The following is a 70607-nucleotide window of genomic DNA, read 5'->3' as shown; positions in this document are numbered from 1 at the left end:
GAAAAATACATTTTTTATTCAAATATTTTAATTTAGTTTGACAGATTTTTCTTAAATCGAACATATCTTATATTTTTTTAAAATTAATATATTGATACGTGAATGAAATTACGATAACCAATTGTTTATTATTCTTATTTTTTTCAAACAGTTTCTATATTTTAAACTAATAGAAAGAGAAGTGCTTCCTTTTTTTTTTTTTTTCCTTACTTTTGCAATTTTTTATAATCTTTTTACCGCTGTACGGGGTTATTGTCATAAACATAGTTGAGGAGAATCTAAAATTGGTAAGAACATTCCATGCAATTTATGTGATTGCTATAAACCAATAAACCAATTGGATCAATTAAAACCGAACAATGGGTGGTCGGCATCAGTTCAAAATCGATTGGTTGGTCAGGGAAAGGATGATGAAGAAAGTTTGTCATGCAGCAAAGATTTAGGCATCAAACAAAAGTTGCTAATAACATGAGGAACAAGAAATGGTATTGATGTATATAACAAAATTGTGGCAGATGTTTGCATTGTTCTTGAGACCAAAGAAGGACCACAAATACAGAGTGTATTGGAACGTATATCACCACAGCATCGGGTACTCAATTCTCATCCTTGGCATCATCAATGTCTTCAAAGGCTTCAACATGCTCAACCCCGACCGCAAATGGAAGTCCACCTACATCGTGGTTATCGCCGTCGTTGGTGTCATTGCTGTCGTTTTAGAAGCCTTCACTTGGGTTGTGGTCTTGAAGAGAAAATCTTCCAAAAAATCCACCAAACCATTCGACGGCGAATCCCATCAGTAGATGACGACGATAAAATCTTCCAACAAATCCACACCAAAGAAATCCCATTATTAGATGCCCTCGTCTTCCATCTGTAGATGTCTTGGTCGCTGCTGCTAATCCCCTTGTTTCTTCGCTTAACTTATCATGTTTATCCCTCTTTCCTTCTATAATATATGTTTTAATTAGTCATTGAGAACAAAAGGAGAGGAGAGTTGTTTGTATAATTTATTCTTTTTGTTTTTTGTTTTTTATTTTTTTTCCTATAGTACTCTCACTCACCTTTGATCAGTCTCATATTTGTTTATTATACGAAAAAAGTTGAGGTAAGTATTTCTAAGCTCTCTTTGGTTTTCCTTGCGACTTATATTGTGATCAGAATGTAAATGTTTGGATTTGAATTCAAAGTGTATTTGTGTTTTCTCTCATAAATTCAACAGATGTGTATTGTCACATTGAATGTCGGCACCTTACAAAGTTTTCCTTTTTTGTGTTTTACTATCCTTTTAAAGAAAAAAAAAAAAAAACCCTATTCTTCTAACCACATTAAGAAAACAAAAAAAAAAAACAAAATCAAGTTTCTTAAACCCTAATTAAGTTGTGAAATGTTGAACATGTACCTTAATCCTACAAACACAAAAAAGAAGTAATGCTATTTTTGCGAGTGTCTTTGATAACACCATCACCCTCTTTTTCTCAACAAACAATACTTCACACTCAAAATGTGTAGGCATTCTAATTTGTATACATTGATTGGTAAAACTCTTGAGCAAATGATACGTTTTAATTAGGCGTCTTAATTTGTCAGAATTGGACAAATTTGAAGATTTAGTAAATTTCTTTGCAGGTTGAGTCAGATTTTTTGGAGATCAAAACCTGTAGATTTATCCGGGATGACAAATGTTGTTGGGAGTATTATTCTTCTTGTCCCTTAGATACATATCCTAAGTTTTCTTTTTCTTTTTCTTTTTCTTTTTCTTTTTCTTTATAATAGGGGGGTTGCTTATGGCCTTGCGTCAGCAGAGCTCTAGCTTCCTCACAATATTTCTTTTTTTTTTTTTTTTTTGTTTCTATTATATCTAGTAAATTTTGAAGATTTTTTTTTTCTTTTTTTTCTTTTTTTTTTGTCATCTCTAGTTTGTTCTTGGATTTATTTATTTTCTTAAAAAAAAAAAGAAAAAGGTCGATAAACTCAATGTTGAAAAGTACTTTCACTTTTTTGCCGTCAAAATTCATGTTAAGTAGTACATAACACACACAATATTTGTATACATGAAACTAACATAGAAAGATTGATACCCAACCAAACTTTTAAATAAAGGGTTTTTCTTTTTCCTTTTAAAAAAAGAAACTTTAAAATAAAGGTTTTGTTTAAACAAAAGAGGGCGCTAATTAAAAAAAGAAAAAGAAAAAGAAAAAAAGTGGTTTTAAAACAGACTTGAAAATAAATGTGATATGTGATATGGAGTTATGAAAGAAGAAAAGGAAAAGTATGTTTGAGTAGTAATGAAATTAATTAATGATGAAGTGAAGTGGGAAGTGGGAAGTGGGAAGTAGGCCCTATGTCTTCCCATTTTCTTCATTTAAGAAATAGAAAAAAACAAAAACCATCTTCATAATTATCATACAACCAAAAACAAAAGAGTACATAATAATTCATAATGAATGTGACTACAAAACATCCTAAACTCACCTGCCCTTCACCCAATTTAATCAAATTTTTTAAATTTTCTTTTTTAATTTTATTTCATTGGCTAATCGAAACTATACTCGTGCCTAAAGAATTAATTATCTCACTGTTTTTTCAAATTAAAATTACAAATTTAGTTGATGAAGTTTGAATTATGTTATCTTTGTAAATTTTCAATTTCATGTATATCAGGGTGCAGACGTAATATGAAATTAATTTAAAAAAATAATTGAAATGTCAGATATAAAATTTAAAATATAATTTAAAGGTTGTATGTAAAAGGGTACAAATATTTATTAAAGAGGGGTTAAAGGATTGATTGTATGTTTGTGTGGATAAATAAAATGGATTTGTTTGATATAGTAATCTAAAAGCAGAAAGGAAACTGAGTGGGGGTTGGAGTGTTTTGATATATATTATTCCCATCTAATTATTTTTTTAATAAAAGCCTAAATTATTGTCCTTTTTTACTTTCCCCAAAGTGCTTCTCTCTTTTTCTTTTCTTTTCTTTTCTTTTCTTTTCTTTTCCTTTCTTTTCACGAGAAAAAAAAAACTTTTAAAAGTAGAAAAATAAAATAATAAATAATAATTTTTTTTTTATAAAAAAAAAAAGACAATATTAGAAAAAAAATCATATCGAAGCCTATAATTATATAGCTCTCTTATTAATGATATTTTCCTTATGAAAATTAGTGATATTTTTGTCCCCTCTTATACCTCTTCTCCTTCACTTCCCTATCACAGTCTTAGGGGGGAGCTTCTAACCCATTGTTGTTAAAGGGATTCTCAGTCTTAGGGGAGCCTAAGCACAAGAACAGAGAAAAAGTTATCTATCTTAGAGGGATATCCTAAGATTCATCGATATTGAAGAGAGTTCGTTGACTTGAAGGAAAGATAACAACGTTGAGAGGAGTCTCACACCCCGTTAGAAGCCGAAGTATCCAACATTAATATTGTCACTTTTAGGGAAAGCCTAAACATGTGGAAGGTTAGGGGATCTTACACTTTGAGAGAGCCTAAGTACACATGAAAGAGAGTCTCACATCTAGGGGTGCCTATGTGATTAGTGAGTTGAGCTCTATGTGAGACACTATAGTAGTCGAGTAACTATAGATAAATACTAAGTTGTTATAAACTGTTTAATTATTTATTATTAGTGAATTATCTTTCCTGGGCACATTGTCTTCAAAACATAGATGGTATATCGTCGAACTGAGTTACTAATTTATGTATCTCTTTCTCTTTTTACTTAATATTTGTTTGTTATAGTTGTTTGTGCTATCCATTTGACATCTACGATTATGTGAAGAGTCACCTTAGTGGTTTTTATAGGAATAATATATATCATCAATTAGCATATAAAATAAGTTAACAATAATATGGGTATCATTTATATATATCTTTATTGAAATAGAAAAGAAAATTAAACTCTGTCATCTAAACCATGAACCTCATCTAACAATATAAATGTTTCGACCATTAAATTTATATATATATATAACATTTGAAGTTGATAGATTTGAACTTTAAATTATATACTTAAACCAATTGAATTATGTTTAGGTTGGTTTGATTATAATATATGCATATAATTAATTAGACTTGAATAATGACAATAGTAATAGTAATAATTATATGCAATTATAATATATTTTAGATGGACAAATTAATTTTATATCCAACAACTCAGAGTTCATACTATTAAAACCTTTAAATAATTATAATGTACCAATTTAAACTATAAAACTTAAATAAATGAAACCAATATAAACTCTTTAAGTGACTTATAACTATTTTTATTTAATTCTATATTTCAAATCAAATATGAAATCATCTATCTAAAAACAATTAATTTTCCTAAACATGGAATCAAACCACTGAAAAATCAAACTATATTCATTCAATTTCAACATTTTCTATTGTTGCATGTAAAAAGTAGTCTTCTTATACACAATATAAATTACACATTTCTTATTTTTAAATTGGTGTATAAATTGATTTAGATATAAAAGCATGGAGTTTGAATGGATACAATTATAGCTATAGCTTTTGACGATGTAATTAGATTTTTTTTTAATATTTTTCATGCAAAACATTATTCTAGAAAGAATGTTAGATATATATATATATATATATATATATATATATATATATATATATATATATATATATATATATAAATGCATATGCAAATAATAATAATTATAATAAAATATACAATTATTTAAAGAAGATGCCAAATTTTATCCAGACATTTGGGAATTACCTATATAAACAATATGATTAGTTATCCTAAAAGAAGATTTTAACATAAACCAAATTAAACAACTATTTTTTATATTCTTCTAGAAAAGAAAAAAAAGAAAAAGAAAAAAAGGAAAAGGAAAAGGAGTCCTGATAATAAACCAAGAAAATTAGTGGTTGGCATTTTATATATGATTAACGTTGGCTATTTTGGGGCATCTAAATAAATGCTTTTTCATGGTATTAAGAAAATTTTGAAGAAAAAAAGAAAAACATTCCAAAATAATATTGTACACAAAAAGCAAATGAATTGAGAAATGACTTTGTAGCCTGTCATGGTCAATGTACTTCAAATTATAATAAATAACAAATAAATCATCAACTTTATCAAAAATTAAAGTCTCCATGCAAATATTTGAGGATTAAATATTCACCAACTTTATAAAATTCTTATCTTCATTCTTTTTACTCTTTTCTAATTTTTAAATACTATACGCCTTTTTTCTCTTTCAAAAAGTTGTTTCTTTAATTATTATTGATTTTCTTCTTTGTTATTTTTATTATTGGCAAATTGTATTAGATGGCAAAAAAAAATTTAGAAAAAAATAGCTCTAACATCTCTTTTTTGTATTGCGAATAGGAAAGTAATTAATGATATAAGATGATTATTAGACCGCTATCAAAAGGCTATCGAAGAGTTATCCGCTTTTAAATTTGCTACTTTTATAATTTATAAAATGTAGTGACATGGGCCCTATTATCATAATCTTTTTTGTTATTTTTGCAAGCGTCCGTTCGTAATTTTAAAAACAATCACAAATTAAGTATTATCCTATCATTTAAAGTCATGGAATATGATTTGATTTTTTTATTTTTATTTTTTTGGTTTTTAAATATTAAAAAATTATTTGTAAATAATCAAACGGTTGAAAATATTTATAAATTTAGTAAAATTTCAAATTATATCACTAATGGATGTCTAGACATTTGTGGCATTGACAATGAGAATAAACAACTGAGTAGATAATGACTTGGTGAATATGTTTGCTATCTGGGCTAAAACTTGTAGGTTTTGCACCAACATTTTTTTTTTTTAATCTGAACTCTACATGTTTAGTTCTGGAATGCAAAATGGGGTTGGCACTTAGATGAACAACTTCTAGATTGTCACACCAAAGTATTTTATATGGTGGTCTTTGGAAGAGATATTTGTAATTCTTTGAACACTGATGCAAACGAGATGAGTTCTTAAGCAACATTTTCAAGACACCTAAACTTTGCTTCTGTACTTGTTGATCTTGAAACAATGTTTTTTGCTTTTTAGCTCCCCATGTTACCAAGTTTCCTCCAAAAAAATATTCATAGTCCTAAAGTCAAACACCCATTGTCTAGATCTGATGCTCAGTTTGCATCAGCAAATGCTTGGATAGAAAGATGAGATGGTTTCTTCAGTAATCTATAGACTTGATCTTGTTGTTCCTTTTATATATCTAAGTATTCTCTTTACAACTTGCCAGTGAGATAATTTTGGATTATGCATGAATTGACATACACGATTGATGGAATAAGCAATTTTTGGTCTTATTATTGTAGCATATTACAAGACTCCCACAGTACTTGATCTGTATAATTGAGGATCTTTTGAATGTTTCACTTCTAATGGCTGACAAGATTGAAGAGCTAATCATAGGAGTGGTAGTTGCTTTGGCTTCTGACATTTTTGCTTTTTGCAGTAGGACTGTTGTGTATTTTTCTTGTGATAGAAATAAACCCCTGTCTGAAGATAAGATACTTCTATGTCAAGAAAATAGTTGAGTCTTTGAAGCTCCTTCAAGCAAAAAGTGGTATTCATCTGTGATATAATTAGCTCATTAATTTCTAACATAGAGGAGCCTGTTGTTACTATATCATCCACATAGATTATAATGTAGCAAATGTTGTTATTTGTCATTCACATAAAAAAAGAAAGATCAGCTCTTGAATGACTGAAACCTTGAGATACAAGGAACGTTTTTAGTCTATCAAACAATGCTCTTAGTGCCTGTTTTAGACCATACAAGGCCTTTTTTAAGGGATCATCCCAAAATTTTAAGGGCAAGGAAGAGTGAGATAAGACACTACAAGAAATTATGTATCTACCAATGTCGTTTTACACCATTGAGAGATATGGCGTCGAGAGTTAAGGCGTCTCTCGATGCATAAATTGGGACATCGGCAGAGGCCCCAACTCCCTATTCTTTACTTAAAGCGTCGAGATATATCAAAGAACTTCCAACGCGTTGGGAATTCTTGGGTATATCCCGACACTTTAAGTAAAGCGTCGGGAGTTAGCCTTTAAAAAACTCTCCCCTCTTCACGGCTTTGCTAAGAAGGGAAAGGGACAGGTAGAAATGGAGTTCGCTAGGGTTGCTCCTCTGCCGTCAGGGTTGGTGCTGGCGTTGTTGTTAGTGTCATTGTGTTGTCATTGTCGATGGCCGCTCTGTCTGTCGCTACCACTCCCTCCGTCTTCGTCTCCGCCATGACCTCTTAGTTAGAGATTTTTCAAAATTTAAAACCCTAAATATAAACCTCTTTGAATTTGTTCTTAATTTCCTTTTCGACCATTGGGTTTCTTTTATGATTCTAACTCTCCCAATATTTTTTCTTGATTTCTATTTTTGAGTTATATTCAAAGGTTTGGAATAGGTTGTGATCGTTCTTCATGTTCTTGACAACGATGGTGATTTTAGTTCTAAACACACTTCTAGCTATATGTTTGAATTCTTGATCTGAGTTGGTGGAGTTTTCGAGTTTTGTTGAATGTTTTAGTGAGATTGATGTTGGGTACTGTTGAGGCTTTTTACTCTGGTTCTTTTTACTTTGATTATGAAGATTTGTGGAATATAATTTGATGCAACGTTGAATGTTGTCAATGATTGAAGGGTGGTGCCACCAAATCCTATGGGAGAAGTTTGATTTACTTGAGATTTTCTTTTCTCTTTCTTTTATCTTTTTCCATCGTATGAAGATTTGTTTAAGATTATTTGATTTTATGTTGAATGGTAAACGAGGAGTAAAGGGTTGTGCCACAAATTTATGTAGGGAGTATATTTTTTTTAAAAAAAAAAATCTATTTCCTATGAAGATTTGTAGAAATTTAGAACTATGGATGATAAGCAAAAGAGAGTTTTTTTTTTTTTTTTTAATACAAGCATCTCCATTGTTTCTATATGCTTGAATTTAGAACTAGTGATTGCTTTTATTTATTGATTTTCTTTGCTTACGCTAGTTAGTTCATAAGTGAGTAGATACATAGGTTACTGGTTCATCCCTAAAGGATTCATTTCTTCGATTGTTCAATATTGCATCTCTTCCTAGTGGTTCAACTTTTTGAAAATTGGGATGGTGTTTCATGCTCTTGGAATATGTTTATTAGAAGCCTTTTTAAAGATCTAGGTAACATTTGGAGAATTTTAACGATCCTTAGTGGAGGTCACTTTAGCATAAAAGATATAATCCTTTTAGTAATCAATTTAATAGTAAATGACATTTGAATGTAAATTTCTAGCGTATTATATTTTTTATGTTTTCAGTTATAGATTTTCTTTTAATTCTTACTAGGTATTTTTCTTCATATTCTTTGTTGGCTATATAGTAAATTGTTCTAAGGTTCTATTTAAATTTTCTTTTGTAGATTTTTTATGCCCTTTACTATATAATGCCTCATTTATCACTCAACATAGTGTAAAAGCTAGGTGTTGCAGTAGATGTATTAATCTTTGGTTCCAGATGCTTCAACAGGTTAAAAGGAGTGACGTTCGAGTTAATTTTACTAGGTAAAGTATGATTTTATTTTTCTTGTTGTTTACTTACTACTTGTGTCGTCTCCATGGTTTTGTTTTTGCCTGAATCCTTGTATATTTCTGCTCGTTTGCACACAAAAGCTACAAAAGAGAAGGAAGTTGAAGAAATGGATGGTTACCCAAGCAATGAAGATGATGATGATGGAGATGGTTTTGATAAGGAAATGGATGGTTACCCAATCTGTATTGTCAATATACCTTCCATTTAATAATGGAAGATATTTAAAGAAAAAAATAGAGGAACTCCCGACGAACAAAATGAAGCGTTAGGAGATCCTAGATATCTCCCGACGTCGACTATATGTCGTCGGGACATGTCTAGGATCTACCATCTCTTCGTTTTTTGCGTTAAGAGATCCTCTCCCCAACTCATTTCACCTGACTTTTGTCCCAACATGCGTTTATGCGTCGGAAGATCCTTTTCCGACGATTTGGTATATATCTCCCGATAATTTTGTGCATCGTAACCCATATCTATAATGTAGCAATGTTTTATTCTGATGTATGTGGGCAGATAAACCAGCGAAAAATAGCACTTTCTTTGAGAAAATTGGTAAATGATCTGAATTCCCCTCCTCCATCTACTAGTACAGCTTTTATTTTGGTACTGAATTGATTTTCTATTTGAGATTTGAAGGCTTATAAAGGTTTGAAGTACTTCTGAATGGGATTGAAGGAAGTAAATCTAGAATACATATCAACAAATGTTATATAGTTTCGAAAACCATTTTTTGAAATTTGATGAGAGGGGCCTATAGATCTATTTCTGCTATTTCAAGTGGTTTTGTATATGTGGTCTTAGAATTGGGAAAATGTAGTTTATGTTACCAACATCACAAGAGTGACAAAACAACAGAATGAGTTTTAATAGTATTTGAAAATGGAATATTACAATATTGTAAAATTTTGTTTATAGCAGCAGAGAAAGATGGGTAGCCTAAACGATTATGCCACAAACTTTGTATAAAAGAATTTGAAGATAATGATGTAGTAGAGGCCACTGGGGCACTTGCTTTGTTTTTGAAAGATTGAGCGACGTTGGGATTGGGATGAGTCTGCGCCAATGAGAATAGATATAGTCCTTCATAGTTCATCGAATGTGCCTTTTGAGTAAAAAAAATTCAGTTTTCTGAACCTTAACAAAATAGATTTCTGGGTGAACTTCGAGAAAACAATTACTGTCTTTTGTAAACTTCTTGGATGAAAAATTTGTAAGAAATTATCAAGGTTTATTACAAATTAATTTTTTTGACCCTTAAACGTTACAAAATTAATTTTTTTTTATCGTTAAACATTACGAAATTAATTCTTTGACCGTTTAACGGTTAAGAATTAAATTGACCATTTACAAAAATTAATTTGTGACCATTGTGAATATGATCATTGGTAATCCGCCCACATTATAAGTAGATCCCTCACTCTCATTTTCAAAACACACAACAAACATTCTTCTCATTTGTTACAAAGTTTCCCGAGTTGTGTTCTTTTTTTAGTGTTTCGATTCCAATTAGTTTTTTTGCAAAACTAATTGACAAAAAAGGGGATGTTTTATCCTGGAGACGACGAGGCATAATTCTGTTTGCACGATTCAGAGCAAAGCCGCGAAACATCTTAAAGAGAGCGTGTTTCACGACTCAGTTTTTCACTAATCTAGTTTCTTTTTTGCAGTCTCTGTTTCTTTTAATAATCCGTTCAATTGCTGCCTCGTTTCTTTCACCACTATTTGTCGGACTTGGACGATTTTTTGTATGAAAAATATGAGAGAATCTTTAGTGGGTGAAATAGAAATATTGAAAGGAATAAAGAAAGAACGGTAGTGTTAAGAATTTTTAAACATGGTTCTACCACCAACATGAACTTGTTCTATTCCATTGTAGTTTGTGTTGAATGATAGGTTAACAAGATCATTAGTAACATGGTTTGAGGCCCTTGTAGTTGGATACCATCTATTTGAGTTGTTTCATGATGTTGATGTCATATAGACTTGAAACGAATTACCTCTAGGTTGATTTTGATTATTAAAGTTATTGAATCGTTGCATTCCTTGTGAGTAATTTCTAGGGCTTAGAACTGCATTGCCAATAAACTATTGTAGAAAGTTTGGATCATATAATGTGTAGCATTTCATAGTTGTGTGACCAAATTTGTTTCAAATTTGATATTGATGTTTGAAATTATTCCAAAATCTTCTTCCTCTTCCTCGATTTTCATTGTTATTGTTTAATTCCCTCTGTTGCCATTATTTTGCTATTGATTGTTCCATTGAGGTTGCCTTTGATTTCTTTTATCAATATTAGAGGTATTTTGTTTCTTGTCAACATTTCCCAAAACAAGATTTGCAACAAGTTGAATTCCATCCACATTCACTAACAAGTTTCTTTCTAGTTGATTCTCATGATTCATTAACAAGGATACAATTTCTTGTAATGGTTTTGTTTTTGTCTTGACAGAGATAGCATATACAATTGAATCATACTCAGCACCTAAACTCGAGAGAATATACACAATGTGTTCTTGAAAAGAAATTAAGCATCCAACCTCATTCAGGGCAATGACCAAGATTCTTTACTTTAGCAGTGTATTTTTTAGTTGACTGACCGCTTTTCTTTACGCTTTGTAATTGACTTTTCAATTGCATTATTTTGTAGTATTTGAAGTAACATAGGTTTGTTTGAGTGTTACCTAGATTTCTCTTGTTGGGGTACATCCTACCATATGCGTTACAATATCCTCATTCATCAAACCCATCAATCAAGAAAAAAGAAGGGGATCTTGTCTCATCCAAGAAAAATATTTTGGGTTGTTTACAAGTTCTAACCTCTCTGCATTTTTCTTTGATTCTTCTTCCGTCATTTCTATAGTTCTTTCGTTGGTGGCATTATTTGAGATTTTTCTTCTCGATTGAGTATCACTTAGGTTATGTTCTTCCAAGGAATGTCCATATACCGTATTGAGGATTTGTAATTTTCATGTAAGGTAGTTGCAGACGATCAACTTGATTACCAAGAGATGATGTCTAGGGTTGACGATCAACCCATTGTTCTTGTCCACAGGTAGAGAGGCTTTGGTTTACTTGAGTTGAGTTGAACTAGAGGATACCATTCTTGTTAAGCTGAGGCTTTGATACCATCTAATAAAATTCAATGTGGAAAGGAAGGCAGTGTTTCATATATGGTGTGATTGAAGAGTTGTCCCTTATGTAAGGAAACCAATCTTAAAACATATTAATAGTAACAATAACAACCCAACTAATGGGCTGCCTTAATAGGCACTACTTCTGTTCTCTGGATGTTGCTGTGAATACTAATTATACGTTCAAAAGTGCGACCCTTGTTAGTGATTTCTATCTAATGTCAACCATAAAATTGTCGCCAAATATAATTAACAATTAGTTGGAGCTCATCTAGGATGAAGTCTTTTTTTTTTTTTCTTCACTTAATTTGGTTCTTTCCGAGAACACTTGTGGTGTTTGGTGACTCATAATGGAGTTAGTTTATAATGTAATGTAATCCAAAACTCATGTTTAGATCGGGTGTTTTAGATTTGTTTAGTAAAACAAAACTTGTTTCATTTTAACAATTTTCAATCCAGCAATCTTTCTCACTACTTTCACGCTTCAGTCTCATTTTCGTTTCGTCTTCGATTATTGACACTTTCCAATGTATGGCTCGGAGAAAGTTGTCTCAACTAGGATTTGACCCTTTGAGGTCTCCCTCGTTCATGATTGTAATTCCACCTCCAAAATGATGAAGCTTTTGTTAAAAATGATGTTGATTTTTTATTAAAAAAAAACAAAAAAAACTTGCTGCTAATAGTATTATTGTGTTCTGGACAAGCTCATAGAACAATAAGACAAAAGAGGTGGGAACTGTAAAGAGTGGTTGTAAGCAACTGAAATCTAATGATATTGATCAAACTAAACGTGCATTAGTGATAAAGATAAATGAAGGTCTAAGTGTGAGAGTATGCACAAAGGTCGAATCCCACAAGACTAGAACTAATTTTAATTTGGTTAAACTATGGATCAATGAACTCAAAAGTAACCAGTTGAGTGATTAGATGGTGATCAATAAACAAGAAATCCACTTAAAAGCAGTAAACACACATAGATAACTTTAATGCAGTTATTTGTGATTACGAGGGATCTTTAAGTAATTGTTGCTATTGCAAATTCTTGCAACTTTGGTTTTCATCATCCTCTAGTGAAAATTTGTTTGGCTTCAAATTTGAACCTCCACCTCATTTCTCATAAAAAAATCTCTCTGTTTTCGAAACGATAAATTTGATGGTTCAAAAGTTTCAATGTCTATATAAAATAGAATAAATATGGTCACAAACTCTAAGCCCTCTGAAGATATATTTACTTAATGGTTTGCAACAAAAGGCTCTGCAAATTGGGTGTTGATGTTTACTTTCCTTTTGCAACAATAACAAACTCTTTCACTAAAGACAAATAACCACCTTAGCTTTCTAAATAAGTTGAAAACCACCCATACCCATTTTCACCAAAAAAAATTTCAAAATGACCCTCATTTTCCAATTGACTCCTACAAAAGCAAAAAAAACAAAAAGAATAATAATAAAAGGACTCTTCTCCTCCATCCCATGTGGCATCATAAAATAAAATAGGAAAATTTTAGGTCCAGTGAAATTGGACCTATCTTTTGTACATGTCATTGACATATGTCAAATTTTCTATCTTTTATTAAAAAAAATATAAATAATGTGAAATATCTCGACTCATGAGTATGAAACTTTTAAGTGCAACCTATACTACACCTAAGTATTTCTGTTCAAAAATTCTCCATTTACTTTGAAAAGTTAATGACTAATAACTAAAAATAATATATATTGGTTAAGGCAACCTTCTCGAGTTTCCTCTCATTTTCTTTCTCGTATGTTTAAAATTAACTGTAATAAAATCCTTAATTAGTTAACAAGTGTTTGCCACACAAAAGATCATTGGTGATTTGTAAGAATAGTTGTAAAATTTCAAAGATTAACATGTTATCATATTTTTGAATCGGAAGACGATTGCATTTAGTAAAGGATATCAACTAATAATGCTAATAGTGGGTGATCTTACATTATTGGAAGGATATATGATGTGATTGTGACTTTACCAAAACATTGCTTGATAAACTCACAAACAAGACGACTTGAAAGGGGCTCATTAACTTCTCACCATATACTTCTCTTAAATGAAACAAAATTATGGGAGAGATATTCAATCCTATAGCCGTGAGAGGGTATTTTAGACATCGTTAGATCTATGGTGAAGCCATTCCTCACATCTCCTTGAATAATCAATCCATTTGAGGGGCTTCTAGATGGTAATCTTTGTTCTAACTCCCAAGTAGAATCCATAGATTAATCAAACTGTAAACCTAGCTAACCCTAAATTCAAACGAGGGTTTGGCTTAAGAGGCACAATTATCACCACAAACACCCTTCAAGGGGTTGACCACCACTTGTTGCTAACCAAGAGAGCAATTGCTAAGGGACCATTGTAAGCCTCTTCTTCTTTTTTCTTTTTCTTTTTTTTTTTTTTTTCTTTTTTTCTTTTTCACTTCCATGACAGTTTTAAACATCATGCTTGAGTGAGAGATTGAGAAAGTAGGAAAGACTTTAGTGAAGAACAATGGACCATCGTATGAAACATAATGCTCACCGTTTTTTTTTATTATTGAATTAATGTGGGAACACAAGCAACAATAGTTGGTGGAAGAGAGTGGGTAAAAGAACTGCAATTTGCTTGGTTGGATTTTTGGACTAGAAGGTGTCTTTACAATATGCTTCCTTCCACCAATAAAGTTTGGGAAAGGAGAAGGCATTAGGAGAATCTCAATCAAATGCACAAAAGACCACTATTTTAAAGAGGTTGAAAAAATTGGCAGAGAACCCCAAAATTCTTTCTTTGCACAAGTGACCACAACAACCACTTATTAGGATGTAGGCAAAATAGTTCCAAAAGATCATAGGGTTCATCAAACTTGGCAATTCATTTTTCCTTTTCCTATTCAACACAATGAGATGGTTATGACATCTATCGCATTCAACACCACAAGATATGACCTGTGCCAAAGAGGGGCAAAAGAAAAGGAAAGAGAACTTTTAATCCATAAAATTAGACTATAAGTTACATATTGATCCTTGAAATTTCAAGCTCAACAATTGAATTCCTTAGGTTTGGAAAAACCATTTTCTTAGTTCATGCATCATTGTCAACATATTGTTTTTCATGCACAAACAACTTTGGGTTTAAGAGCTTTTGATGCTGAAATATTGGATTTTCAATGATTTGTCAACAGAGAAATCAGAAATATGCCTCAACAAAAGTCCAAAACCCAATATTAGATGGAATAACCATATGTAAGTCAAAGTGAATTTGACTCGATGACATTGGCATCGCTTCTATCTTTAAAGGTCAGAGATTCAATTCCTCACTCACACTTATTATAAGAAAATAGAACACTAAGTGAGAAGCTAAAAACACCCTTGTCCATCCTATTAGGGTCTGCAACCACTGAGCAAATTATCATACAAAACCTCAAATTCAGTTTTGGAGTAGAAAATGATAATAATAATAACAAACTTTTGCTTTTTAAAAAATAAGAATCCAACTTCCTCTAAACACTCTACAAAGATGGTGTTTTTGAGAATACAACTAGTAGAATAGGAATTGGGGGAGCTAAATTTCTAATGCTGATCTGTACATTATATTCAATCTTGCGAAATTTCTGAGAAATCCAATTTTCTTCGCTAATATAATTTTACATGAATATAAAGCAAATAATGCATTGTATGTAATGGTAATCAATAGAGGAACCTTAACTAATTAAATAAACCACTATATAAACAGAACTATTCATCTCCTTTCATCCAGAATATTCTACTCACAAATTATGGTGAGATGAAGGATCAAGGTTTTCTCAATGCAGAGGCTGCTCCCATAACGACTGCCAGAACAATGCCGAGGCCAGCGCCGAGGGAGGCACCAACTGCTGCAGATGTTAGAGAATTTTCCTTGGCTTTTGCATCTCGAGTTGCATCCATGGACATTCCACGTTCGTATTCCAATTCCATGAAAAGCCTCTCTCTAGCCAGCTCCTTCAGTTTCAAAAAAAAAAAAAAAAAAAAAAAGGGAAACCATTGGTGAGATGAATTTCAGAATCAGACCATATGAACCAAAAAAGAGATCATTACAGAGAGACCAGAACTAGAACCATATGCGGGAAATTTTCTGGGGAACTGATAACGGAAGCAGAAAAAAGGAGATGATCGTGTTAAAGCCACAGATTCTTTGAGTTAGATGTTTAAACCTGAAATGATGTCTCCTCATGGCTACGAAGCACACGATGAATAAGCTGACAGAGAGAGTTGACACCCTCCACTGGTAGAACAGTCTCCTTCCTCTGAAAAGGCCTCCTAACTAGATTGATAGGAGCAAGAAAAAGCTTTTGAGCAGCCATTTTCACATCCGAGTCTCCAATAATTGCACTGGTCGACAAGGAAGCAGTAGCAGCACCAGGAATAAAAACATAAGGACTCGAATTGATTATTCCAGTAGTGGATGGAGATGCTTGATAAGCTTGCAAAACGGCTTCAATTACTGCTTTCTGTTGATGCGCACTTACAGAAAACTTGTTTGTTATGGCAAGTACCCAAGGAATACCAAGAGATTTAGCCTCATCTAAAAGTAGAGATAGCGCCGGCTTTGGCTGTGATCCATTTGATTGCATGCATAAAGGTACTTTATGCGACAGATTATGAACAAGAACTAGCAAATCTGTTTTCCGACTGAGGTCACGAATCCCCATCCATAATTCATCCCTGAAATTCGATGCTTCTTTCTTAAGTTCCTACAACATAATGATAAGGTAAGAGCAAAAACTCCATATATAAATAGAAGAAACATATGCCTGTACACAAAAGGAGTAAAATCTCTGACAATCAGAATAGAACCACCTCTAATATACAGTACATCACATTCCTTCCTAGCTACATGGATATCCATTAAACAGAAAAAACATGTCAAAGCAAGTTCAAATACAAACCTACTTCATATGTTTCAGAACACTAAATTTTGCTTCGCAGTATAAGCTGATAAGCTGCATCGAAAGAAACAGTATATTTTATTTTTAAAAACACAAGATCATCTTTCGGCAATGGATGATATTTTATCAAAAGCCTGGACAAAGATTGTAAAGTGCAATGGCCAACCAGTACTCAATCCTGAAGCATTAAAATAGAAAAATATTCAAAATTTTCCTTAATACAGAAACCCATAAAAAGGCCTCAGAAAATAAACTTTATGTCACACCAAAACCAGTCGTGCAAATTCAAAAATTTCTTGAAATAGAAACTCTCGGATTTCTCAGCTCATCATTTACATTTGAAGTTCCAGTGTTGACAGAGATAATAAAGGAACGTACATCGCTAATTTTTACAACATAATTTAATATTGAACACAATATACATTTTTTGTCCCAGAAGTTTAGATTACGTTGCATTTTTGGTTTTTGAGTTTTCAAACTCAACATTTTAACCCCTAGGATTGGGATGTTCTCGCTTTTTCTCCCTACCGGCAGAAGAATAGGTTTAGGACAGAAGTTGAACAAGGAAGAAATGAGAGAGAAGACAATTAATATTTATTTTATAGTTTTTGTGCCACATCAGTCCAAAAATATTTTTCTTTTAAATGTTTGGCCAACCCTACATAACAAGAAATTACCAGAATGACCGAAAATGTTAATGGTATGGACCAAAAAATATTTTATTGGGGACAACTTCGAATTTGATAACTTGGGAACAAAAACACTACCAAATCCAAACTTCAAGGATCAAAAGTGTAACTTTTGCTTTAATATTAAAGGTAAGCCTAGTGAAGGAAAGACTATATATTACTTCAGAGCTTTCATTTGCGCATTTAAAACCATAAAAGGAATGTAGAAAAAGAACTCATTGACTGCTATGCTTATAAGTCTGCTAACAACAATACAAAATAGGGAGGAAAAGAAAAAGTGAAACCCATACATAGTAAAGGCAGAGCATTGAAGGATTTTGAACGAGTTAAAGTCAAACCTGCAGATTCACTCCTGGCGAGTCACAATAGCAAATCCCACCTGAAATTGCTTCTTCGGCACCCATTGCAGGAAGCAGATCCTCAATACGTGGAATGGGGGTCATCCTATCCTGACTAACTATTGCCTTGAAGAGTGAAGTTTTGCCCGAACCCTGGACATTCAATGAGTTATATTCATCACACGAGAGGAGAGGGAATTTGTGTTTGTGCGTGTGTGTGTCGTGCTGGCGGCGGATGGGTTGGTGGGTGGTGGGGTTGAGCATACCTCGAGGCCAAGTAGCCGCACCCTACGAGTTCTCACATGCACCTCTTTCATGATTGTTGCAAAATCACTGGTACAGAATATGAAAAAGTCACCCAAGCCTTCGGGGCGGATGAATTTCTCTATATTAAAGGGTAATCTATGTTCAGTGCTAGAATCATCAACGGATGAATTAGTCACTGGGAACAGAAGACTTGCTGAATCAGCCACTGCCTGATGGTTTGGTGGTCGTTTCAGAGGTGTTCCGACCACAACTCGCATTGTTTGAAGTTCAGGGGCTCCCTGACTTGACGAGATGGTTGGAACTGGGGGAAATGACTCCACCCTTGTAGAACACCTGAGTAAATGCTGAGTAAGACCTTCAATATTTTAATTGTCCATTCAATATGTATTGACTACTGCTAACTTCGATACAATACTTAAGAAGCTAAGAACTTGTTTGGAAAACTTTTTTCAAAATAGTTCATTTTGGTGTTTGTTCAAAAAATGTTTGATGTTTTAATATATTTGATAGGAAGACTTGTAAGAACTAACGTTATTCTGCATATTTGAAATATTGCTCACAAATCTATACTTTTGGAAGGAAGAAGAACTTTATCAGTACAACAATAATAATCATAAATAAAAAAAATACTAATGAGAACACATTCAAACAAGAGGGAAACACAACTTAAAAGGTTAAGGCAACAATAGATAAATATTTGTTTTTTGAAAATTATGCTTTCTTTTACAACTCTATCATCTTCTTATCATGGTTTTCAGTTTCACCTTTCTTATCATCTTCTTATCATCTTCTTATCATGGTTTTCATCTTTTCAATCTGAACACTTTGAATTCTTATCCATATTTCAAAGACAAACAAATTTTCTTATAAAAATTATTTTAAATGACACTGCTGAAAACAAATTTAGCAAAATATAACAGTTGTCACAGATAGACCACGACAAATTATTATTTGGGTCAGGTAGATACAGGTAGTAGTCTATCGTGACCTATCGATGGAGACTAATCCCCCCCCCCCCCCCCCGACTTATCGCTTTTTGAAATAATTTGCTTGTTGTGTTCCTACACCTACTCCAGTTCAAAAAATAAAACTTAGATATTTAAAAAAAAAAACTTAAATCTTCTAACTAGTAGTAATTTCATTTAATCATAAACACACAATTTTTGTTGCTTAAAATTTTAAATACACGTACACATATGGGTTAAAAAAACTAAATTCTATTTTTACGTTTTATGTTTATGTTTATCTACAAATATTTTTTAAATTTTAGGCTCACTTACCAACTATTTCGTTATTTGTGTTTAGTTTGAAAATATTAAGACATATAAACATCATTCTCATATATAATATTTTTTGCTTTGTTATTTACTCTACCAGTATTTTAAAATTACATTCAAGTCGTACAAGCTTAATTCTTGGTTACTAAAATTATGACTAATACAAATCTAAACTTTCAATTTTAACTTTAATAAGTATCTTATGGATGTCTAATCGATATATAAACTTTCAAATTAGCATCTAAAAATCTAAATATAAAAAATACTTCAAAATTAGTCATTATATAAGACAAAAAAATTATTTTTGTTCCTAATTAAACCTTAAAATTTCAATTTTATAACCAACAGAAATATTATCTTTTTCAGAAAAAATGTTTTGTACTATAAAATAGATGCACAATAGAGATGTCGTGATCTCTATAAATTGTTTAAAGATGACAAATTAAGACGTTAATGAGAAAAAGTTTAACCTCATAAAGTTGTGCCCCTAACATGAAATTTAAGATCTGCCACTGTTCATGTATGAGTTAGTTTTAATTGTTTTGACAATATTATATGATTTGAATATTATATAGATACATCCAAACTTATATTTATATGAACTTGTGTCCTGTCTTACATAAAATTATGGCTCCACCACTGGATTAATTATTTGCTTTCTGGCTGCTGTTTATCTATGACTTGTTGGAAGAAGTTGTTTCCTATACTTCATTTCTAGTGGGTGTAGATAATTCCTTCAAGCCTCAATCATATTTGATTTGGTCCACTGCGGTAAAAGAATTGTTTACTGTTGGTAAGAAACCAAAGGATCATTTAAGACAAATCTCTCATGTCGCTGGAGTGATCTGAAGTTGCAAGGCTTTTTGTTCTCTCTCGGTGTTCCTCCGGGTGCAAGAGAGTTGTTTGATTTTATGTGCTTTTATTTTCTTTTATTAGTTTTATTTTTGCTCTTCTTCCTATGCATATTTTGTACTCTGTATTTCTGTACTTATTTCAATTTCATTATAATCTCTTTTCCTTCTAAATAATCAATGAGGTCCTTCCCCTAATATGCCTCTCATTTAACCACAAAGCATATTCAACGAATGCTCATAATGAGGTGAGCCCAAACTAGCACTTCCACCACCTTCTCCTTTGGAAAAAGATGTCCAATTTCAACCTCACCAATGCAACCATCCATTATTGAAGGTTAACTTTTAAGGCTCTTCTACTAGACTTTTCTTCTATCACAACTCCTTTCTCATCACTATTCTGACCGAAGGCAAACGTCTGGCATTCAACTTTTACTCCTCTATCCTCCTTATTCTCATCAAGAGAGAGTGTTTTAGGCTGAATAACCTTTTATCATTCAATTGCGTTAATTAGAGTGATTTGTGAGTTCTGTGTTTCTTTTCTTTCCCTGAGATTACTTTGTTGTAGATTTTCACACATCAATCAGTAACATGTGCTTCCCTTTTTGTGTATGTATGTGTGTGTACACGTGTGTATGTGCCTAGTTGTTCATGTGAATCAGGAGATAACTGGAAATAAATTAAAAAGATTTTAAAAAGATTAGAAGCCATAAAGCCTTACCAGTTACCATTTACTTGAGCATGTACAAGAGTACAAAGATGCAACCCAAATCCAGTAATATCAACTTTTAAAGGGTCACAATTTTTCTGACCGGGTAGACCACTCCATCCAAGAGGAACAACAGAAGTTGCGGTTCGAATAACTGGAGACTCCACTATTTGTGCAAGCTTGACAGTACCTGCAACGGCAAGTCCAAGCCACTGCTGAAGATGTGGAAATTGTTGCATTTGTTCCACTCCCATGATGGATGAGGCATCATCTTTCATACATAATTCATAGATTCTGCACAAAGACCAGTTTTTTACAATGTATGTCATTGAAAACGCCACATTGATTGTGTCAGAAGTCAATATAAACAATGGAAAGAATAGAAAGAAAAAGAAATACTACATAACACATTCTACTGTTCTAGCACATTCCTATGTTTTACAGAGGAAGATCTAGTCCAAAATCAGAAACACTGCTTGGTGTCAAGAAGTTGTGAAAATAATCAGTTAAGTGTTCCCTCACTGAATGCTTCAGGTGACCATCAAGATTGATGCACTTCTTTATCCTTTTTTTTTTTTTCAAGAAACAAAGAGAAAGATGTAGATTTGTATATAGCATAACTATGTGTAGATTAACTACTGGTCCTTGCTATTTTTAATTATCATTCAACATCCTTAAGTTTACTTGGTTGAAATGTCCCTTCTATTATATTCACCCATCCTCAAGACAATTTCTTCCCCCACCAAAACAAGAAAAATCAAAATGAGAACAGACTGAAGGGCTTCCCAACATCATTAACTAATCATCTCATCTTCAATTTGTTAGATTTGCTGATGACACTATAAACATACATACACATATATACATACATACATATATATACATACATATACATACACATGCATACATATATATACATACATACATACACATGCATATATACATATATATACATACACACACATATATACATACATACATACATATATAGCTCTAGGAGGAGGATTCTGTAAGACCCCCTATTGTTCACATGTATAAAAGGAAGGGCAAAAAGGTAAACATACAGGCCAGCAATGATAAGAGAATGAATTGAAAAAGAACGTGCAGAGTTGAGCCCACAGTGAGGAATGTTTTAGGGTCTATAAATAGCATCTTATTGGAATTGGATAGCTAGGTTTTATTTTTGTATCTTTTGGGTAGAAAAGGCTGTTGTAGCCTGGAGGATACCCTAGCTCGTAGAGAGGAGGATTGGTATGTTTTCTTGTTCTTCTGCTGTTTCTTTCCTTTATTATTAGCTTGTGACTGTTATCTTTTGGCATTATATATAATCACAGAGTACTGTCTCAGTTTCTGTCATTAAAGTAGAAAATATTAGATATTACTTGTTAGTACCCTAACAATTGGTATCAGAGCCACTGAAAACCAGGGTTTATCACACGTCTAATGGCTCAGCGACAGATGGAGGAAAGAGTAGAAGGAACAGAGAAGGAAATACTGGGATTGAAGGAGATGATGCTGGAAATGAAGAAAACCATGGATGTCGGCGGATGAGATGAGAGAAAGCCATAGTTATAAAAAAAGAGAGAAATCTCGGACATCCGACGGATCTGTCATGAAGTTAAAAGGCAAAATGGAAGAGATGGATGTCACGGCTGAGATGAACACAACCACAGTGGACAGAAGTAAGTATAAAAAGTTAGAAATGTCGATGTTCTTGGGAGAAAATCCAAAGTCCTGGGTGTACAGAGGAGAACATTTCTTTGAAATTAATAACTTACCCGAAGCTGAGAAGGTGAAGGTAGTAGTGGTAAGCTTTGGACAAGATGAGGTAGACTGGTACTGATGGAGCCATAATCGAAAGAAAGTTGAGTCATGGAAGGACTTGAAAGCCAGGACGTTCGAGTTTTTTTGTGATATGGGACAGAAGAGTTTGGGAGCACAACTCATTCGCATTCAACAGGATGGATCCTACAATGATTATGTCAAAAAGTTTGTGAACTACTTAGCCCCATTGCCCTATATGGCAGAGAGTGTCCTAAGAGACGCATTTGTGACAGGACTGGAACCGGCCCTCCAAGCATAAGTGATCAGCAGACATCTAGTTTCGGACATATTGATTTGGTCAGGGAGCTTGATCTCCTTTCCTTTCAAGTTTAGTCACTCTTTCACTGATAGGAAAGCAAACGATGTCATCTCGTTGTATCATTTTGGGGGAGTTTGACTTTAGGTGCTAGAGAAGGGATATGCGCGTCTGGATCCCTATCCTTTGAAGAGCTTCTCCTGAAACTCCTTTTGTTATTTGTTGGAACCTTCTCTCGTTGGTGAGTCTGCCTTTTCTGCTCTTTAGAGGATTAAGATTTCTATGAAAGTGAGATCCTCTACTTAGTCAGTTCTACGTGGACGTGTGAACACTTCAGATTGGCATTTGAAGACTGCCTTCATTAGTGGGCCCGTTTTGTTCTAATATTTGTTGAAAGGTGAAGGAAACATGTATCACATCCTTTGGAGAAGAAACAACGAAGTGTTCAGAGGGTTGGATAAGGAGCCTAGTGATACTTGGACCCTTGCTATGTTTCATGTTTCCATTAGGCTTTGCACTATTTTACTTGATTGAACCCCTTTTCTTTAGTGGAGTTCCCTTTTCGGAACTTGATTGTTTTGTATGCCCTAGTATTTTTCCTTTTTTTCCCTCAATGGAAGTCGTTGCCTTTATAAAATAAAATAAAATAATTTGATGAAATTTATACATGCAAGAGAGTGAGAGATTCCAGAAGTTTAACAAAATTCTGTTATTAGCCAAATAATGCAAATCATTATGAAAGCTCACAATAAAAGCACCCAAAGCACGGAAATGAATTAGCCTTACTTTACACGCCTTAGATTTGTATTTTATTTTCACAGGAAATGTTTGTATGATTCCACATTAAAAATATAATAAAATAACTCAATTAAAACAGTTGTCTTTTTTGGATAAGAATCAAAATAGTAATCTAGACCAATAATTTCACTAAGATCAGTTTATCGAAGTTAATATCTTTTTTTTTACAGGAAACAATAATTTATATCAAAATGAGTTTAGCTAAGTGGTAATTGGTATGACACTCTACCCTAAAGGTTAAAAGTTCTATCCCCACCCTCTAGTTGTGTTACACAAAAATACCTAACAAGAACTATGCTTCAAATAAAGAGTGATTGACTACCTCTGGAATCGAGACCTATATGATTTCATCGAGTGTGATTGAAACCGTTCCCGTAGTTCTGCAATCACTGAACTTACCTGAAAATACCTTTGCCAGAATAAAGCAAACAACATGAGAGATTCTAAAACAGAACCAAGAATATCTTCGAATAGTTTCTCAAACTAACTGCTATTACAGGAAAAAAGATCTTTCTTTTCTAAAGAAACAAAATTTAAAATAAATAACCAATAATCTATAGAAGTTTTGATATGAAATCAAATCAGATGGCTAAGCATAAGAAACTCATACCGAAGTCAGCTTTGAATATTCTGATCCAGAAAGTGACTCAACCGTAGAATTCCCCAACAGATAAAGCTACAATATATAAGAATAATTGTGTTTCAATTTACAGCACTTTTTATGAAGAAAACTTCAAATATAGAAATAGAAGAAAAGAGAACACAGGAACACCCAAAAAACAATAATAAATAAATAAATTCAAAAGAAGAAAGCAAAGAAAAAGTAAATAAAAAATTTTGTACAAATGAAGAAAGCATACTTGTCCAAAAGGAACATATGAAGGTAAATAAGGCACTCGACGCCAGTCCCTACCGACCCCATTCTTTTTAGCAGCTTTTACATTTGCAGGTGGACAACTATCAGAATCAGAAATTGGCTTCAGAGATATACCATCCACACCCTCCTCAATTTCAAGAGATTGAGGTTCAACTACATCATCTTCAAGTAAGGCCGTTGAAACAGAATATGAAGCTGAAAATGTCCCAACAGTAGCCTTTTGTTTTTCTCTGTACTTGTTAACATGCCTTCTAACACTCTCCAAAGGAACAAGCTTCGAAATTCTCCAGAAGGAAGTCTGTACAGGGCCCAGACCTAAAACCAACTGCTCCCCATCCTTCTCTTTTGCCTTCTCGGCCCCTTCCTCCCGTTTGTTTGTCAGTAGATTAGTGCCTCGAGTCTCAGGTGATGCATTAAGAGGCTGCGCATTATAATGGTGGAAATATGCAGGAGACAATAAACGTGGGACCAAATCTTCTGGAATGCAGTAACTCTTAAAATGATGCTGCCACCCTTTCTTATTGACGTAACTGGGGGGACGTTGAGGTGATAAAAATTTAAAAATAATTTCTTTAAAAGATAAAAGGAAACTAATAATCATATATGAAGACATACTCTCTCAAGGCTGCATTTCCAACTGGAGGCTGGGAAAAAGTAATACATTTCACTTGAAACTTTTCACTCTCCTTTAGAGAAGAAGAGGCTGCAATACCTCTCAGAATGGCAAGAGTAGCTAAAACTGCTACCTAAGAAGGACATCAACAAGAGTTAACATTGCAGTTTACAACATGAAATCAACTGCTAACTAAATAAGAACCGGGCTTACAGCTCCACCAAGTGAGTGTCCACATAGCACAAGTTTCTGTTTCTTCTTCTGGGCAAGCCTGTATAACTCCAAAGCAGGTATTCCATTGGCACGAGCCAAGAAACCCTAAGGATTCATATAACATGCAGGATAAGGTATTTTGGAAACATTTTTGGAGAGGGGAAATCCAAAAAAGATTATTTAAGAAATTATTTTCACTTTGTTTATAGGCAGAATCAGAACCAGCCAGTGACCAGAACTTTAAAAATATTTAATTGTTTAATTTTAATTTACAATTAATTAAAATTTAAAAAAAAACTATAAATAATAAGGAATGTTGCAATGGCCTTCCTGTGCAGGAGAAGCGAAGAAGATCCTAACCAAATTTTCAATAGTTCTCCTTTTACATAACAGACTAGATTTATCAACCATGTTCAGGATAATATTTTGTTGCTCCAAATAATATCAAACTCTTTTTGCTCCAAGCAGTCTATTCAAAGGCAAAGCTAGAATTCTTTACAGCATTTTGCTCAAGACTACTCTTAAGAAAATTTAGTTAAAGAGAAGTTTAAGATCCTTCAAAGTTCAGCGATGGCTGAAATCTTCTTTGTTTTATAGCTTCCTCATAAGAGCCCTCTAACTAAGAGCTTATGCAATTACTCTCCTAATCAAATAAAAGTTGAACAGGTCAGTTGTTACGGCAAGTAATTTTGATGGACACATTTCCCCACTTAACATTTATTGATCATTTTTATCAATAAATTTGGTTTCTTATAAAAGAAGTCTAGATACAGTACGTATAAAATCCTACAGTTCCTAATTAAGTTCTACAAAAGTTGGTCAAAAAGAAGGGAAAACAACCCTCCAACTACATTAGTTACCCGATGGGCAGCAGGTTTGGACTTATTCTTCAGCTGCTTAGGCTTTGACTCAAGGGGATTCCATGAGTTCTCAAATTTTCCCTTCCGATTCTCATCTTCATCAGAATTCAAAATTTCACTTCTATCAACACCATCCACTACATCTTCATGGAATATAGCTCCTTGTAGTATATTCACATCAGCCATTACGTCCCTTACATTTTACAAAACAAAACGTCACAAAAAGAGATACAAGGAGGGAGAGAGAGCAAGAAATACAAAAAAGCTTCCACACACAAACGCAATGAGTTCTATAGCTGACTCAACTCAAGTAGCACGATAATCAACTACTTCCCAACTTACTTGTATTGCTTTGTTCCAATGAAGGAAGCAAACAACGTATCGCCAGCTTCTGCTAGTAAATACCTGAAAATAACAAAATAGATAAGTAGTCAAAGAAAAGTCTAGAGATTCAAACACCTAAAAGCCCACAAGATAAGAAGATGGATAATAAAAGGAGATCCCACAACCACATGTAACATGAAACTTAACATGAACTTCATTCATTTCCAGTTATTGGTGAACAGTCCGATTTAAAATAAGAGAAGTTCAGATGGGCTAAAGCTCACAGTAATCATAAGATTGCAGAAATCATTTTTCTCAAAAAATTTTAAAAAAAAATCCTTGTCGAAAACAATGGAGCGTAGAGAAACAAGCACAGTACAAATCCATATTGACAAGTGAAGTTCAAAGCAACCCATGAATATGAGTTTAGACTGTATGATACAAAGAATAAAGAATTATCAGGAGTAAATGTACACATTTCTGAAAAAAATTCAATAAATGAAAGAAAACCTGTGTGGAACATGATCTGAAGATGGCTGCACACGCTCCAGAGAAACAACTTGTCCTCCAAAGTCAGCCTTGAATTTATTCACAGCTCGAACTAACTCGCTTGCTGGTCTCTATAGTGTTTGCATTTCATGCAAGGATGATGTCCTCTTAGATAAGTTAACAAAAGGAAGAATATAGAGATTGGAAATAATTGGTGGCATACAGAAAAAATGAAACAGCAGCAAGAAAGCTACAAAAATTTACCAGAATGTAATCATCCAAACGTCTACACTTTTTAATCGAAGTCCAGCAGAGTCTAATGTCAAGTTGATAGTCATGAATCTATTGACATGCTAGCCCAAATCAATTACTAAACTAATTTTTGGCAAGAAAATTAGATGTTTCCTGAACAACTCACTGATGGCCACTAAGAATTTGGAAGGATATATAGACTGAGACAATAGTAAACAAGGACCTTGCAGCACAGTTCCACAAAACCCTTCCTTTGGCTTCTTTTTTTCTTCTTTCTTTTTTCTTTTCTTTCTTTTTTTTTTTCTTTTTTTTTTAAAAAAAGAGAATTTTCAGGAAAAAAAATGAAAGGAGACATAATAACCTCAAGTGATTGCCTTCAAGAGAAAAAGGAGAGGGAAACGAAAACCCCCTCAAGTGAGTAATTAACAAAGGAAACCAAAAATAGACAATAATAGTGAAATATATTGAAAAGATCTCCAGACCAACAAATCCTTTTAGTCCTTACAAACCCGGAAAAAAAAAACTGATAAATACATATCCCACCAATAGAGATCACAGAAACTTTAATCCAAATGCCAACAAAAAACCAGCAAGCAACCGAAAAATATAATCCCTGAATTGTTGAAGAAAACCCTATCTTTATGGGGGTTTTTTGGGGCTTGTCAATTTTTGTATGTCTTTGTATTCTTTCATTTTTTTTTCTCAATGATAGTAGATGTTTCTATTAAAAAAGAAATGTATGTTTAACTTCAGAGGAACAGCCCAAGTGTTAGTGAAATACCAGCATATTTTCGACATCAAATAGCCTGCAAACAAAGATATTCCAAGAACACGAAGTGCATCCCAGTGGAGAAAGACCTAACCAACATGTGAGAATAAATGAGGACTGAGACTTCTCAGAAATGACCCACAAACCATATAACAGGGTATGTAGCTACCCCTGACTCCTCTTGAAATCCTTCTCCTCATGATATCTCACCTAGAACTTATGCCTCTACATTTGCAACTCCCCCTGACCCAAAATACTTCAAATCCTACTATTGTTGTAAGTTCATCTGAGTTTGCACCTTTGCTCAATTCATCTTCTGTTCTCAACAAAATCCTATGATTACCAGTGGGAAAAATGGTATCTTTAAACCAAAAGTTCAGTACGTTACCCTGACAAGACCCAAGATTGCCTACACACAGTGTAAACAAAGAGTGCCACTTTATGCACTCTCTTAATGAAAGTGTAAACAAAGAGTGTCATTTTATGCACTCACAAAGCCAATATATTTGGCTATCCAAGGTTTTGCTGATGCAGATTGGGCATTTTACCTTGATGACAGAAAATCAACCTAGATTTTTTGTATACTTTGGAGGCAATTTGATTCAATGGGCTTCAAAGAAGCAAACAATAGCCATTGGTGTACTTGCCGCTGAAACGCCTCATCGTGGTGTATCCTCTCAAAGTGTTTTGCTAGCTACGGCCTTCAAGATCTCAATTTGAATTGGAGAGCTTTCATTTCTCCAGCCTAGTAGACCTTTTTGTCAAGTTTTTGCTTCTCATGTATTTTGTTCTTGTTTCTGTATTTCTAAACTCTTTCACCTCCTGTGTTTGCCTTTGATGGCCAAGGCTGAGTAGATTTTGTTTGGTCTATTTAGTTCTGCTATTAATTGGTTGTGGATATGATGATGGCGTTATGGGGTGTCAACCTAGTTGAATCCATCTATACTTTTATATTGCTCATTGTATTGCCCTCTTGTACCATGAGTTGTTGTCTCGTTATTTATATCTTTATTAATAAAAAGGCACGTATCCTTTTTGTTAGAATTAATAGACTTGTGTGACGAAAGCCCAAGGGTTCTTTTGTATTTTCTGTAACCCTAATTATTCTTTCTTTTTTCAATTAAGGCTCTAGTTGCCTATTAATCTTTCCCTCTTACATTATTTGTTGCATAAAAAAATAATAAGAAAAGTTCCATCATAGTTTTTCCCCTTGTACTAGGGTTTCCACATAACTCGTGTTATTTCTCTTTATCTCTTTCGATACTTTTCAAAAAAAAAAAGGAAAGAAAGAAAGAAGCAAGCAAGCAATTATTTCTCGATCTAGTATCCAAGTTTGGCTCATGTCTTGGTTGATCAGATTCGGCTACAGCCATTGTTTGTTGATTTGCACGTGCATCTATGTCAACCTCCTACTTTATGATGTGATAATCTCAATGTCGTTCACCTAAGTGCAAATTTCATTGGACATTCTCAAATTAAGCATGTGCAAATAAATATCTACATTGTTTGAGATCTTGCTTTGCAAAGGAAGGAGTTGATTCGTCATCTTCCAGCTACTGAACAAGTTGCAGACATCCTTACAAACCACTCCCTACTTCAAAACTTCTTCCTTTCAGAGACGAGCTCAATGTCTGTTCTTCTCAATACATTGGCTTGAGGGGGGCATTATGGGAGCTCATTAAGAAGTGGGTTTTGTATTTCAATCTGTTAGCTATTTTATTGTTACAACTGTACAATTTGTTTTACTCTTCTGATTTTCAGTTTGCCTATAAATATCGAGCCCTGTTCTTGATCACTAATATAGAAAAGATATTCATTTTGTGGTCATTCCCTATTGATATTCTCAAATCACCTTATTAGGCTCCTATCATACTCGGCCACTCCAAGCTAATCAAGTACATTTCCATGCTCCTAAACTTCCAGAATCATCAAAATACAAACAAATAAAAAAAAAAAATCCCAGATTGGTAATACCTTGTAAACGCATTCGGAAAGAACCATGCAACAGAGAATCTCCTGCAGGTCGACAACAGACTCAGCCTTAAGAGCAAGGCAGAGTTCGTGAAGTTGCTGCCTCCGGCGTTCGTATTCTTGGTGAATCTTCTTCCTCTGCTCCCTGTAGTTGGAATTCCAGAAGGGCCACCTCATTTTCCATTGAAGAGGGCCCCATGAGACCTTGAGAACCTTGTCGCGCTGATCTTTGATCCAAGACTCGACTCGGCTTTGTATGGACTGCATGCGGTCCATCCAAAAGCCCTAATCGGATCCACAGGGGAAGAAGAAGAAGTGAGCAATGTAGTATGAATGGAAGGTTTTGGTGAAATTTTGATGAGAAGAAGAAGATGAAGGGGACCAGGGAAGGGAAGGATGGAGTTGTCGTTTCTTTCTTGTTTAATTACAAATTTGGTCACTCTGCTCCCAAAGAATTTAGGGAAATTGCCAAAAATAGGTTAAAAAAAGAGATTTAAATGAATTTTGGGACAAGTTTTCAAAAGAAAGACTTTTAGGACAATTTGGGTGTGAATAGACAAAAATGCCCTTCCTTTCCTTTCCCTCTTCCACGTTGCTTTCCCTTCTCTGATTCGTTCTCTTTCGCGTATAGTTCCGTTTCCCTTCTCTTTTCTTTCGTGTAGAACACTTGAACCTACTCCGGCCATCGTCAGTTGTTCATCGTCACTTGCCCATCGTCGCTTGCCCATCGTCGTTTGCCCTTCGTCGCTTGCCCTTCGTCGCTTGCCCTTCGTCGGTCGTTGTCCAGTGCATTTCGTCGCTCCTATTCGGACCATTCAATCAACTTCGAGCGTCTTATTTAGGTGAGTTTCATGTATAACCGATTTTCAATTTATCTGCTGTAAGTAAATGTTTGTTAGGGTATTTGGTGCTATTTTCATCCGTAATTGTCTGGTTTTTGGAATTGGACTTATTTGCCGTAAATTAGTTTAGTCAAATTTTGGTTTTAGGTTCTTAGAAAGTTCAATGTTCAATGGCTAGTGAAAAATGAATTGAACTAGAGGATGAGGATTTAGTTGGATCAAATAGAGGAGGAGTAAGCAATAGGAATAGAAGGAATTAAGGTTTTTTTTTTTTATCTCGCATTTTTTTTTTATCTCGCACTTATCTCGCACGTATCTCGCACGTTCCAAACTTTCACTATTTATTTCAAAATCAACTTGGTACACCTCCTAATCCATTTAGAGCTATTCTTTGCATGTTTAGTAACTCTCTTAGGCCCTCATGCTTTATCTCGCACGTATCTCGCACGTATCTCGCACACATCTCGCACGTTCCGAACTTTCACTATTTATTTCAAAATCAACTTGGTACACCTCCTAATCCATTTAGAGCTATTCTTTGCATGTTTAGTAACTCTCTTAGGCCCTCATGCTTTATCTCGCACGTATCTCGCACACATCTCGCACGTATCTCGCACACATCTCGCACACATCTCGCACGTTCCAAACTTCCACTATTTATTTCAAAATCAAATTGGTACACCTCCTAATTCATTTCTTTACATCTTGCACGCATTTTGTAGGTTCTTAAGTTCAAATCAATTTTTTAAGATACAAAAGTACTTAAGGTAGTTTAAGGATGGCACATGTTCGGATTTTAGTGCGTCACGGTGGTGAATGGGATGAGGGACGAAGAAAATATGAAGGAGGAGTGTTAAAAGGCATTGTTGTCCCTAAAGAAATAACACACAAAGATTTACAGTCTGAACTATATGACCTTGCAGAAGTTGACCCTACAAAGTTTGACATAAAGATAAGATGTATATATGAGATCAAAGGGGAAAAGGAAGCTCCTCCATTTGAGTTAAGCAATGACCGTGATTTGAAGTTTTATATTCTTAGTGAAAATCCATTGGAGGTCCCCCTATACCTATCGTTTGAGCCTACAAGCAATCGAAGCATGAAAGTGTTAAACAAAGATTACAATTCAGTATCTGGGAGCAACCAAGTTCAAAATTTAAACCCTCATCCTCCTCCAATTGGAATGGATAGATTAGATGAGAATGAAGTTGATATTGGTGAAGTCGAGGGTGGCTTGTGTCATAACATGATAGGGACCAATTCGGCTATATGGGAATCATATGAGTCATATCATTCAATAGATGATACTTTTACATTGGAGTCAGTTGAGATGTACAATGAATTGTTTGACATCCCAGAACAAAGAGATGCTCCTACAAAAGATTGCAAAGGAAAAGGTAAAGTTGACTACAGGTCCTCTAGTCGGAAGTTGAAGACAAAAGGAAGTGGCTGGTCGGAAGAAAGCTCTACAAGTGAAGAGTTGGATGTAGGACAAATATTTTTTTGCAAGAGAGATTTGTCAATGAGATTAAGTGTGTTGGCAATGAAAAAAAATTTTCAGTTTGTAGTAAAAAAGTCTACAAAAGAGGTTCTTTTCGTTAGATGCATCGACAACAAGTGTGGTTGGAGATTGCGAGCGGTTAGACTGAAGGATTCAAATATATTCAAGATTAAAAAGTATGTGAAAGTTCATTCATGTTCTCTTGAGTTTTTGAATCGTGACCATAGGCAAGCAAAATCTTGGGTTGTTGGAGAATTAATCAAGTCCAAATTCAAGGGGCCCGGTCGCATATACAAACCACGTGATATCATAGAAGACATGAGGCAAGACTATGGCATAAATATGAGTTATGAGAAAGCATGGCGTGCCAGAGAAAATGCATATGAACGAGTGCGAGGGTCTCCTGAAGAGTCATATAATCTTTTGCGTAGATATGGTGAAGCACTCAAATTTACAAATTCAGGTACAATATTTCACATGGAACTCGAAGATGATCGTTTCTTTAAATATCTTTTTATGGCTGTTGGTGCATGTGTTAGAGGATTCTTAAATTGCATTAGACCGGTCATAGTCATGGACGGAACATTTCTTAAGAACAAATATCGGGGTCAGTTGATAGTGGCCGTTTGTTTAGATGGTAACAATCAGATCTATCCTCTAGCCTTTGGAGTAGTTGATAGAGAAACAGATGACTCAATACAGTGGTTCTTAGAAAAATTGAAAGGTGCAATAGGGGAGGTGCCTAATCTAGGCTTTGTGACAGATCGGAAAACATGCTTCGCCAAGGGTATTTCATCAGTTTTCCCATCTGCATTCCACGGCCTTTGTGTCCAACATTTGAGTCAAAATTTGCATGATAAATATAAGAATGACACGGTTGCTACTTTGTTTTATAATGCATCGAGAACATATCGTGAATCAACGTTTGTTGAAGCGTGGAGACATCTTCTTTCATTTCCTAATGGTTCAGGGAAATATTTAAATGATGTTGGAATAGCACGATGGTCTCGTGTTCACTGCCCAGGAAGACGGTATAACATGATGACAACAAATATAGCGGAGTCCATGAATTCTATACTGAAAGAACCTAGAGATTTGCCTATTGCTTCATTCCTTGAAAATGTTCGAGCTTTGCTACAACGTTGGTTTTGGGAGCGTCGAGAAGAAGGCATTAAAGTGACGTCTACATTGACCAAATGGGCAGAGTTAGTTATTCAAAAGAAACAAGAAGGAGCTTTGACAATGAAGGTCAACCCAATTGACTGTTACCAATTTCATGTCAAAGATTTAGATAAGGAGGAGGTCGTAAACCTTCAGACTAAAGAATGCACTTGCAAGGAGTTTCAAGCTGAGCAACTACCATGCTCACATGCCATTGCTGCAGCACGGGTTCGTAATATAAATGTTTATAGTTTATGTGCTAATTATTACACTAATGAATGTTTGTTGGCTGCATATGCGGAGGCCGTCTACCCAGTTGGGAATCAGTCAGATTGGAAGACAAGCGAAGACTACGTACATATGACTGTTTTACCTCCAAAAGTAGTCAAAAGAGTTGGTCGACCGAAGAAAAAGAGGATTCCAAGTGTTGGTGAAGCTCCGAAATTGCATAAGTGTGGTCGGTGTAAACAAATAGGTCACAACAGATTAACGTGTACCAATCCAATTTCATATACCGACAAGTCGAGCATACAAGATTAGAAATTTCCCTACCAATGTACCAAGTATTACACTAATTAATGAATGTTTGTTAATGATGTGTTTTCTTAATGATTTGTCCCAACATTCTTACTTTCTGTGCGTCCAAATGGATGAAGAAGACGAAAATAACGATTGACTTATTCATTTAAGAACACAAACACTGGTTTTATGATCGTTTAAAAATAACTAAATGTTCGTTTAAAAATATGTAAACGATCGTTTAAAAATAACTAAACGATCGGTTAAGAACAACCAAACGATCGTTTGAAAACAACTAAACGATAGTTTAAAACAAAACTAAACGATCGGTGAAACAAAACTAAACGATTGGTCAAACAAAACTAAACGATCGTTTAAAACAACCAATCGATACCTTGAAATTAACTAAACGATCAGTTAAACAAAACTAAACGATTGGTCGAACAAAACTAAACGATCGTTTAAAACAACCAATCGATCGTTTGAAATTAACTAAACGATCGACTATAAAAAACTAAACGATCGTTTACATAAACTAAACGATCTTTTGAAACAACGAAAGACACCCGCGAATTGTTTACAACCGCGATTCAACATTTCAAAAAAAGTATGCGAATTTACAATATTGCCCCTTTGGTAAAAACGACCGATATATATATACGTTCCGCCTTCTCACTTTTCGTTTTTCGTCACTACGCAATACACAACCGCACTGATCACACCTTCGTTTTCTCTCAGTCCATTGTTCTCTCAGACCATTTTTGTCTCAGTCCATAGTTTTCGTCAACGTTAAAAGGTATTTTCCCGAACTTTTCCTACTATAACGTTACACTTTTCCTTTGTTTATATTTCAAACGTTTCAACTTCTGTCTTCAAAAACTATCACTGTGTTCTTATATTATTATTGTGAAGCGTTTAGGGTTTCGGGTTCGACTTCTGTCTTCAATATATTATATTCATTTCAGGATGGCTGTACCTAGCGAAAAGTATTTCCCTGCCACTGTGTCATGCCAAGTGCACAAGATTGGCAGTCTTATTAAGGATAAACTGACCAAGGACCAGCTGCAAATGTTCGAAAAAACAATTTTTGGTCCATTGCTGAATGTGAACATGGTATTCAACGGCCAGTTGATCCATCATTTCTTGCTGAGGCAGATACCTGAAGACGGTAACGCAGATGGAATCTGTTTCTCGGTTTTAGGGAAGAACGTCCGTTTTACCCAAAAGGAATTCAACATCATAACTGGATTGTGGCCAACAAACAATCCATTGGAGAAAGATTGCGATAGCAAGCGACTGCAAAGTCTTCTATTCGGATCAGAAAATAAGAAAGTAATAACATGCTTGGAAATTGAGGAAATTTTCAAGAATTTTGAGTTTACAAATGATGACGATGCTGTGAAGGTCGCCTTGGCCGTCTTTATAGAAACTGTGATGGTCGGGAAGGATAAGAAAACACAGTTTGACATGGACATTTTGGGAAGAGTTGATGATGAAGAAGCATTTAAAAGCTTCGATTGGTCAACTTTCTTCTACACTCGTCTGCTCAACAGTTTAAAGACAAGTCTCCAAGGCAAAAAAGAAGCATACGAGCTGAAGAAGACACGAAGTTCCAAAGCAGTGTCATACTATAACATCAAAGGCTACGTCCTTGCTTTTCAGGTGATTTTTATTTCTTCATACACTTTAAGTAAATGCCAATTGAACATCAAAGTTTAACATATTTGTTTAAATGTTGTAGGTGTGGGCTTATGAAGTACTCTCAACCGCAAATGAGCACCTGGCCACAAGAAACAGTAAGGGATTAATCCCAAGGATATTGAGATGGAATTGTACACAAGCTCCATCTTACAAAATGCTGCAGAATAACATATTCGACAACAAAAATGTAAGTAAAACCTGTCAGTCATCGTTTAATATAATTACACAATCCAATAATACAATTACATTGCAGACTGTTGTTCAACCTAAACTCAAGATGTCAACCCAAGAGAAGGCTTTCATGGAGAGTCGAATTCGAGGGGATGATAACATGCAAATGGAGGAGGATGAATCCATTGGAGCAATGAACAACAAATCATTGGAGCAATCAGACTCATCTCCACAAAGAGAACAACTCTCACCCCAAAGGGAACAAAGTCAAACAGTGGCTGAGGAGTCTGAAATGCATCCAATCACCAAGAAGAAACATTTCAGATCAAAGAAGTCCAATGACAAAGAAGAACGAAGTCATTCAAAATCCTACAAGAAACTGAAGAAGGAAATAAAAGAAGTTCGTAAGGATTTATCCACACTGACTTCTATAGTCTGTAGGATGGATGACACAATCACAAAGCAGTCATTGGAGCTGTATGAAATGAAGCAGATGCTGGAGAGATTGGTCCAGGTAAAATTTGTTTTCATCATACATTAGATAAACGATCGTATAACTTTGATAGACGATCGTTTATCAAAGTTACTCGATCGTTTAACTTCGATAGACGATCGTTTATCAAAGTTACGCGATCGTTTACTTTTATATACACGATGGTTTAACAATACATTATTTTTTTAATTTTATGTTCGTTTTTATTTGTTTGTTAGAATCAAACTGAAAATCAAGGGAATGATCATACTGATCAGAATGACAATGAGTATGTTGTTCAAGAACAACATACTCAACAACAACCTACTGAAGAACAACATACTGAACGTCAAGAGGAAACCCAAAGGTTAACATTTCATTCATTGTTTACTAGTTTATAAATACCTAACAATTGTATTTTTTTTTCTTATTCTCATGTTTCTTCTCATTTTGTTTAGGGAACATGAAGAGGAACGTGGTAGTGATATAAGCATAGACGGTAGGGATGCAGACTTGCTAATGACTATAAGAGATATATCGGATAGTCTAAGTCATCAAATTCAGAAAGAATCAGACCTGCCACAGATGATTACTACCCTTCCATATGTGAGCCAACCTCTTGCACTTTGTGAATTGGCTCCAATGGATCAAACTGTACAAATTGTAAATGAAGAATCTCAACTGGTATGTATACACAACAAATTTGTAGTCGTTTGAATGAATAGTTTGTTACTTGTTTAATACGATTACATTGCAGGAAACAACAAAAAAACAGGTTGAGATGAAAAAAAATGATGAAGCAGTTACTTTGGTTGAAAAAGAACCAGTAACTGTGCCTGATAAAGATGTGGAAGAAAAACCAATAAAGAGAAGAAAGCTATGTAAAATAGCAAATAAAGAGGTGCAACATGAAGATGAACAAGGTAATCCACCCACAACATCTGCTCAGATCATATCAGTATCTACAACACCTGTCCCAGATGTGGAAATCAGAGAAGTAGATCCATATAATCCGATGTGGAAAGTGGATCCAAAATTATGGAAGGAATACTTGCAATGGAAAAAATCAAGAAAAACAACCCATGAAGAAAGGAAAGTAGTCTCCACAACCAGAAAGAAAGACTTTTTCAGACAGCTTGAAGAAAACACATGGGTACATGGAGACGTAAGTACTCTTCCCAAACGATCGCTTATATTTGATATACGATCGCTTCTATTAACTAAACGATCGCTTCTATTAACTAAACGATCGTTAAGTTAATATTACACGATCGCTTACTACGTAAACGATCACATGTACATTTCTTATGCGATCGCTTATCCTCTCCTTTCATTCATTAAACGATCGTTTATTTTTTCTTTGTAGACATTGGATCTGCTATTCGCCCACTTGCAGAATAAAATGTTGCATCTCAAGCACCATTGCAAGCGTTCTTTTAGAATATTACATTCCTCTTTTCTGGTAAGTTGTTATTCTTTAATTTTTTTTTTTGTATACAAGTTAAACTGCATCATTATATTCTGATTAAATTTTGACTTGTTCTTGAAGACTGGAATCAATAAACCAGACTGCATTGTTTGGAACCACATTTTTGATACTCATCTGGTGACACCAGATAATAAGAAAGCTGAATGGACAGACCCAACAGCACACCTAAGTATATGGACAGAAAAAGATGTCGAATACTATTTCAACACTGCTGTTGGTGATTACAACGACATACCAGGGTGGGGAGATGTCAACTACGTGATTACCTGCATCAACATAAAAGAACACTGGTTGGCTATTGCAGCTGATATGAGAAAATGCAGGATCTACGTGTTCGACTCAATGCCAAATTATGTTGAGCAGAAACTTGTTGATGAAGCTCTTCAAATGCCTGCACGATGCATTGCCTCACTCGCGATTGCAATTGGAGTCAACCTCCATTCAGATCGTTTCACATATGGCCCTTGGCCAATACGCAGATCGAAGGCCACATTACAGAAAGGGCGTTCATTGGATTGTGGAATTTTCTGTACCAAATTTGTTGAATGCCTTGTAACTGCTAGTGACCTTGGTTGTCTAACTGTGCCAAACATGAAACTGTTTAGACAACAATATGTGCTGGAACTTTGGGCCAATAAATACTTTTGTTAATATTTGTATTCGTTTATATAATTTTTTTATGTAATTTTTATAGAGAGAATAACATATTATAATTTTAAACTTTGTTATAAAATAAATACTTTGTGATATTTTCAATTAAACGCGACCAAAATTGAGAAAGAATATTTGAGTTAATATTTGTATTCGTTTAGATACATATCACAAAATATTCGTGTAGAGAAATACTCATCGCGCACATATGTATAAACGATCTTCTTAATAAACGATGTCTAAACGATCTTCTTAATAAATGTCAAAATATTAAGCGATCGTTTAGTAAAGTCTAAACGATCGTTTGGTAAAGTCTAAACGATCGTTCGGTAAGTGTAAACGATCTTCTTAATAAACGATGTCTAAACGATCTTCTTAATAAACGTCAAAATATTAAGCGATCGTTTAGTAAAGTCTAAACGATCGTTTGGTAAAGTCTAAACGATCGTTTGGTACAGTCTAAACGATCGTTTGGTAAAGTCTAAACGATATTCTTAAAATCATAAAAAAATTCAGCGATCGTTTAGCTACAAGTAGTTTTGCAACATAGAGAATAATCGATACTACTAATTGAAATGCAACATACACAATAATAGAACAGCCAATTGATACTTGTGATTTATGTTAATATTTCAATACATAGGAGTGTTGGTTGGTCCATACTTGAAATGCTAATTGTTTTCTAAAGTATGACATGTTTTCTTGACATAATGTATCTAAACCAACACCAGCAGCTATGTACTCAAAATACTTAATTGCGAATACGCCACAATCACAATTATTTCGTTGAAGTGGAATTGGGTCAACAATGACAACTGGCCAAGGTTCCTTGTATGTCGATGATCTACCTCTCCTATCAAAGAAGCCAGTACTATCTAACAACTTTGGCACCAACTGTCGAATGGGCAGTAATATGTTTGTCATCTCTTCGGCAGTTGTAAGTGACGGAAGCGAATCCCATACCTTCACTTGACAACTTACCAAATCCAAGCATAATAGAACCCAATGGTTGCCATGGACATTGAATGGAGAGTAAACGTAATCAACACTTGCCCAAGGATCTTGGAAGTCCACTTTTGACCCGACAACATAGTCAACCAACCTATACTCTTCGTCCCAGTCAAACGGGCGATTCTCTTTAATACATTCTTTGTATAGGGGCCACTTCGAAACTAAAATGCGCTGCAAAGAAAAACATACAAACGCAAATATCAGACCGAAAGACAAATATCAAACGCAAATACATACATAAAGTAACGAGACGATTACAAACCATAAAGATTGTGTCCGCAGTTGTGAAGTTCTGAGAAGAAGGTATCCCGGCTGCCTTAATCTTCAAGCGAATGAAAAGAAAAAGTGCATCCAAATGCTAATACAAACAAAAGTAAGCAGTAAATGTATAGAACCATAACAATGATAAAATTATAATTGCATAAATGATAAGATAATCCCATACCTCATCCGACAACCACCGGCGACACATAAACAAGTCTCTGAAAAAAGCCTTCGATTTTTTCCCATGAAAGGTTTCACGCAGCTCATCGTCTGTACGCTTGTCTGTAATCCACGCTCGAAGTCTATCTAAATGGACGTCAAGTATTTTGTGCATAGGATCATAAACAATTGCTTCAGACTCAGAGGTGCTGGTGGTTGATGTCAGAGACCGTTTAGGTAGAGTTGTGAATGGGGTTGATAGGTAAACACTTGCACGCTTCCTACGGGCGGGCCGAACGTGTGGTCGTTGAGTGAGAAATGGTTCTATCTCTATGACGTCCTCATCGTCAACGACATCTATTGGCTCCTCTAAACCAATATCAACCTTCTTCTCCAACACATCTTCGTCACCCTATGGAAGCTCATAATGCATTAGTGTATATAATGATAGAAATTAAACATCAATATTAGCATGAACATGGAACCAAACCTTCTTTTTAACTTCAATGTGTTCATCCTCCAAGCCTTCGGACACCTTGTGGTCCCCTTCGTCACCCTATGGAACCTCAAAATGAATTAGCGAGAACATGGTTACCAAATATGAAACAACTAACGTGAATACACTTAACAGTTTCATTCCTAACCTTTCTTTGAAGTCCAATGTGCTTCAATATGGTTGACATCAGGCCCTTCAATTCGTCAATATCGGATTTTATAGTATTAAGTTGGCCTTCAACAACCGCTACTCGATCTTGGAGATTTCGAATAGCCTTTTTCATCTTAATCTTGGACTTCTGTTTCTTACTCTTTTTCAACTCATCTTCATCGTTAACAACTTCTCGTACTCTTTTTGAACCACCATTCTTCGACTGAATAATGGTAGATGAGCGGAAGTTTTCAAAAAGTTCACCTGAAGCAATTTTCAATTGCTCCTCTTCAGGTGTCATCTCAATGACCGCCTTAATTATAAACTGCAAATAGAAAAAGGCAAATGTATTTAGGACAAAGAAATAAGCACAAAATCACGCGATCCTTAAGTAAGTTACTATTGCTTGCTACTTACCATTGGCGAGTCAAACACCTGGCTTATAGTTTGGGACTTTGGTGATTGTTGGCACACCCACCTCAGCATTCGTGGTATGGCATGATCGTTTACTTTATCTACACCACATCCAATGATGGTTGGTATAGACTCATATGCCCAAACCTATTCCACATTTGACAAACAAGTTTAGAAAGTGCCACAAGATATATATAGATATATAAACAAGTGGTTATACAATCGTTTGAAAACAACTATACGATCATTTAACATAACTAAACGATCGTTAAAAAGAACTAAACGATCGTTTAAATAACTAAACGATCGTTTAAAATAACTAAACGATCGTTTAAAATAACTAAACGATCGTTTCAAATAACTAAACGATCTTTTTAAAGTTTTGAAGTAAGAAGTAAGAAGTCAAATACCTGTAATGCATGCGGAAATCCATTGATAGTATATTTTTTTGTCTGTGTTGATTTCTTCTTTCCCTTGGCATATTGCTTGTCCAAGGCTCTTTTCAATGCACTTAGCGTGCGTACAAAAACAATCCGACCCCAATCATAATTATTAAATGAATTCCAATCATCAGCAATCTTCAAAAAACCAATGTCCACTTTGGTTCGCCTATCTTTTCCCAACAAAGATATCTCTATAAAGTAGACTAAAGCTAATTTGACGATATCATCGTCATCACCCTCGTATTCCAAAAATATATCTTCTAAGTCGCTAACGTAAACACAGTCCTTGTCTTTGAAAAACTTCTCCAACAGTCGACTGTTCCCACCCAACTGAATATAGTCCTCTTTAGGACCCCATAGTCCAGTTACGATGTTAAACTCTCTCCTACCGAAAGTACAAACAACGCCCCCTAGTAGGAAACTTATAGAATCCTTTCCTTCATCTTCCACCTCCCTTAACAGTAAGTAGTGGATGAGTGGCCCATTGAAGACAATATTTAGGTCCAAAAAGTGCCCAAACTTTGTTTTCCTAAATAAGGCTAATTGATCGGGTTTGAGTTTGGCCTTAATATTATGTGTTGTCTTTTCCAAATGAGACAAACAGCTTACTAGGGAATAAAAATGATGGGAAGGATTAATCTTGTAGAAGGGTCCGTCGGTCGATGTTGAAGTCGATGTCATGATTCAAGCCAAGAAAAAGCAAATATATTGAAAATGGGTTACAGATAAAACTCACTGAAATAAGAGAACACGCTCAAAGTTGATTCTTAGGTTCGAAAAGGAGAAGCGACGAAATGCACTGGAGGACCGACGACAGACGAACAGTCGGAGTATCTTCGAAGAGCAGAGCGGGAAATTTGAAAAGCCAAAGAAAGGAGATGTTTTTTTTTTTTTTACTTCAGGTGTTCTATGCGAAAGAGAAGGGAAAGCGAACGTGGGTAGGCGAAACAATCAATAGAGAGCGATAGAAATTTAATGAAGGGCATTTTTGTCTATTCACACCCAAATTGTCCTAAAAGTCTTTCTTTTGAAAACTTGTCCCAAAATTCATTTAAATCTCTTTTTTTAACCTATTTTTGGCAATTTCCCAAGAATTTAGATCTCAACCTACGTTTACTACCCAAATCAAAACGTAATACAACAATAATAGTAATATTGGGTCTTATTTCAAATGCAAACACATCTATAATTGAAAGTGATTTAATCATACAACAAAACTTACATTCTATTCTTATCATTATACCTATCCTTATTATTACACTCAAAAAATTATCAATTTGCTACTTTACCATTACCCTTTATACTTGTTTATTAATTCATTGCATTTTCAATTCAAATTTATTACCATTCATCTCTCAATTAAATTCATCATCCATTCTCATTACTCTATCATAGACATGACCTTAGTCCTACAATTTCAAACTTAAGAATTTAATCTTCTCATAAAATCACATACATAGTTATATGTGATTTAGGATAGAAAATCAGTTTGAGTTATCAGAGAGTTCCATAAGCACAAATATTTTATGCAAGGCAAGAGTTCATATTAGGTATAGATACTTCTCAAGTTTAAGGTTTAAGGTTTAAGGTTTGGTATGCAATTTGGCCTATTTATTTTTATACTGACATGATACACGATTTGGCATATTTATTTTTATGCCAACACTTGTCTAAAAAAAAAGGATAAGCAACTACAATGTGTCTAATGTTCTAACTTAAAACTAAACAACCCATTTAAAAGGATCATTTTCTTGTAAAAAAATTGAAAGAAAACCAGATCAAATCTTAGAACCATTTGATTGTCATCATCCGATTTGAGTACCCATCAAATCTTGTAAAATATAATCCTCTCGAATATCTTCAACAATTTAATGGAAAAAAAATCTTTTATCTTTATACTTTTATAGAATCTTCTTCTTCTCCTTTGATTAATTGTATTCTATCAATTATTATAGTTCACTATTTTCTATGTTGTTTTTGTTTATTACACTTCAGTGTTTGTATTGTATTTTGTATCATTATCATTAGTTTAATACTTTACGTTTTTTTTTTTTTTTTTTTTTTGTGAATTTAGTGAATCACATGTAGTATCTTTAGTTAAATTTACATGTATCCTATATTTTTTCTAAGGAAAAAAAAAGTATCAGTATCTTAGGTTTTAGGAAATTTGCGTATCATCATATCTTTTTGTATATATCTCGTATTTGTGTTTCATAGCATAGAACATCGGACTAAATTTTAATTATAAACTAGAAAGACTAAATCATAATTTTCTCCAAATTAAAAGGGTGATACTTGCTATTTAACCCTCTATTTATTAGTTAAAGAAATGAATGACGACTAAACAAATAGTTAAAATTTTCAAGTATCTACTACACATTATCATTAGATATTTTTAAAGTCTATTGACATATCACTCATAGATCTAGAAGTTTAAAGATTGATTAAAAAAAAGGGTGAGAGACTAAATTAATATGAAAGATATATAATTTTACTTAGTTTGTATTATTGTACTTTTGATCACTTCTTAGGCTTTGAACATTTTGTTGATAAACTTCTCCCAACAACCAATCTCTTGTCAAAAGTAGGTACCCTACTTAAACATGTTACAAAAAGTAGATGGGCTATCCATCCACGAACCATTAACAACTAGCAGCATGTGTTGTAAGTTGTAGCCATATTATTAAAGTTTCATTCACATTTATACATCTCATTAATATACGAAAATGTAGATTACTTTTTTTAAAAAAATGTAACTAATTGTGAGAGATTAATAACAAAAACAAATTGTAACGTCTTTTTTAAATTAATAACAAAATTGCAAATTATCACATTTTTACTAATAAAGTTAACATGTGTCTCAAATTAAAGACATAAGTCGGTAAATATGTCATTGAATAAAATAGTTTGGTATTAATACACAAATGTTAATATAAAAATTTAGATTCAACTCCACGAAATACATTTCTCCAAAGATCTCATGCGAATAAGAATATTAATGATAAAATTGTATTTACTTTTTTAAAGATTTTTTTAGAATACTATGGGTAAGACATGTTCATGAAATAAGACCTCAATATAGCATTTATGTTGAGTAGATAAGTTAAACTACAATGGTAACATATTCATAAGTGAGGTAACTTGGTTCATCTCACTGTTTTGATTGACAACTCTTAGGTTTGCTCTTCTATCGGAGCAAAGTTAGATAATGGTTGCTAAGATGTTGGGTAGTTAAGTGCTTTGTTTTTGGTCTGCAATAAAAACTGAATTTTCCCCTCTATTTTCAATTGTCAATCTCGGGATAAAGGCTTCCAATAAAACTGAATCCCTAATATTGCTGATTTTTTCATAAAGGTTTTTATTATATGCTAGCATTTGCACCAAAAAAATTGTTCACCTATTACATTTTCTTCCGTACAAATTTTATTACCATTTAACCAATTAAATTATATTATAAATAAATAAAAAAAAAAAAAAAAAACTGTAAAGGACTAAATATGATTTATTAAAAGTAGAGACTAAGAGCCATAATCTTAAAACATCTAAACTAATACTACTCGATAGTATTTTAACCAATATTTATAAAGCCTTATAAGGAAATGGAACAATACTCATTTCTCATATCTTGTAGAACCAAAACGAGGGTAAAATTACAAATTTAAATCAGGAACTCCCTGAGGCTGTGTTTTATGCCCCTGGAAATAGACTTCAAATTTCAATCGTGTCTATTAGCCACAAAATTGAAAATTGAACGTTTGGAACAATTAACTCGAAATTAAAATTTTAGAGACCTATTATATCGGGTACAACTTTTAAACTTTTAAAACTCCAAAAAATTTACTACTGAGAGAGAGAACATGAAACTCATTGAGAACAACAAGAGAAGCCTTTTTTGGAAGAGGCTCCTCCATCAGCCAAACTTACTCGATTTTCAGAAAGCTCAGCCTTGTAAGAATCAGAGTTGAGGACTTTCCTGCTGACGTTGTTGAAAATCTCCCTAATAACAAGCTCAAAGGCTGTTCTTACATTGGTGGAATCAAGAGCAGAGGTCTCCATGAAGAACAGTCCTTCTTCTTCTGCTAGATTCTTACCTTCCTCCACACTCACATCTCTGATGTTCTCCAAATCACACTTGTTCCCTACCAACATCCTCACTGTTGCTGTATCGCAATGAACTGCAATGGTTTTGGGCAGAGTAAGCTTCTTCAGTTTATGATCTTATAAAATGCAAATGACAATGACAATGAAATATGAGATTCAACCACTTCATCAGCTTTTGCTTTGCTTTATTGACCTATCTTAGATATGGAGATGTAAATGTAACACATCATAGAGAGTGGAAGATGAGTCAGAGCGACATCTTTATAATGAAATACCATACTATTGAATTTTTCTGTTTTCTTTGTTGGAAACAACTTTCACCGAGAAAAAAAAAATGAAATAATACAATGCCATACAAAAGAACAAGTCCATAAGAAAGGAACCTCCCTTTGGAGGAAGAGACTCCAGCTAGGCAAATAGTAACTAAAGGTCTTTGAAATTGAAGCTAAAAAAGAAACATGAGAGCAAACAAAAGGTTAAACCTCGTTAGGGTCTCTTTTCACCCATCTAAAAACCTCATCATTGCATCAACTCCCAACATAAGAAGCGAATCAGCAAATTCAGGAGGAACTCCTCGATCAAAACACTAGTGTCCATGTGGTAAGCATACAAAATACCAAACGTCTAAAAGAATAAGTTCCAAACAAAACTAGCAAACTCACAAAATACTACAGGAACGGATGAACGAGCGAGGGCATACTATGCCATAGAAAAAATATGGAGAGACTCAAAAAGATTTGTCATTTCTTCCCTTTCAACCCTGGAAGGATGAGAAAGCTCGAAAGAATCTATTCAAAACTTGAAGAAAAAGGTTCTAAGGTCCTTGATTCAATAGTGCCCAACACTTAGTCAACACTAAGCAGCTATTCCTTAATAACTTCAAATGCCAGCCATAAACTGAGTTCAAATCCATTCTCATTCGTTAGTGCCAAATGCCCGAAGACTAAGGTAGTTGCTCCTAAATTGACTCTCTCATGAGCTAATAAGAAATAGGGTCTTTAGCCAGCTTTTCTTTTCATATCTATTTCGAACCATTACACAGGGCTAAACTATCCTGTTTTTGTTATCAATTTGGCAAACCTCACCACCAATCTATTCTTTAGTTCATTACAAATTACTCACTGAAGGAACTCCAAAAAGTAAGAACGAAAGCAAATCATTCATCCCCGCTTTCCAACCAGATATTGGCATATTGCAGAATAACCAACAACACTGAATTTTCTTTCTTTCTATCATTCCCATATTTCTTACAAATCAAAGAATCAACAAACCAAACCAATAGGAGATTCTAATATACCCAAGAAAGAAATACGATTCACTTCCACAAACTGCCTCTACAAACAAACAGAAGAGTAAAAATAACCATAAAGATTCGAAGAGAACGTACCGCCGAGCTCGTCAAGCCACCGCTTGGCACTGTCAAAGGTGGTCCGACGGCTAATATCGTAGACAATAAGCGCCCCAACAGCACCACGATAGTAAGCCGAAGTGACAGCCCTAAACCGTTCCTGGCCAGCTGTGTCCCAGATCTGAGCCTTAACCTCTTTGCCGTCAATTTCCACCACTTGGGTCTGAAACTCAACGCCGATAGTAGCCTTAGAGTTGTTATCAAACTCATTCCGAGCAAACCGCGAAAGGAGGTTAGATTTGCCCACGGCAGAGTCGCCAATAAGAACAATCTTGAACAAATACTCCTCCCCACCCTGGTCGTCGTCGTCGACAGCCATTGATGAAGAAGAAGAAGAAGAAGAAGAAGAAGAAGAAGAAGAAGAAAGTTGGAATGGAGGTTTTGGTGAGGTGGGAAATGGGTATAACTAGAAATACAAAGAGATGAGATGAATAAGTACCGAAAGACGCCATGATTAACGGGGAATTCGTAAATATAATGAAGAATTTGGAGCTTGAAATTGGGACCCAGATGGGTTTTGAATTTAGTGTTGATGAATTCACATTTGCGCAATTGATGGCACTCACTAAAACTTGAAGGCTCCAGTTAGGCATTCATGACGCTCTACCTCTACTCTTTCTTAACTTCTTTGGTTAGTCAAATGTAGGTCAAATTATATCATAACAACACTATACACTAATAAAAATTAAAACTAAACTAACGGAAACCAAACCCCAATCCAAATAAATCCCTTCTTTTCAAAATTGCTCTTTTGGTTTTGCTTTCTCCTTTGCCTCAAAACCAACAAAATCGAACCAAATCATCACATACATACATGTAGGTGTATTCACTATTATATAGGTTTTATTCAAGTATGAAATTTGTAATTTGTACTAATAGAACAAATTTTTAATCCTACATTACAATCCTCCAAATTTATTTATACATTAATTATACTTATACTCCATAATGGACAAATTTTCAAATATTTGTAATACACAATGAAAAATGTCAATATATTTGCCCATTCTTATTGAGAATTGCTAATGTAATTATTTATAACCGTTGGTTCTGTTTTGATTGAGGAGAGGTACCATGTGTTTTTTTTTTAAAAAAATATATAAATTATTTATGGAAGAATTGTTTTCGGGAGTCTTTAAAAAAAAAAAAAACAGCAAAATATTTACATCGTATAGAATAATTCCAAAAATGGAAAAAGCTCATAGGCCCCGTGCAAAATATCAAAAATGCCCGTGAACAACTGCGCTTATCGTTTAGTTTGATACGCAATCGTTTAAGATATGACTACAATTTATATGTCACTGCTTAGATATGAGTATAATTTATTTTTTCAATTCCAATCTTTTCTTTTTTTTTTTTACATGATCGCTTATTATTACATTTGACTACTCCAATCTAAATGATTGTTTTTCAAGACTTTTTATATATGATCGTTTACATTTTGCTACTCCAATCTAAATAATTTTTTTTCAACATTCTTCACGATCTTTTAGATTTTGCTATTTTTTTATACACAGTGTTGTAAATCGCAAAAAGAAGAGGAAAAGTAGAAAAGAAATTGAAACGAAATAAAAATAGTAAAATAAGATTAAACGACGTAAATAAAGAATTGAAAAATAAGAGAGATGATGGAAAGAAATCGAAGAAAAAGAAAAAGAAGAAAGATGAAATCAAGGGAAAGAAAGACAAATAAAAAATGGAAAAAACGAAATAGAATAAAAAAAAAAGATAGAAGTGCAAACTTGAAATATTTAACAAACGGTTAATTTTACAGGGAAACGTTCATGAATATTTGAAACACAAGTTTCTGTTGATTTTATTAGGTGGAAAACATTATTGGATATTGTGTCTATTAGAGAAAAAAAGAAAAAGAAAGTTAGATAAGTGGATAGGAAGGAAAAAGTAGTTTTTAAGAAATACATATTTAACCCTAATGACACGACTCACTCTTTCTTGATGGGCCAAAATTGGAAGTGGAAGAAATACAACAATTTGGCACTTCACCATCCTTTTTTTTCTTCTTTTCTTTCCTTTAATAAATCTCCCTTTCTCAACTTTTATCTTCCTTCAAAATTAATCTAAATCTTTATTAAATATACATTTTTCTAACTAATTCGTAAACTCTATCCATCTCATATCATATCATATATTTGATTTGAAGTTCTATTCTATCTTGTAAATATTTTTAACAGACTTTTACAAAAATAATAAAAAAAAAAACAAATTATTTATATTTCATAGAAAAAAAAAACTACAAACATTCATTACATTTTATTTTTATATAAAGTCTAAATATTTTGTCGATTTTGTTATTTTTTACAAAAAAATTTACTTTTTCCATATCATTCTACCATTTTTAATTCCATCATACCTAATTAAAAAATTATCGTTCTACTTTTTGTTTAATTTTTCTAACTAATTGACCTAATTTTATAAAATACAATTTAGAAACCTTGATATATTCACTAATTTAATCAATACCATGAATGGAATAATTTTATATAATAATTCTTTCACTTAGTTTTTAATTCTTTTTAATGCATGTCAAATATACATTTTAATGTTCATATTAGGGTGAACATGGTAGACTGAAATACTGAATAGGTGAACCAACCAAATCGAAGTCAACTGGATGGTGCCAATATGGAAAAAATTCAAATTGTTAATATTTTGGAATTTTAAATAGTAAAACCAACTAATTTTGCTATCTGACGATTAAAATTAGTTTGAACATTTACTAAACTGGCCATAGTTAATTCGGTGGCTATTTGATCGAAAAACCGACCAATCAATGATTATCCTAGTTTGTCCGATGGAAGATAAACCAACTTTAGCAAATAGTAATAATAACAATAGTTTTGTTTATAATAAATATTGTTTACCTCTACAATAAATAGTTAGAATCCAATCACATCTAATTGTTGTCATAATTCTTTGGAAAAATTTGAAGCAACTTGCTAAACACCATATATGGTTCATGATTTGGAAATTCAAAAAAGTGGGACTTATTATGAGTTAGAGAAAATAGAGAGCAAAAGTTTAACTTAAGACTCCAAATCGTTGGAGCTCAGAGAATTTAGAATCAGGTTTGGTAGAATCTTTCTTAAAAAAAAAAAAATTGATTGGTGTGTTGGAAGATAATAGATATCAAAGAAATTCATTTATTTATTTATTTATTTATTTATTTTAATTTAGTTTATAGATTTTTGGAGTTTCGATGTTGATTAGTGTTTCACTTCTATTTCCATTGAGTTATTAGTAGTGAGTGTTGGAAATGACTATTATACTTGGGCCCAAAGCGTTAGGTTTGTGGAATGAGAGAATTTTTATATGTCTAGAGATATAAATATTAAAGCATGCTAATAGTGAGACCGAAGTGTGATGGTGGTCATGGTATAATCTTTGTTACCACATACATGCTGCCACCACTGATTGGACAGGTAGTTGAGCTTGCACTTGGGTAATTGTGATTAAATTAATCTTTTTATTGCTTATTCATGTAATTTTTAATAACCTACATTAAAAATTAAAATTGCAAGGCTGAGAGTTATTGAAATTTTGGAATAGTGTAGACTTATTTTATTATCAAATTTTCCTTCTATTTTCTTCTTATATCTTATTTCAAAAGATTGAGATCGTAACTAGTGAGGGATGTAATCTTCATTGATAAAAGAACAATGACTCTAATAGTAAAGTTGAGAAAACTTTGTGTTTAAAGGTAAGCAATAAAACAATATCATTCTATTATAGAGGTATGTGAACGACTTGTAAATGAAACGTTGAGACCGATAATTTAAGAGGCATCAAAATGAGTTCTTGTTGTAATAACCGAAAGTTGAGTAGGGTGTGAAGTAAAAATTGGTCTACAAACGAGAATTGATACAAAAACATTCAAGATAATTGCTCGTTTAGTTGAGAAAACAGTTATGGTGACTAAGAGATTGAATGGTCTACTTCTGTGATAACAAGTGATGTTTTATACACTGAACTAGATTCTAATTCGCTTATTAAGTTAATTGTGAATATAATCATCATAGAAGACAATTTTATTCATACATTTTTATCCTAAACTTTTAATTTAATCAAAATTTATCCTAGATTTAGATAAGCTTTGCAATTTCTACCATCTATTCAATTTAAATAATTCATCCCAACAAGAAACAATGTGACAATCTGGACGAACACACTAATTACAATAAAATAAAGCTAAAGTACAAATTTAAGTTTGATTAATGCACAAATTATTAGTTGTTGTATATCATTTCCAAAACTCATAGGCTTCAACAAAAATTTAGCTATAAAGCCATTTTCATTGAAGTTTCTATCAAAATTATGCTGAATATATTTTATAATCGAAGATACATGAGAACGCTCAATTTCATGTAAAAAAAGTTCTAACAAAAGCTTATAAAGGACTAAAATTAATTTCAAATTACGTTTTTGATTTTCATTTACTTTTAACTTTTTACCTTATTTAATGGGTATCTATCTTTTCACTATTTAATGTAATGAAAGCATTCAGAACAGAATTATTTGCATAAGATTTGAATAAGAAATCATAATGATTGAAGCTAAGCATAGCAATTAAGAAAATATACACGACCTCGAGATCACAAGTTTGAATCATGTCTCCTCCACAAATAATCCATTTGATATCAAATTCTCTTTTATTTATAAGAACAAATCTTAGCAACAAACAAACACAAGTCGACCAACAGAATTCATTTTCCCTTTGACTTTTTAGTTTTTACGATAACACAGTTTTCAGTTCCAATTTTTAAGCATCACCATTGGTCGGGGCCCAGCTACGTTGTAAAACATTTTTGAACAATTTTATCCTTGGATTCTCTTTAATTGATGACCTTTCCAAAACTTCTTGGAAATGGAATAACATCCTTGATGTCAGTGAGGCCAGTAGTAAACAGAACGAAACGATCGAATGCCAAACTAAAACCAGAGTGCTTCACTGTTCCATGCCTTTGAATCTCTAAGTACCACTCGTATTGCTCCCTTGGCAGACCCATCTCCTTCATCCTGCCAACAACCATCCATATTCAAACAAATATCAATAACTCTCACATTTTTTCTTTCTATTATCTGTGAGCGTAGTGTCGTCAAACTAGTAAGATTTTATCTCAAGCAACTATCGCTGGGTTTGAACTCATGGTAGTTAAACTAAATCTTTTCAATTCAAGAACATAGATTGCAGCTGGAATGCATTTATAGTCTCTCTTTTTTTTTTTTTTAGTTGTGGGGATGGAGATGAAATTTCTTACCTTTAGGATGAAAACTCATGCTAATTACACGCTTGGGCTAGCAAACTTTGAAATGTTTGTTTTTGTCAAGTTTTAGGACTTTTATCCCTCTAAGTTTTGATGTTTTTATTTTTGCTTATAGTCTTTCCTATCTAACGTTACTTTTTTATCATTCCCTCAATGTAAATCTTGGTATTCTTTTTTAAAATAACTCATGAAAGTTAGAATTTCTTTTGATTTTGATCGCTCAACTTCAAAATATTTCATCTTTCCACTTGATCTTAAACCTTCCCATTTTATTTCATTAATTGTTTAAAAAATCCAAAATCTATAATGGAATCCCCGAACATCCAACCGATGTAGATATCTACTGATCTAGTAAATAAGTAAAAGAAGTGACAGACAATGTCATGTCTATTTATTAAAAAACAATTTTAGAAGATTTGGAAGTTTGAAGACTGGAAGTCTTGGATGGAATAGACAAGAAAAATATCAACAGAATAGTAATCAAAGCAGTAAAATATTATACCTTGTCATCAATACATCAAGACGCTCCTCCTTTTGGCTGCCAGAAATTACCACTCCACCCTGCAAAACATTTGGGACCCAGTTTTCAGAAATAATTTTTCATTCAATTCAGGATCCATCTAAAAATAAATTTTCCCACGGGTAAATACATGCCCATGTGCTAACCTTTGGAAGAACCACATCAAATGCTGCCACGGTTTTCCCATCATCATTCAGGCGGACATTAAATGGCTTGGTTTCTTTCGGGTAGTTATATACTATTACAGGCTTTTTAAAGATGGTATCCGCCAGATAACTGTTTAACGTACAAAGAAGAAAGAACTTTTTTATTCGTAACGAAAAATAGCATAGTGACCGACTGTAATAGCACATTTTGCACACCTGAGATGATCAGCAGTTAAAGCAGCACCAAATTTAAGCTTTTTTAAGTGTTGAGATTTTTGATCGGTGGCCTGACAGTGAAGATTTTTTTTTTCTCAACATTCAGATGGGCAGGGGTAGAAATGAAAAACTGAGTCACATGATAGAAGAGTAGATAATCTAGATTTCACCTTTTCCAGGATTTCAATTGCGGCAGTGTAAGAGACCTTCTCAAATGAACATGATATAATGGATTCAAGGCGATGGATGCTAGTCTTGTCAATGCGTTTTTGAACAAATTTCATATCGTCCATACAGTGTTCCAACACCCATTTGGAGAGGAATTTTACAAGGTCATCAGCACAGTTCATGGCATCCTGGACTCCAAATGATGATACAAAAATCCAAGTTAAACGATATAAAATCTTCATTTCAATGGTGCAAAGTTATTATGATAAAGTATTAACCACAGAAAATAACATTGGATTTTAATGGCTAAATCAACACGGAATCTTAAACCCATATAATATAAAGTAGCTATCTTAAGAAATAAGTAAAAGATCAAATTCATACCTTCAGTTCAGCAAAAGCAATTTCAACCTCCACCATCCACATTTCAGCTGCATGTTTTGCAGACTCAATTTTATCTGCTCGAAACCTTGGTCCACACGAGTACACATTGCCAAGGGCACATGCATAAGTCTCCAAATGCAGTTGTCCAGAAACCGTTAGATAAGTTTCTTGTGGTAAAAAATTTCCAGGAATAACTTTATCTTTCCTCGATTTGGATTTTGATTTTTCTCTGGCTTCTAATTGTAATGCAAGTTCATTTGTTTTCTTTAAATCCTGAACTGCAGCAACTAAGGCTTCTCTGTTGCTTTCGCTTCTCTCAAGCTCTTTGACAAGATTGCTTTTCTCCGTTATAGCAGCCTTAACAGTTTCAAGACTTAAACCATCGGGTTCTTTGTCTTCTGTTGATTCCACTCTCTTACCTTTACCTGCAAGTGTTGTAACGTGGAACTTTTCGCTGAATCCTTCACTGTCTGTGGTTGTGATGGTGGGTAATTGAACGTAAAGAAAGCTGTTATTTTGGAAGAACGTGTGATTTGCAAAAGTCAAGGCACTACGGATTCTCGTAACAGATGCAACCTGCATAAAGTAAAGAATACCAGTGAAGATCAAGATCCAACACTTCATTAGTTCTAATAATTAGATATGCAAGACTCTCTTCTCAAGCTTTGACACCAAATTCCATTGCACAGGTTCAATAAAGGTCAATGCAAGCGATCCAACCAAGGAGATTTACAATGAAGTTACTTTAATCCATGATCAGGAACGTTGAACTATATATATCAATTCTTTCTTTTAGCAGAAAATGAGCTCTTAACTGTATAAATCTCCTGTTTTCGAATCTCAAGGCTCCGTTTTACCAATCACTAGATATAAAATATGAACAGAACGCTTTGAATTCACATGGTGCTGTTGCATAAGCAGTAAGCACGATCTTAAAGCTAATAGGCACTTTAATTATAGGCATGCAAACAGAACCATAAAAATAGGAAATAAATGGAACTTATAGTTGAAGCTTATTCATATTACCGTAGTTGTTCGAGGACGAAAATAAGAAAATTTCCTCAAAAAATCCATTGGCAACTTTTTCTGGGATAATGGATACTTTTCCTGTTCAACCTTTCCTACATGAAGAATTTTCTCGACTTCAAGCCGAACAACATGTTTCCCAGGTACCGGGACCTGCTTCAGTACGCCTTCCACCAAGATGCAAGTTCCCGTTGGCAGCAGATGGGTGGGATGATGTAATGAGGACTCAACGACAACCTACAAGTTTCTTATTACTGTGAGAATGCAAAAAACCAAGCACAACCAAAGCTTAAGCAACCAATTATCCTCTAACACATTGTAATAAAAAATATCAGACCTTCCTTAACTCTGCATCAACTTTAAATTCATTTAAAAGTTCCATATTTCTTTTTTGGATAGGGAAGAACATACAAATTCATCCATATGCAACACAATAAAAAATTTTAAAACAGATACAGGGGAAAAACATTAAAAGTCATTTTAATCATAAAAAGGTCAAATTATGCAGTAGTGTAGCTGTCTCGCAAGAACCATTGGACGTGAATTCAAAATTTGTATGCCTCTAACAACCATTAGATATGTCATAGAATATACAGTGATGGAAAACTGTGGCAGGATCACAGAATAGTTTCTCAACAAAAAGACAAAAGACAAAAGAAGTAGTACCATTGTATACAAATAATAAGTTTTGATAGTGAAATACGCCAAACTTTTAAGTTAGCCACATCCTATACGCAAAACAAAGTAGCAAACAGTTGGCGTGCGTAGCAAAAAAGAGGTACCTGAAGGCTTGCAACACAAGACCCATCATTAATAGCCAGAAAAGCAGTGGAAGGAAGAGGCGGCTTATGAACAGGAGTGTCCAACTTCTCCCCACCGTGCAAGTTATTTCCATACAACATCTTAAGCAAAGACCTAACAATCGGAATCCGCGATTGAATAATCTCAATACAGCTCACATCCTTATTAAGCTTAGGAGGCAGAGAATCAGCCGGAGCCGGAGCCGGGGGAGCATCTCGAATAACTTCCTTGGAGGACTTGACCCATCCTCCGACCACAAGTTTCTGACCCACAAACGAAAGACCCCCATCGGTGGTATCCAAGAGGGTTTTGAGAAGAACCCTGTTGGAGTATTTGGAGAAGGTGATGGGGGAGAAGACTGTAGGTTGTTGGGCGGCCATGGAAGAGTGTGGAGGAAGAAAGAAGAGGGAAATGGGGGGATTGAATGATGAAGGAGAAGAGACATGGATTGAGAGATATAAAAGAAGAAGAAGAAGAAGAAGAAGAAGAAGAAGAAGGAAGAAGATTGAGATGCTTTTCTTGGGGAAGAAGAGGGGGAAATAATCAAGAGAGATTGTTAATGGAGGGAAAAGGATTGTTTCAGAGAAATGATTTGGGGAGATTTTGTGGTATGAACTGAGAGAGATTTTAAAGAGAGTTTGAGGTTTTGGAATACTTTGAAGTTTAGATTTTCTTGAAGAGTTTGTTTTTTGTTCATTTGAGAGTTTGTTTTCTTTGATGGGAAATTGAAACCTTACTTGAAAGCGACCTGTTTACAAACTGTTGGAATAAAAATGAATTATTATATTATATAACTTTGGAAAAAACACTCTCCATCTAAACTTCAAACTTTGGTCTTAACTAACTTTTTGTTTTGCTCCCAAAATCAAACTCATTCTCATGTTTTGCCCACAAATTTGGAGTTTTTATTTTGAAAGTAGTGAGATTTTGTGCTTTAATTTGGATTTTTTTTGTTTATGTTTGGTTGTTAAAAAATTTAGTGTACTAATTGGACAGATGAGAGAGAGAGAGAAATGAGATTATATACAATATATTATAATATAGCTCCTTTTCCAACTCAAGAAAACTTAAAAGGAAATTGACTATGCTAAAGGCATTTCTAACCATTTTGCTTTAAAGGTTAAGAATATTAATATCTTTCTTAAGGAACTCTAAAATTAAGCGTGTTTAACCTGTGAAGCGATCTTATGTTGGGTGACCTCTTAGAAACTTTCTTAACAAGCATGCAAGGGAGGACAAAACATGTTGAAAGGCCCCTAAACATAATTCTACAGTTTATGCATGAGAGTGTCTTGTGTCCATTTAAAATTATAAAGGGGCATTTTTAAATATAAATCAAAATGAATATAAATTTTGCTATATTTTGTAAACATTTTCGACAGTTTTACCATTTACAATAATTTTTCCAATTAAGATAAGATTAAATCAAATTCAAATTAAATTAACAAAAATTGGTTAAACTCTATTGTGTAACAATGATGGATACTGAAAACATGCACAATGGAATAAAGGATCAATAACACTTTAATTACATGTAAATGATAGGTATTAATCATGCATTTCAAAGAAGAAAAACAAAGAAATGGAGATATGACATTTGATGCTCAATTTTTCCTGGAATACCCTGATCATGAATGCCTCCCGGGCTACCACAGGAGTCTTCATGACTATTCTTTGACTTCATAACAAGGTTGTGGGACTCGTGAGTAATGGATTTAAGGAGAATATGAGGTAATCGAGAGTTTTTGGAGCTTTTGTGTTTAGTTGTTAATCTCAAAGATTTTTCCATAAAGTGGTCAAAAGCCAACAATTTGACTTCTCAAGTAAAAAATCGACGCTTTGAGTACTTAATCAAAATTTGACTTCATAAGTCTAATAGATGATATTTCCAATTTTGACTAATTTTTTCCACTTCAATCGCACTTTGGTTTAATATCAGACATTAAATCTCACTAATCTTGAGCACTCGAATATGGATATGAATTCAAATTCTTGACATTTAAGTCATATGTATCTTATTATCTCTCAATATCTAGCCGTCAATTACATCAAATATATTTAACGTCATATTCTTTAAACTAATTCAAACATTTCTAACTAATCCAAGTATATTGTTCTAAGGTTTGTCTTCATGTGAGCTAGTAGGGAGATCTTATAAAACTATAGATCATGAGCTCCAACGACTCGAGATTAACCTATTAAACTCTTTGACCTAGTTAACCAACATTCATTAACTAATGAGTAATTATATAAAAATCCAGTAACTGCACTCTTCTAACTGTAGATATATTTTTGTCCACTTGATATAACCATGATTAGTAAGTCGACCATTCGCAGGTTGTTTGTAACTTATGGCTAGGTTAAACTTACCGTCTTATGCCTAAAATTACTTCTTGTTCCTTAAGTCTCACTAATCCTTTAATGAACGATTGATTTGTGGTCCAACCTCTAAATCAAGTCCCTCTCGGAAAAATGAGAAGATGAGACCCTTGTTCACGTCCTGGGGTCAACACTTAAAGGAATGACCTTTCTACTATTCCTATAAGCGAGAATGAGTGAATTTCGTTTTGCACCTTATGTCCCCAGTTATTTATTCGGTCTTACTCCAAAATGGGAGGCCTATTGAGTAAGTGTTGTTGAGTTTCCCTCACTCATGCAGATCTAAGAATGATCTCAAATAAACAAGAGTTCATAGTTAGCTTAGGATTAAGATCAAGTTATCTAGGTCATTAAATTTGTAATGATCAGTTTTGTACAGTAAACATTGTTCTAAAACAAAAGCGATTATTTCGTGGTTCGGTCTTAAATAAATTCTTTGCTTAGGATGCCCTCACTCGAATGTCTCTACATGAAAATTTAGAATTGCATCATTTGTACCAAATAAAAAGTGGGTCGTCTCCAGAATAAGTCGTCCAACCTTATTTCTATACTATAGATTGTCTAGGCTTATTACTTAATTTTGATCTACATTTATGTCACTGCATAAAGTTCAAGTGAACATATTATTGTCGTAGACCTTAGTTTATTGGATTTATGGTTGTAATAAGTAAACCACTTATTCAATAACTTTATTCAACACCATCTTAATAATAAATTTATTTCAATATAGAATATATTTATCATTTTACAAACTACATGTGGTTAGTGAGGTAAAGGGGTTTAACTCCTCTCACTTATTATTCTAAAAAGCTAACATACCTAATAGATCACTTATTATCTCATAAAAGAATGGACAAGCGTTCTATTATTATTATTATTATTAGAAAAATTATATCAGATGACAAATTTTTTTAGAAAAAAACAGCTCATAGCACCTCTTTTTTGCATATTGCGAATATGACAAATATGACAAGTAATTAATGATATCAGACGGCTATCAGATGACTATTAGAGGACTATTAAAGTGTTATTCACTTTTAAATTTGCCACTTTTGCAATTTAAAAAATATAGTGACATGGGCCCTATTATCATAATTTTTTTTTTCAAATTTTGCAAATGCCCCTTATTATTATTATTATTATTTTGGCTTTCCATTTTGGGGACAAAAATGGGACAAAACCGAGTGGGGAGTTGAGAACATAATCACACAAGATGAAATTCATTCCTTCCCACCTTTAGGGTAAGTAGATAAGTATTCCCTTAAATGGTGTCTTCGGGACTTGAACAAAAGGTCCTACCCTCTCTATGGCACGAGAGGGGTTTTTGTTTAGTGGTTGGACCATAAACAGGTTGTTCATTAGAGAAGCACTGGTATTTAAGGACTAGAAGTAACTTAGGGGTAAAACGGTAATTTGACCCAGCTGGTGTTACGAACACTTGTGAAGAACTAACTTACTCGAATTGGTCTATAAAGTTTATATTGATACATCATAATATAAAGTTTATATTTTAATTAGACTTTATTATATAAATTTAATTTTGGATATGATTCAAAATTAAATTACGAGAGAATAAAATATTTGAATGAGTTCAAATATTAGTTTAATGTGAATTAGATTCATATTAAAACTATAGGTTAAAATTTAATGTGTATGTGATACATATTAAAACTATAGGTTATGAGAGAAATTTATATTTGAATATGATTCAAATTTTGGATTAAATTAAATATAAGATAATTAATTTAGAAATTAATTAATTGGAGAATTAATTAATAGTTTAGTTTAATTTCGTTTAATTAAATTTGATTAAATTAAATTAATTAAATTAAAACTATAGGTAATGCGAGAGATATTCATTTAAATATGATTTGAATGAAATATTAATTAAATATGATTGAATTAATTAATTAATTAAATAATTAATTTCATATATATTAATTTAATATTTATTTGTTAAATTAATAAGGAATGTGGTTGGTTTTCCCACTTTCCCATTTATTCTCTCTAACTTCCCTCTTCTTCCGTCTGAAGAAGAAGGAATTCTTTGTGTAACAAAAACACAGAAGGTGTTCTGTGATTTTTTTTTTTGCAGAAAAAAGGATCATCGCATTTTCTCAAATTTTTCTCTCTAAAAAAAGAAAAAAAAAATTCCCTCAATCCAATTTGGTCCCCACAAACCATCTCAATCAGAGAATAAGAAGGTTTCCAAGTGGTGGTGCCCAAGTTGGCATTTGGTAGATTCAGAGTCGTCAACGAGAGTAAGTTCTGTATTTTCTTCAAAGCATGTTTAACCATAAAAATTAATTTTGTAATTCTTGCCAATATATTGGTATTTTTAAGGTTCCAATTAAAATTGGGTCTCTGTAATTCTTCCGCTGTAAAGGGTTTTCATCCCTTCAATTGGTATCAGAGTCATCTCAATTTTAATTGAGAATTTTTAAAAATTTGCATTGGTTAGGTGGGATCTCTGCATTATGAATGTGAGTTTTGCAATTGAATGTTTCTGTAATTTTGGCCATAAATTTACTGTTTTGATAAGATCAAAATGTAAAGATCCCTGCGTTTTTGGGTATTTTAATTTGTAAATCTATAATTTAGAGTCCAATTTTGGATTCAGGGTGTTTTTCTGAGTTTTTCGACACCAAATTTGCCCAAAACGGACAACCGAAAGGTCATCAACGGAGAGTTTTTGGATTCTATACGGAAACCGAAGCAAAAAATAAAAAATTTCAGCGACTGGAGGTAGAAGAAGGGATGGCGTCATCATGACGTCAGCAGCAGGGATAGGCTCAGTAGCTCAGTGTGCGCAGCTCGGCTCGACTTGTACGGACGGCTCGCATTCGGCTCGGTTGTACGGACGGCTCACTTTTCGGCTTGGCTTGTACGGACGGCTTGGTTCGGCTCTGCTTCTTCATCTGGCACCGGTTCAGGCGGTTTTTGAATCGACTTTTCATATTTTGGGCCGGTTCAAGCATTTTTTGGCCGGTTTGGAGCGATTTTTGACTGGTTCAAGGTTTTTGGACCTAGTTTGAAGCTTTTTGAAGGTTTTGAGGCCGGTTTTGGAGCTTGGAAAGTACTTTTAGGATATTTTTAAGACTTTATTATTGTAATTATTGCTTTATTTTATCCTAGGGGCCAATTTTACAGGTTCAATTGTTATTTAAATGCTTTATGGATGTCATTTAGATAAATCCCACCTTAGGTTAAGCATGTTCATGCATTTTTATATACTATAAATGTTATAATGTATGGTTTTAATGCATGATTATGAATTTTATGAGTAATTTAAAATATGTTGATATTTTAAATATATGAAATTGAATAAGCATGATGCATGACATTACTTAGTTAAATATAATTTGTTATATTTAAATTAATGTCTTGTGTATGCTTGATTGATTTTCATATTTTATTTAATATAATTGTTATATTAATAAAGATGAAAATTAATTTGCATTGTGCATATTACATCCATAGTTTAATATAATTGTTATATTAATGTAATGTATGCACGTAATATGATTTTATTTAATTATAATTTTATTTTAATTATTTAAACCATAGTATGCATGATTATAGGACTAATTAACTAATTTTATAATAGTTATAAAATTTAATAACTAGAAACTGTTAACCTATAATAAAGAGTTGCATGCAAACATAGGATCTTAGGATTAATTTGGTTTAATTTTAAATTGTTTAAAATTAAATAAACCTAAGATCACATTAATTCTAATAGGATTAGAATTAAGTATTATTTTAGTTTAATGAAACTAAGTAGGACAAATAGGATTTAAGGTTATAAGGGAACTCTACCGGTAAAGTTCTGTCTAAGGCTGGGGTACTTAAGTTGACGGTTTACGGAACACCTCCTACCTGGGAACTGACCCGGAACCAGCGTTGAATTAACCTTATTCCTATTAGCATAAGATGTCACTAGGTAAATTAAATGGTTTAATACACCTAAAAACTTTAGTGTAAAGTTTTATTATAAGTGTTATAATAAGAATAGACTTAGTTAGATTCATTTTAGCCGAAATTTAACTAAGTACAACTAAACCCTAAATTAATAGAACATTTTAGTGGGAGAAAAGTGGTATATATGATATATCAATTTTTTACTCTCACGTCCCTAAGAGTTCACACGTGAGAACCATACTCGGCTCTGCGTCGCCCTAGACGCGACCTCCCTTTGGAAAGTGTTTGTATGGGTCAACAACAAGGTGAATAGGGAAAATGTTCATAGTAAGTGAGAGAAGGATGCGTGTCAACGTATCCTACGGTCTCCTCCATTAGGTTGCACCGTGAGATTTCTATGATCCGCCTGCGTGTCGTCCTGGAGCGATCATCCCTTCGGAGGGCTTGATCATATAAGTTAGAACATCGCAAACTCCAGAAATGGATAGGATTTCTTAGGTTAATCTTTAACAGTTGTCTTTCCTAAACGGTAGCCTGTTGAAGCGTACCTCTGGGATCTGAAAATGGTAAGGTCACACTTACGAGATGAATTAAGTTAGTTAATGAATCCTTGACCGAACAACGATAGCTAAGAACTATAAGAATAAGAGTTATTCTGGTATTAGTAATTAGTTGAGATTGTCTCAATTCAGAAGATGAGTAATTGATCACCCTTCGGTGACTGTTGCTCTAAACTTCTGAAGTATCGTTGCAAAAACTAAATCATTAGTTTTATGAGGGTTCTTTGATTGTTTGTTTTTGCTGAATTGATTGGTTTATTTTGTGTAATGGGTTAAGACAAAGATAACTAATACGGTCAATTGTTTGCTATTTTAGCATGTCTTCCTCAATTATTGCATTGTTTAAAAAAGATCAATTAACCGGAGAAAATTATGCGACATGAAAATCGAAACTGAATATGATTCTAGTTATCGCTGATCTGCACTTCATCTTAATGGAGGAATGTCCTCATTTCCCCACTAAAAATGCATCCCAAAGTGTTAGGAATGCATATGACCGCTGGACAAAGGCCAATGACAAGGCTCGCCTCTACATCTTGGCTAGTATGTCTGACATACTGAGCAAGAAACATGAGATCACGGTCACTGCATGTAGATCATGGACTCTCTTAGAGAGATGTTTGGGCAACCGTCCATTCAGATCAAATAAGAGGCAAATGTTGCATATTCTAGGAAGTTTGCACCTTCATCTTCTGGATCTAAGAAAATTTAGAAGAGGAAAGGAGGGAAGGGGAAAGGTCCTACTGTTGCTGCTGAGGGCAAAGGGAAGGTTAAGGTAGCCATCAAGGGGAAATGTTTCCATTGCAATGTTGATGGGCATTGGAAAAGAAACTGCCCTAAGTACCTTGCTAAGAAGAAAGAAAAGGAAGGTAAATATGATTTACTTGTCTTGGAAACATGTTTAGTGAAAAATGACCAAAATGCCGGATACTTGATTCAGGGGCCACTAACCATGCTTGTTCTTCTTTACAGGAAATTAGTTCCTTCAAGCAGCTTGAGGAGAGTGAGATGACACTTAAGGTTGGAACGGAAGATGTCATTTCAGCTCGTGCAGTGGGAGATGCTAAGTTGTTTTTCGAAAATAAATTCATGTTTTTGGAAAACTTGTACATAGTTCCTAAAATTAAAAGGAACTTAGTTTCTGTTTCTTGTCTTATTGAACATATGTACTCAATTAATTTTTCTATGAATGAAGCATTCATTTCTAAGAATGATGTACATATTTGTTCGACTAAGCTTGAAAACAACTTGTATGTATTAAGACCTAATGAAGCAAAAGCAGTTTTAAATCATGAGATGTTTAGAACTGCTAATACTCAAAATAAAAGACAAAGAATTTCTCCAAATAATAATACCTATCTTTGGCATTTAAGATTAGGTCACATAAATCTCGATCGAATCGGGAGATTGGTAAAGAATGGACTTCTAAATGAGTTAGAAGATGATTCATTACCTACATGTGAATCTTGTCTTGAAGGAAAAATGACAAAAAGATCTTTTACTGGAAAATGTTATAGGGCCAAAGAGCCTTTAGAACTTACACATACAGACCTCTGTGGTTCGATGAATGTAAAAGCTAGTGGAGGTTTTGAATACTTCATCTCTTTTATAGATGACTATTCGAGGTATGGTTATTTATACTTAATGGAGCATAAGTCTGAAGCTTTTGAAAAGTTGAAGGAGTATAAGACTGAAGTTGAAAATCTATTAAGTAAAAAGATTAAAATACTTCGATCTGAACGAGGTGGAGAGTATATGGATTTGAGATTCCAGGACTATACGATAGAACATGGAATCCAATTCCAACTCTCAGCACATGGTACACCTCAACAAAATGGTGTATCAGAAAGGAGAAATATAACCTTGTTAGACATGGTTCGTTCAATGCTGAGTTATGCTCAATTGCCTAGCTCGTTTAGGGGGTATGCAGTAGAGACTGCAGTTCATATCTTGAACAATGTTCCCTCGAAGAGTGTTTCTGAAACATCTTTTGAGTTATGGAGAGGACGTAAACCTAGTTTAAGTCACTTCAAAATTTGGGGTTGTCCAGCACACGTGTTAGTGACAAATCTCAAGAAGTTAGAACCTCGTTCAAGGTTATGCCAATTTGTTGGTTACCCTAAAGAGACGAGAGGTGGTCTATTCTTCGATCCACAAGAAAATAAAGGGTTTGTATCGATAAATACTACTTTCTTAGAAGAAGACCACATGAGAGATCATAAACCACGAAGCAAATTAGTATTAAATGAAGCTATTGATGAATCAACAAGGATTGTTGATGAAGTTGGTTCCTCATCAAGAGTTGATGAAATCACCACATTAGGTCAATCTTATCCTTCTCAATCGTTGAGAATGCCTCGACGTAGTGGGAGGGTTGTATCACAACCTAACCGTTATTTGGGTTTAACTGAAACTCAGGTTTTCATACCAGATGATGGTGTTGAGGATCCATTGTCCTATAAACAGGCAATGAATGATGTAGATAAGGACCAATGGGTCAAAGTTGTGGACCTTGAAATAGAGTCTATGTACTTCAATTCAGTGTGAGAGCTTGTAGATCTACCAGAAGGGGTAAAACCTATAAGGTGTAAATGGATCTATAAGAGAAAGAGAGATTCAGCTGGGAAGGTATAGACCTTCAAAGCTAGACTTGTAGCAAAAGGGTATACCCAAAGGGAAGGGGTTGACTATGAGGAAGCTTTTTCCCCTATTGCCATGTTAAAGTCTATAAGGATTATCTTGTCCATCGCCACATTTTATGATTATGAAATATGGCAAATGGATGTCAAGACTGCTTTTCTGAATGACAATCTTGAAGAGAGTATCTTTATGTTTCAGCCCGAGGGGTTCATAACCCAAGGTCAAGAGCAAAAAGTTTGCAAGCTGAATCGATCCATTTATAGGTTGAAATAAGCATCTAGATCTTGGGACATTAGGTTTGATACTGCGATCAAATCCTACGGTTTTGACCAAAACATTGATGAACCTTGTGTATATAAGAAAATCAACAAAGGAAAAGTAGCTTTCTTAGTACTTTATGTGGACGATATCCTCCTCATTAGGAATGATGTGGGATACCTTACTGACGTTAAAGCTTGGCTAGTAGCCCAATTCCAAATGAAAGATTTAGGAGAGGCACAATATGTTCTTGGAATCCAAATCATAAGGGAACGTAAGAACAAAATGCTAGCACTGTCTCAAGCAACCTATATCGACAAAATGTTGGATCAATATTCGATCCAGAACTCTAAGAAGGATTTATTACCTTTCAGGCATGGTGTTCACTTGTATAAGGAACAGTGTCCTAAGACACCTCAAGAAGTTGAGGATATGAGACGTATTCCCTATGCCTCAGCTGTGGGCAGCTTAATGTATGCTATGCTTTGCACTAGGCCAGACATTTGTTATGCAGTGGGTATAGTCAGTAGGTATTAGTCCAACCCAGGGTTAGACCACTGGGCGACGGTTAAAATTATTCTCAAGTATCTTAGGAGAACAAGAGACTACATGCTTGTGTATGGAGTTAAGGATTTGATCCTTACAGGATACACTGATTCTGATTTTCAAACCGATAAGGATTCTAGGAAATCCACATCGGGATCAGTGTTCACCCTAAATGAGGGAGCTGTAGTATGGCGTAGTATCAAGCAAGGATGCATTGCAGACTCTACAATGGAGGCTGAATACGTCGTTGCTTGTGAAACAGCAAAAGAAACAGTTTGGCTTAGGAAGTTCCTACATGATTTGGAAGTTGTTCCAAACATGTACTTGCCCATCACTCTATATTGAGATAACAGTGGGGCAGTAGCCAATTCTAAAGAACCTCACAGCCACAAACGAGAGAAACACATAGAGAGGAAGTATCACCTGATACGGGAGATTGTGCAACGAGGGAATGTGATCGTCACCAAGTGTGCTTCGGAGCACAAGATTGTTGATCCATTTACGAAGACTCTCACGGCTAAAGTGTTCGAGGGTCATCTAGAAAGTCTAGGTCTACTAGATATGTACATTAGGTAACCTAGGGCAAGTGGGAGATGTGTAATGGGAATGGTGATGCCCTAGTTTATTGTATTTGTATATATACGTTTTATGTAATATATTTGTACATTTTACCATTTCCAATGTTTGAGGATTACTTTATTATGTACATCCCATAAGGACTAGACTTTTAGTCCTGGGAGTTTGTTGGATTTTATGTCCTAAAACTCGTAGATAGTAAATATATAATCAATTGACCGTTATTAATAAAGTGTTTTATTATTATAATTTCAATAACTAACATCCTAAGCTGTTTGATGAGTCTTGAACAATATGTAGAGACATACGGGGATCAATGTTCAAGATCAGCTTAAAGGGTATATAGTATAGGGTTAATGTTAGGTACCTTATCCTGTTAACACTATGGATACGACTCACTTTGTATTTGATACAAACACATTGATCCAATGCGTTCATGTATGCGACATGCGAGTGAGGGTATCCTATGCAATGAGTTTGCATAAGACTGGACCACGAAATAGTAATCACTAGATGTAACTCCGTTAACTAGTTGGATTTCTATTTCATTAGGATGACCTAGGTGACTTAGTCTTAATCCTGAGTGTATTATGAACTCCTGTTTGCGAGGGATTGTCCTTTGGTTTATATAGGTGAGAGTGGCCAAATTGTCGACTCAATATGCTTATCATTTTGGGGACAAGACCAAGTGGGGAGCTGGGAACATAATTACACAAGATGAAATTCACTCATTCCCACCTTTAGGGTAAGTAGATAAGTGTTCCCTTAAATGGTGTCTCCGAGACTTTAACAAAGGGCCCTACCCTCTCTATGGTACGAGAGGGGTTTCTGTTTAGTGGTTGGACCATAAACAGGTTGTTCATTAGAGAAGCACTGGTATTTAAGAACTAGAAGTAACCTAGGAGTAAAACGGTAATTTGACCCACCTGGTGTTACGAACACTTGTGAAGAACTAACTTACTGGTATTGGTCTATATCCGTGGACACAGAAATATATCTACAGTGAGAAGAGTTCAGTTGTGAGTCTTTAGTGGAGTGTACACACAGTTAACGAATATTGATTAATGTGGTTAATGAGTTTAACTAATTAATCTCATATCGTTGTAGCTTCTGATCTGTAGGTCTATTAGGTCCCTTTCCTAGCTCATAAAGAGTAATGAGATTTATTTATATTGGTTGTAATTTGAAATGTTCAAATTTACTTTGGGAATTAATATAATGTATATTGATACATCATAATATAAAGTTTATATTTTAATTAGACTTTATTATATAAATTTAATTTTGGATATGATTCAAAATTAAATTACGAGAGAATAAAATATTTGAATGGGTTCAAGTATTGGTTTAATGTGAATTAGATTCATATTAAAACTATATGTTAAAATTTAATGTGTATGTGATACATATTAAAACTATAGGTTATGAGAGAAATTTATATTTGAATATGATTCAAATTTTGGATTAAATTAAATATAAAATATTTAATTTAGAAATTAATTAATTGGAGAATTAATTAATAGTTTAGTTTAATTTCGTTTAATTAAATTTGATTTAATTAAATTAATTAAATTAAAACTATATTGGTTATGCGAGAGATATTCATTTAAATATGATTTGAATAAAATATGAATAAAATATGATTTAATTAATTAATTAAATATGATTTAATTAATTAATTAAATAATTAATTAATTAAATAATTAATTAAATATATAATAATTTAATATTTACTTATTAAATTAATAAGGAACGTGGGTAGTTTTCCCACGTTCTCATTTATTCTCTGAAGAAGAGGGAATTCTTTGCGTAACAAGAACACAGAAAGCGTTCTGTGATTTTTTTTGCAGAAAAAAGGATCATCACATTCTCTCAATTTTGTTCTCTCTAAAAAAGAAAACTCCCTCAATCCAATTTGGTTCCCACAAACCATCTCAATAAGAGATTAGGAAGGTTTCCAAGTGGTGGTGCCTAAGTTGGCTTTCGGTAGATTTAGAGTCGTCAACGAGAGTAAGTTCTTTTTCTCGGTATTTTCTTCAAAGCATGTTTAACCATAAAAATTAGTTTTGTAATTTTTGCCAATGTATTGGTATTTTTAAGGTTCCAATTAAAATTGGGTCTCTGTAATTCTTCCGCTGTAAAGGATTTTCATCCCTTCATATGTACCCTATATATAATGCCGATTTTAAATCGGCATTAAAGCTCCATTTTGTACTAGTGCCAGAATCAATAACTCCTGAAGCTAGAATCTACATCATTAAGAGAATAGTAAAGAAGACTGATGGTTGAGTTCTATTTGTGGTGCTTGTGATTTGATCATGCTGTGGATCTAGAGAATTGACAAAAGATTGAAGAGATTCTTCAAAAGTATAATTACACTTCTCTTCAATCTTTTAAAAGCATGCTTAAGGTATCTATTTGTATTTGGTAATTTTTCTCCAGCAAGATTGGTGAGAAGCAATAAATCGATTCTGCAATTTCGATTCAATCCATTCACAGTTTATATCTGAGTTACTTTGAATTTTTTAAAAGTTTATGGTATTATAGAAACTTTTAAGGTTGCTTTAGGCACTAAATTGGTTATTATAGTTTATAAGTTATAATAGTGTCATAGGTTATAATATCTGTGTTTGAAGTGCATATTATTTTAGTTTGGGTTATAATAGTGTGTGTTTAAGGTGCAAACAATTTTAGTATAGGTAGTAAACACTTTAAAATAATACTAATACTTGTAAACCCTAAATTTAAGTGTTTACTACCCTAAATTTAAGGACCTTCTAAGACTTGCAAGAACGTAGTAAAGAAAGGAAAAAGTTAGCTAAGTGACATGGTTTGAGTGACATGGTTTGAGTGTCATGGTTTAAGTGACATGGTTTAAGGACCTTTTAAATTGGTTGGTAGCTTAGTGATATGGTTTGAGTGTCATTGTAGTCATGGTGAACAAAATTATAAAAAAAAAAAAAGACGAAGTGTAAGCTAGGCATTTGGCATATACCCTAAGTGGCCAAGAGAAGGCATGATATGTTGGAATTTATATCCTAAAACTCGTAGTTTGTAGTTAAAACTATATTCTGTCTAATAAAGTATTTATTGAGGATTTATTAGTGAAAATAGAATACTATGATCTTGAATCCAATAAACTAAGGTATATAGGCTATCTAGTGTAGACTTGAATTTTATGTGGAGACATAAACTTGGATCAAGTTCGAGTATATATCCCAAACGGTCTATAATGAATGAATAAGGTTAGACGCCTTATTTTGGAAACATTATGGATATAACCCGCTCTGTAGTTTAGTATATAACACTCAAACTGCAACCATGAAATAGTCACTTTTAAGTTATAACACCATTGACTATATAAACTGACTATTTCGATTATGATGATCTAGGTAACTTAATCTTAATCCTGAGCTAACTATGAACTTTTATTCAAACAGTATTATCCTTAGATCTACATTGGTGAGGGCAGCTCAACGGCGTTGGCTCAATAAGCCTCCCATTTTCAGGGGTAAGACCGAATGGATGGCTAGGGACATAGGGTGCAAGACGTAATTCACTCATACCCGCTTTAGGGTTAGTAAATAAGTTGTTCTTTTAAGGACTGAATCCAAGTCTTAAACAAGGGATCTCGCCCTCTCATTGACCCAAGAGGGACTCAGTTTATAGGTTGGACCTTCAACCAAATGTTCAATATCGGATCAGTGGGACTTAAGGAACAAGATGTAGTCTCAGGGGTAAAACAGTATTTTGACCTAGCCGAGGTTACGAACAACCTGTAAATGATTAACTTACTGATCATGGTTATATCAAATGGACACAAATATATCTATAGTGAGGGGAGTGCAACTACGGGACTTTAGTGGAATGACCTGTTAGTTAACGAATATTGATTAGCTCGATCTAAAGGGTTTAGCCAGTTAATTTTGGATCGTTGGAGCCCACGATCTATAAGTCCATTAGGTTCCCCTACTAGCTCATACAGAATTAACTTAGAACAATATGTTGGAATAATTCAGATAGTTCGAATTAGGTAGAGAGAGAGAAACTGACGAATATGTGATACAGCAGTTGGTTATAGGGATTTGTGATTAAATATGATTTAAATGTTAAAAATATGAATATGGATTCATATTCGGAAGCTCGAAATTTATGGAAGTGGTCAAAGTTGTGAAAAGTGAAAATGTTAATTTTTGACTTTGAAATGTCAAACTTTGACCAGCTTTATATTCAAATATG

At 33.8% G+C, this 70607-nt stretch overlaps 7 protein-coding genes across 8 annotated transcripts in view; 2 read left to right on the top strand and 5 right to left on the bottom strand.

Annotated features, from left to right (window-relative positions):
• The window catches only part of LOC103497621 (cytochrome b561 and DOMON domain-containing protein At3g25290), a 2363-nt gene extending 1241 nt beyond the window's left edge, over nt 1-1122 (top strand). Inside the window, exon 3 of the mRNA XM_008459863.3 lies at nt 516-1122. Within this exon, the coding sequence (XP_008458085.1) occupies nt 516-803 (288 nt within the window). The 3' untranslated portion in view covers nt 804-1122. The remainder of the gene's footprint in view (nt 1-515) is intronic.
• Nucleotides 1123-15133: 14011 nt separating this feature from the next.
• On the bottom strand, nt 15134-30418 carry LOC103497620 (uncharacterized). The gene is made up of 14 exons (XM_008459861.3): nt 29996-30418; nt 27022-27131; nt 26530-26592; nt 26188-26380; nt 25328-25432; nt 25117-25247; nt 24485-25031; nt 24235-24300; nt 23947-24023; nt 20759-21040; nt 17909-18242; nt 17643-17795; nt 15881-16420; nt 15134-15668 (listed from the first exon to the last, which is right to left on the bottom strand). The coding sequence occupies exons 1-14, from the start codon at nt 30266-30268 to the stop codon at nt 15480-15482; spliced, it is 3063 nt and encodes a 1020-aa protein (XP_008458083.1). The 5' UTR covers nt 30269-30418; the 3' UTR covers nt 15134-15479.
• Nucleotides 30419-34669: 4251 nt separating this feature from the next.
• On the top strand, nt 34670-38551 carry LOC127149906 (uncharacterized). 2 transcript variants are annotated; one of them, XM_051086290.1, is made up of 9 exons: nt 34670-34811; nt 34981-35677; nt 35757-35903; nt 35970-36401; nt 36599-36726; nt 36818-37043; nt 37117-37524; nt 37726-37821; nt 37909-38551. In XM_051086290.1, exons 2-9 carry the CDS (start codon nt 34982-34984, stop codon nt 38497-38499), a joined length of 2724 nt encoding a protein of 907 aa, XP_050942247.1. In that variant the 5' UTR covers nt 34670-34811; nt 34981; the 3' UTR covers nt 38500-38551. The 2 variants fall into 2 exon arrangements, with proteins under 2 accessions (XP_050942247.1, XP_050942253.1); XM_051086296.1 differs by lacking the exon at nt 34670-34811 and having other exon boundaries at nt 34980-35677; nt 37135-37524.
• Nucleotides 38552-39094: 543 nt separating this feature from the next.
• On the bottom strand, nt 39095-40899 carry LOC127149975 (uncharacterized). Its single transcript, XM_051086540.1, has 5 exons — nt 40578-40899; nt 40424-40489; nt 39956-40345; nt 39773-39868; nt 39095-39681 (listed from the first exon to the last, which is right to left on the bottom strand). The coding sequence occupies exons 1-5, from the start codon at nt 40878-40880 to the stop codon at nt 39124-39126; spliced, it is 1413 nt and encodes a 470-aa protein (XP_050942497.1). The 5' UTR covers nt 40881-40899; the 3' UTR covers nt 39095-39123.
• LOC127149982 (uncharacterized) lies at nt 40895-42496 on the bottom strand. The gene is made up of 2 exons (XM_051086545.1): nt 41404-42496; nt 40895-41140 (listed from the first exon to the last, which is right to left on the bottom strand). Exons 1-2 carry the CDS (start codon nt 42115-42117, stop codon nt 40979-40981), a joined length of 876 nt encoding a protein of 291 aa, XP_050942502.1. The 5' UTR covers nt 42118-42496; the 3' UTR covers nt 40895-40978.
• A 2536-nt stretch (nt 42497-45032) lies between these two features.
• Nucleotides 45033-47503, bottom strand: LOC103497619 (ras-related protein RABA5b). The gene is made up of 2 exons (XM_008459859.3): nt 46925-47503; nt 45033-45611 (listed from the first exon to the last, which is right to left on the bottom strand). Exons 1-2 carry the CDS (start codon nt 47262-47264, stop codon nt 45301-45303), a joined length of 651 nt encoding a protein of 216 aa, XP_008458081.1. The 5' UTR covers nt 47265-47503; the 3' UTR covers nt 45033-45300.
• A 4090-nt stretch (nt 47504-51593) lies between these two features.
• LOC103497618 (asparagine--tRNA ligase, cytoplasmic 2) lies at nt 51594-56155 on the bottom strand. Its single transcript, XM_008459858.3, has 8 exons — nt 55470-56155; nt 54688-54924; nt 53662-54237; nt 53280-53465; nt 53110-53180; nt 52894-53023; nt 52730-52788; nt 51594-51979 (listed from the first exon to the last, which is right to left on the bottom strand). Exons 1-8 carry the CDS (start codon nt 55866-55868, stop codon nt 51796-51798), a joined length of 1842 nt encoding a protein of 613 aa, XP_008458080.1. The 5' UTR covers nt 55869-56155; the 3' UTR covers nt 51594-51795.
• Between the last annotated feature and the right edge of the window lie 14452 nt (nt 56156-70607).

Source organism: Cucumis melo, chromosome 1, assembly GCF_025177605.1.
Source record: "Cucumis melo cultivar AY chromosome 1, USDA_Cmelo_AY_1.0, whole genome shotgun sequence".
NCBI lineage: Eukaryota > Viridiplantae > Streptophyta > Magnoliopsida > Cucurbitales > Cucurbitaceae > Cucumis > Cucumis melo.
This window is presented reverse-complemented; position numbering and strand designations above follow the sequence as displayed.

Excerpts from the sequence above, each read along its gene's own strand:
- LOC103497619 (XM_008459859.3), bottom strand. The coding sequence starts at position 47,264 with ATGGCTGTCGACGACGACGACCAGGGTGGGGAGGAGTATTTGTTCAAG. Across the intron at positions 45,612-46,924 it reads GTGGCTTGACGAGCTCGGCG|TTCATTGCGATACAGCAACA; the intron begins GTACGTTCTCTT and ends AAACCATTGCAG.
- LOC127149975 (XM_051086540.1), bottom strand. The coding sequence starts at position 40,880 with ATGACACCTGAAGAGGAGCAATTGAAAATTGCTTCAGGTGAACTTTTT. Across the intron at positions 40,346-40,423 it reads ACATTGAAGTTAAAAAGAAG|GGTGACGAAGATGTGTTGGA; the intron begins GTTTGGTTCCAT and ends GAGCTTCCATAG. Across the intron at positions 39,869-39,955 it reads GCCGGTGGTTGTCGGATGAG|CATTTGGATGCACTTTTTCT; the intron begins GTATGGGATTAT and ends TGTTTGTATTAG.
- LOC127149982 (XM_051086545.1), bottom strand. The coding sequence starts at position 42,117 with ATGACATCGACTTCAACATCGACCGACGGACCCTTCTACAAGATTAAT. Across the intron at positions 41,141-41,403 it reads GATTTCCGCATGCATTACAG|GTTTGGGCATATGAGTCTAT; the intron begins GTATTTGACTTC and ends AATGTGGAATAG.
- LOC103497618 (XM_008459858.3), bottom strand. The coding sequence starts at position 55,868 with ATGGCCGCCCAACAACCTACAGTCTTCTCCCCCATCACCTTCTCCAAA. Across the intron at positions 53,466-53,661 it reads TTGCTTTTGCTGAACTGAAG|GATGCCATGAACTGTGCTGA; the intron begins GTATGAATTTGA and ends TTTGGAGTCCAG. Across the intron at positions 53,024-53,109 it reads TTAACTGCTGATCATCTCAG|TTATCTGGCGGATACCATCT; the intron begins GTGTGCAAAATG and ends TACGTTAAACAG.
- LOC127149906 (XM_051086290.1), top strand. The coding sequence starts at position 34,982 with ATGGCTGTACCTAGCGAAAAGTATTTCCCTGCCACTGTGTCATGCCAA. Across the intron at positions 37,044-37,116 it reads TAAATGAAGAATCTCAACTG|GAAACAACAAAAAAACAGGT; the intron begins GTATGTATACAC and ends ATTACATTGCAG. Across the intron at positions 37,525-37,725 it reads ACACATGGGTACATGGAGAC|ACATTGGATCTGCTATTCGC; the intron begins GTAAGTACTCTT and ends TTTTCTTTGTAG.
- LOC103497620 (XM_008459861.3), bottom strand. The coding sequence starts at position 30,268 with ATGGACCGCATGCAGTCCATACAAAGCCGAGTCGAGTCTTGGATCAAA. Across the intron at positions 24,301-24,484 it reads CATATGTTCCTTTTGGACAA|CTTTATCTGTTGGGGAATTC; the intron begins GTATGCTTTCTT and ends TATATATTGTAG. Across the intron at positions 24,024-24,234 it reads AATATTCAAAGCTGACTTCG|GTAAGTTCAGTGATTGCAGA; the intron begins GTATGAGTTTCT and ends AGGTATTTTCAG.